The sequence below is a fragment of the Caretta caretta genome, chromosome 4 (genome assembly GCF_965140235.1).
Source record: "Caretta caretta isolate rCarCar2 chromosome 4, rCarCar1.hap1, whole genome shotgun sequence".
Lineage (NCBI taxonomy): Eukaryota > Metazoa > Chordata > Testudines > Cheloniidae > Caretta > Caretta caretta.
The window spans coordinates 6780120-6852208 of record NC_134209.1 but is presented as its reverse complement, the minus strand read 5'-3'; positions in this window follow the sequence as shown (position 1 = coordinate 6852208).

The following is a 72089-nucleotide window of genomic DNA, read 5'->3' as shown; positions in this document are numbered from 1 at the left end:
GGCACGACTTAGACCCGAGTGGGAAATTCAGCTCCTGTGGGGTGTGTCACCCTCATCCGCTGAAGATGCTCCCCGAGTCTCCAGGGATTCCTTCCCTAACTGCTCTCCAGCCGGTTTGTGTCCATACGCTCCCCGCGGGGAGGCTGTGAGTGGCCTGGTTAGAAGCGCTGGTTGCTCAGGCCTGGCAGGGAAGGGAAGCTCCGGGCAGCATTGACAGTCTGGAGATCCCTCCGGGGAAGCACAGGCGGTGGGTGGAACAGGCAGGGAGGCGAAGCTGCGGGGTCCTGCGGACGCCCTGAAACCAGCTCACAGACCCCCGGGGGTCACGCTGCCCTACACGCTGTTGCAGTAATGTTTGTACAAGGTGTGACGCTGAAAGAGCAGCTTGTGTCAGAGTGTATTCAGGCCAACGGATGTGTGTGTTAGTAGAGATCAAAGCGACTGTTAAATGTTCAAATGTATTGGGTGTTTAAACCTCCTGAAAACTCGTGGAATGTTGTTTGCACTGTTTTCACTTCTCTGTGTCCTGTTACGCTGTAATAGCAAAGAGTTGCCTTGTGTGGACCCCTGTCACTAAATAACCCCTCAAAGGAGAATGAAGGTGTGTGGGATGCAAGTGAAGAAAAGGTTCATTTCCAAAGAAGGGGTGGTAAGAAGCAGGATTCCTGGGCGGGGGGCAGGAGGGTGTGGTTTGCACTGTTGTTGCCCAGGGTGGGAATGGGGAACTGGGCTCTGGCTTAAAGCGGTGTCAGGCTTCGGGGGGCTGGGTTCAGAGCTGGAGGTGAGGGTTGGGGTGAGGGTTGGGCTACAGTTTTGGTTCAGGGGTTTCGAGTTGGGGGGCAGGTTATGGGGTCAGGGTTCCAGTTGGGTTCCGGGTAGGGGGTGGGGTTTAGATTTTGGGGGGAGGGTTTGGCCAGCAGCAGCATAGAAGTGCGGGTGGCAATGGGTGCAGCCAAGAGTGATAAGTCGGGGGTCTTTTAGGTCGTTTTAGTGTCAGTAGCACCCTGGGGAGGGGGTAGGGTCATGTTTACGACAGGGGGCTAAAGTGCTGGGGAAGGGGGCGGCAAGTTGACCCATCCCACTTTGCACTTCCCACACGGACACGCACAATACGTCGAACCCGCGGACGCACACACGTCACACACACACGATGACACAAAACGGCACACAAAAATAACACACGATACAGACACACACATAACATGACACGGAAAGCATCACACACAAAACATCACACACACGACCCACAACATCTCACACACACACACACTCAACACAAAATGACCCACAACATGTCACACTGAATACAACACGACCCACATGTCACACTCACACACTCAGTACGACCCACAACACGTCTCACACTCAACACGACCTACAGCACGTCTCACATACATTCAACGACACACAGCACGTTGCACACAGTTTGTCGCTTGTCGCACGTATCACATCACACACGTCATACTACGCACATGCACATGCACAACGCGTCGTGCGCACGCACACACTACATGTCACAGACATACAACGCACACAACACGACACATGACACAAATTGGCACACATGACATTGAGACACACACACGACACTGACATGTTGCACGTTGAACACACAGCACGTCACACGTCACGCACAACACGTCGCACTTTACATGTCACATGCACAACACGTAGCACACAGCACGTCGAGTGTTGCTCGTGCATCGCACGTCGCAGGTTGTAGACCCCACGTTGCATGTTATACACACAACACATCGCACACAGCCTGTCGCACGTTGTAGACAGCGCGTCACGTGTCGCACACACAACACAGTGTGCGTCGCACGTGCACAACACGACACACAACCCGTTACACACACAAAAATCACACACAACACTGACACACAACACATCACACACCAACAAAACACTCAAGAAAACACACACACAACCACGTCTCACACACACACAACACCACATGACACACAACGCCTCACACACAGAAACACGTCTCTCACACACGCCGACACACACACGCACAACACACGCCCGCACACACACGACACATGCCCACACACACACAACACACACACCGACACCCGCCGACTCACAACGTCTCAAACACGCCGGCACACACACGACACACGACGCACGACACTGACACACATGACACACACGTCTTGCACACACACATCTCACACACACGACACACATCTCACATACATACACGACACCGACACACACGACACACAACGTCTCACACACACACGACGTCTCACACACCCACGACACCGACACCGAGACACATGACGTCTCACATACACACACACGACGTCTCACACGCCCACGACATGACATAGGACACGTCACACGACACACAAGACGGCAGACAACACGACACCGAAATCACACGCGACACCGACACGCGACACACACACAAGACGGCAGAGGACAAGACGGCTGAGCTGCTTGGGCCTCTTTCCAAGGCTTGGTTTTTCTCAGCTCAGGGCCCTGATTTATCTGGTGCTCTGGGTAGTTCCCCTGATCACACTTCCTCAGGCTCGTCCTTGAGAGGAGATTTATCATGGGAATTACGCGGAGAGGAATGATCCTGGGGAAGTCAGTGCCGAGCCTCCCAAATCTGCACCTTTGTCTTTCTTTAATGAACAGATGGAAGATCAAAGCATTGTATTCAATCCTTGAAGTGTCCATCCCATTTCTGTGCACACTGGACTTGAAAAGTTGTCCTTCTTCATCTGTACACCACACGTGTCCATTTTAAATCCAAAGATGCATAATGAGCCATGGGCTACTTCCCTATGACACAGAGGGTCACAAACATGGTAGTGAAGAGGACAGATTACTAAGTAATCCCAGTGGGTTTCAGCCCCGTAGGATCACCTGGAAGGATTTTCCTTCCTTTCAAAAGGGCAGAACCCAAACCCCATTCAGAAGATGCAGGGAACCTGACAGTAAATTCTTCCCACATGGTCCCCTTTGTAAAGCCAGTCTGTCAGAGCTTGCCTTAGCACAAGAAAATAACACCAGGCAGTGGCAAGCAAACGAACAAGATTTTATTAACGAGAGGGAAAAGGACTAGGCTAGGCTAGAGAAGGGGTAGATTAAAAAAACTTGAACTCTGGAAGTGCTCCAGTCTCCCAAACAATTACACCCAGGAGGTCAGGTTGATGTTCTCTCTCCCTTCTCTTGCAGGGACAGCGATGGACGGCTGCTGCTCTCTTGACATTGGACGTCAGGGAGGGACTCCATGATGGACACAGGAACGGGTGAGTAGACCTAACTAAAAACCCTCCCTATCCCTCTTTGCGTCGTCTCTGCCTGGATGTTAGACCCTATCTACGCGGATTCAATCCGTGCGTGGGAGTGTGCTCCCCAACCCAAACTAATATCGGAAATGGCTAAAGGTCACCAGCTTCTTTTCCCAAGTCCAAGATGGCCACCTGACAGATAACCCAAAAGGTACATGCCTTTCTTCCCTTCTTTTAGGAAAATTTGGCAGGGGCAACCAGCATTTTACACACCCGGAGACTGGATTTGACCAATCAGGGAAGGTTGCGGGGCAGGGTGACCCACGCAGAAGGGGGTTGTATATCCCCTCTGAGAACTCCTCCCTGTGTCCTCTACCAATTGAAGTGGGCGTCAGCCCCGTAGGACCACCCCGAGAGGGGATTTGACCAAAAAAGAGAAGTGCTGCAGTGGAGAGACCTGCCCGCAACAGGATCCCGTGGTCCCTCGAAAACGTCCCCACACCACCCTCTAGCAGTTGGCGAGGGTTTCACTCCCACTTTACGCCATCTCAGAAGGGAAACGTGTACCAATTCAGAACAGGTATAGCCCGAAGGTCTAGGCCACGGTTTCTTCAAAAGACATCCTTGGAACGAGACGAGCTCTTCCCCGCAGTGTTGTCTTGCGACTTCCAGGACGATGCTGCCAGCCTCGCAAACATGGAGCTCCAGAGATCGGCGGCTTCTGGCCTAGACCTTCGGGCACTGCCTAGTCTGATCGTTACGTTTCCCTTCTGGGATGGCCTAAAGCGTGTGTGCAAAACCCTGACTGATTAGCAGAGGACGGTGCGGGGATTTCATGGAGGGGTGATGGACCCCTCTTGCGGGCAGGTCACCCCACCAGGGCACTTACAATGTTTGGTGAAATCCCCTCTCTGGTGGGTCCTAAGGGGCTGAGGCCACCCCAAGTGGGAGGAGCTCTTGGAGGGTCACGTGACCCACTTCCGGATGGGTCACTCTGCCCCAGAACATTCCCCAATTGCTCAAATCCATTCCTGAGGCAGGTGGATGGAAATAAAACACCCCCAGATTGGTAAAGGAGTGGGAGGATCTCTTAGAGGGGTCACATGCCACTCCTTGCTTGCTTCGACTCCTGTTTGCATCTTGACCCCAAAAGTCTTCTGTCATGGGGTCGGTCTCATGGTGACAGATGAGCGATGTCTGAGGAGTGAAGGGGCGAGGTCCCATGGCTGACATCAAATAACTTCCCTAAGCCTTAGGGTAGTTTGGCCAAATGCCCAGTGTCAAAATAGCTGCCCTCCCACGCAGTGTGTGTGTCCCAACACCCAGAGTCCGTGCGGCCGCCCTCTCCGTCGGGGCTGTGTGGCCCAGCGACCAGAGTCCGTGCGGCCGCCCTCTCCGTCGGGGCTGTGTGGCCCAGCGACCAGAGTCCGTGCGGCCGCCCTCTCCGTCGGGGCTGTGTGGCCCAGCGACCAGAGTCCGTGCGGCCGCCCGCTCCGTCGGGGCTGTGTGGCCCAGCGACCAGAGTCCGTGCGGCCGCCCGCTCCGTCGGGGCTGTGTGGCCAAGCGACCAGAGTCCGTGCGGCCGCCCGCTCCGTCGGGGCTGTGTGGCCCAGCGACCAGAGTCCGTGCGGCCGCCCGCTCCGTCGGGGCTGTGTGGCCCAGCGACCAGAGTCCGTGCGGCCGCCCTCTCCGTCGGGCTGTGTGGCCCAGTGACCAGAGTCCGTGCGGCCCTCCTCTCAGTCTGGGCTGCGTGGCCCAGCGACCAGAGTCCGTGCGGCCCTCCTCTCAGTCTGGGCTGCGTGGCCCAGCGACCAGAGTCCGTGCGGCCCTCCTCTCAGTCTGGGCTGCGTGGCCCAGCGACCAGAGTCCGTGCGGCCGCCCGCTCCGTCGGGCTGCGTGGCCCAGCAACCAGAGTCCGTGCGGCCGCCCGCTCCGTCGGGGCTGTGTGGCCCAGCGACCAGAGTCCGTGCGGCCGCCCGCTCCGTCGGGCTGTGTGGCCCAGCGACCAGAGTCCGTGCGGCCGCCCGCTCCGTCGGGGCTGTGTGGCCCAGCGACCAGAGTCCGTGCGGCCGCCCTCTCCGTCGGGGCTGTGTGGCCCAGCGACCAGAGTCCGTGCGGCCGCCCGCTCCGTCGGGGCTGTGTGGCCCAGCGACCAGAGTCCATATGTCTATCCTGTCTCTTACGCCCGTGTGGCCCGATGGCAACGGGACAATATGGCTACTCTCTCCCTCAATGCTGTGTGGCCCAATGGCCGGAGTCTGTATAGCTGCCCTTCAGTGCCATTGAGTCAGTGGGGATCCAGCACTGCGGATGACAATGGCTAGTTCACCCAGGTTACTTCCTTGGAGATGTCTCTAGGCCATGGGCTGGAGGTCTCTGGGTTCCCGGCGTGGGAAACTCCCAGAGTCTCCGATCTCCCTTGCATGTCTGCAGGCCCCTGGGGACGTGGCTGGGTCTCGGCGCGTCAGAGCTCTGCAGTCAGGGGCTTGAGCTGTTTCTGGTCTGGAGCCTACAGTGTGCATCCTCCATTTTCAGCGGTCTGCCTAGCGTGAGCTGAGCTGCTCCCTTACACTCTGGTTCTCCAGTTGGAGCATGTCCGGCAGGGCTGGGGAGGGGCTTGGCTTTCTCCACCAAGACTATGGGGTTCTGTGTGGCTGGTTCAGCCCGGCACATGCTGCTCGGCCTCTTGTGTCTCCTCCTTCCCATGCAAAGTTGCTTTGCCATCTCACAAGAGATGGGATCAGTGGTGGGCTCAATTGGCTCCTGTTGGCCTCTCGATGTCTGGAAGAGGGAGAAAGGGCAGGAACACAAATGAGAAGAACAAAACCTTCAAGCAGGGTAGTTTTCCACAGCACAACCCCACCCCACTTTGCTGATGCTCATTGGCAACTTCCCTGAGAGCTGGCATTTCTTAAAGAGAGCACCCAACCCCCCGCAACCTCTGATACCCTGTGGGCTGGCAATGGTAAAAGGGAGTCTGGGAGAATTTTTCCTCTCTCCACCTGGCTCTGATGAGTGAGGGAACCACATGCGAGAAGCTGTGTGAATGTAGGGCTCTGTGCAGTGGGATGAGATGTCCTCCATGGTCCCCAAAGGTGGGGTTGTCCTGCCTTTGCAGTGACTTCCTTCTAGTGAGAGAGATTTCAGAGATCAGCTCCAGGGTTCTGCCCTGTACCAGTGTGTGGGAATGGGGCAGAAGTGGGGCAATGGTGCACTCAGGAAAGGAGTAGGGCTAAGGGGGGCCCAGGCTGCAGCCACTAAACCCCTGCGTGCTGCGTTGCGGCCGGGCCGGCTCTGCCTGGCTGGGGTGGGGGTGAGGAGGCTCCTCACGCTGCCGTTCCTCATCCCCGCCAGCCACGTCACCACGACGAGCACCACACCGGGAACCTCTGTCCCGGGGGCTGATCTTGCCTGTAGGCTCTGCCTCCCTGCAGCTCCCATTGGCCGGGGATCGTTAATCCGGCCCTTGCCCTATTCCCCAGTCTGTTCCAATCCTGCTCTTGACTCCTGACTCCGGCTCCAACCCTTGGCTCCCCTCGGCTCGGCCTCCACCACTCTGAGCACAAGGCCCCAGAGCCACTGCTCCAACCACTGGGCCCAACCAGCCGTGCTTTGGCTTCTGACACCAGCGCTATGGAGGAGTCGTTCACCTCACTGCTTTCCATGTGTATGGCCCTGCCTTGGTCAGCACTGGTTTTCATCTGCCATGGTGCTGCCCAGTGACATGGCTTTCTTAGATCCCTTTCAACTTCTTCCAAGTCTTCTCTAGGCCCGACTAATCGACATAATTTTGGGTCATCTGCTGATATCCACCTCCTTGTTCAGCCCCGGTTCCAAACATAAGGACATAAGAAAGGCCACAACAAAGGTCCATCTAGCCCAGTATCCTGTCTTCCGACAGTGGCCAATGCCAGGTGCCCCAGAGGGAATGAAGGGACAGGCAATCATCTAGTCATCAGTCCCCTGTCCCGCATTCCCAGCTTCTGGCAAACAGAGGCCAGGGACACCAAAAAGTTGAGAAGCGTCTGTTGTATTTACCATAGCAGGACAAAGAGCTCGTCTGTGTCGGTCCCGGTTCCCTAGTCAAATGCAGAACCCGACACGAGATTTCCAAGCTTCTGCAACCATTTATAATATCTGTTGAGGATGTACCACGTGGTCCTGTCTGATTTCAAAGGCACTTCGTGAAAAGCTGAAACCAAGAGGAAATGGGTTGAAAACCCCGTGATGCTGATGTGACTGGTACCTAGGAATCCTCCACTTCCGATGGCCATTGCCCCCTGCTATTAGCTCCCCAAGAGTCTAAGGACACAAGAACAACAACTCCGCTCCTCCCAAAGTAGCCCTGGACAGAGAGGAGACCCCATTCTTGCAAAGCTTCCCCCTCTGCTGGCAGACACTCCTCCACACACCCACACACACAGACGATTGGGGGCACTTGTTCTTTGGATGGAACAGGAAAGTGACAGCGGCAGCCACATTAAACCATACAACATTTAGGCCGAGATCCACAAAGGGATTTCGGCTCCTAACGTCTCCTGAAATGCTTTGTGGCCCTGTGCCTTCATTCCTGAAGAGCTCACAGGGAAAAGTGTCACCCATGTGCCCTCATGGGATTTCCTAGGAGCTGATAACCAATCTCGGAGTGAAGGTCCCTGGCCTGCAATCACTCCATTCCAGGGAGGGCAGGTGATGAATCTTTCCCTACAGAGGGGAATCGTCATCATCATCATCATCATCATCCTTAATACCAACAGCCCTTTTCAGTTGGGTCAGGCCTTCCTTTAGAGACTTTCTGACCTTGATGAAGACAGTCTCCCCACACAGCTCTAAGGCTATGTCTACACTAGGAGCTCAGGATGGAATTCCCCTGCTCCCATACACAGATTGTGGGACCACGATGAAAGCTGGCGTGACCATCCTTCTTCCTTCAACGCTGTCCTTAGACTGAGAGGGACACATTCAAAGCTGTGTTCAGGCCCTGTGCTGCACCCCTGTGCTTCCCACAGAGGCCCAAACACACAGAGGTATTTCCTTACCTTCATACAGGCGGGAGATTCCATCTTCATTCACTGTTTCAGACAACAAATCACAATAATGGTGGATAGTATTTCCTAGACAAACAATGAATACAATGACAGGTTTCAGAGTAACAGCCGTGTCAGTCTGTCTTTGCAAAAAGAAAAGGAGGACTTGTGGCACCTTAGAGACTAACCAATTCATTTGAGCATAAGCTTTCGTGAGCTACAGCTCACTTCATCGGATGCATACCGTGGAAATGAAGCTCATGCTCAAATAAATTGGTTAGTCTCTAAGGTGCCACAAGTACTCCTTTTCTTTTTGCAATGAATACAATGGCTCTCATGGCTTTTCAGATCCTTTCCTGAAAACTGCTAATGATGCAGCCATTCTCCCAAGACACCTTTGGGAAATTCCAGACATTCCTTACATCTGTTCACAAAGCATATTCCAGAAAGCATCAGATGCCCAGAAGTTACTGAGAGGCTGACTTCCAAAGGAGATTGAATTCACATCCTGCTGGTTTCCCCTAGGCGCAGCCAAAGAAGTGTTGTGGGCGGGGGAAGTTGGTGCAGTCGATTCAGCTAAGTTGCTCCCTTCATCTTGGAATACATGTTTATTCACACACACATACACACACACACACACACCCCATTTTAGGATTCTGGTGCTGTTGGAGGGAACAGAGCAGCCGTCCAGAAAAGGGCTCTGAAGGAAGCATTGAGAAAAGATCAAGTGAATTTGCTCTGCTTACCAATGAATTGGGCTGCTGAATGTCTTATTGTTGTCTGTGAGCTTTCCAGGTACTGTAAGGCCAGGAACAGGAATTTGGGGATGTGGCTCTCGTTGTTCTGCATCTAGGAAGAAAGAAGGAAGAAATGCACAATATACAAATGACATGTTCTTCCCACAGCAAATAGTCCAGGAAAGCCAATGCATATAGCCAGGCCCTGGCAACCGCCAATATGAACCCATACACCAGAGCAGCACCCCTCTGAAGTTCCTATTGTGTTCTCCAGAACCTCAGCTTTCCTTTGAAAAGACAAAGTTTGAAGGTCGGAGAATTGTGGAGAAAAATGTCAACAATGTGAACGGATTGTAACTCCTGCTGAAATGAGCCAGCAGAGAGCCTGGAAGGGAGTCCTGCAGCCCGACCGAAGCGGATGGGTACTCAGGGTGTGGAGTTAGAAAGGTCTTCCTCAAGTCCCCATTCACCACTCTCAAGGCACAAGGAATTCACCTACCAAGCAGATCCAGACACACTTCAAGAGCTGTGAGGAGCCATCCCAGGCCAAGCTGCGGGAGAGTGTCTTCAAATGAGCCCACCTGAGGAACACTGCGCAGCGGAAGAGCGTCAGTTTACATGACTGCAAGAGAAGAGGAGACCAAGAGGGTTCTCCCTGAGAGAGGGATAGTCTGGGGGACATGGAACCTTCCCCGTCCCTTGTTCTCCTGCTTTTCCTGCCAGTGGAGATTCCTGTCATTTGTTCTCCACAGGAGTGTGCTGAGGAGAGGAAAGGGAGAGTTGGCTGGAGAAAGCCAGAGCCGTCCTGTCCTTTGGATGGTTTGGGGTGGTTGCCCAGGGCCCCGTGCTTTGGGGGGCCCTGCACTTCAGGGGGACGCAGGCCCTGGGCCGTGCCGGGGCCAGCAGGAGGACTCCCGGCTCCGCTACGCTATGCCCCACCTCTTTCCCAGAAGAAGGCTTTTCTTCCCAATTGTGCTGTGTGCTGTGAGGATGGATGAGGCGCTTGGCTCCAGCATGGAGTGAACCAGGGAGGAGAAGACTCTGCTTGGGCAAGGGGCTCTGGCGATGAATGGAGTGGGGGCCCCAGGAGATACTGGCTCTTTGCTCTTCAGGCAATAATGACCGTGGCACTTACCAGTTTCACACTCTCCTCCTGGTCTTCAAGATGCAGCAGCAGGGGGAGCAAGCAGTGGATGATTTCCTGCTGCACGAAGGGTTTGTCGGGGTCCTGCACCCTGCTCACCACGTTGCCAAGCAGTACAATGGCAGCTGAGCGCACACTGCCCTTCTCCTGGCAATGACACACAGGGGTGGGGACCCCCGGTTAAAGCCAGGCAGCATCAGAGCAGAACGCCACTGAGTGGTGATGCGCACGCTGCTCCGGTCCCCCTGTGTGAACTACCTGGGCTGGCGGGAGCAGGGAGGCCACCAGGCCAGCGCCATGGACATCTTGTGCAGGGCCTGAGACCCTGTGCGGGACAGTGCAGCCCAGGGTGTCCCAGAGGCAGTTTCTGTCTGGAGAGCACAGAATCCTAGAACCCGAGAAGATGAGGGGAGAGGGCAGGCAGGCTGCTGGAGACTGGTGTGGGGAAGGGGAGAAGCAGCTGCTGGAGCCTGGCAGGGACTGGCTGCTCCAAAAGACAGCATTTCTTTGGCTCTTGGGTGCCCCTGAGAGCCGGGCCATTCCCGACCCACCTCTTTCCTGCTGAGAATCTCCACCTCTTTGGGGGCCTGTGTTCTCCAGGCAGCTGGTCATCTGCCCAGTGCCAGGCCCCCTCTCCCCCAGGCCAGGCTGCAGCAGGGGCTGGGAGCATGGCACTGAGGCTGAGCTTTGGAGAGAAGAGCTCTGACAGGGAGGTGGCTCAGCAGGAGATTCCCCACCCATGGCGGGGGCACTCCTTGGCGGCTCCATGGCAGGCCTGAGGGGCGGGAGGAAGGGGATGGGGAGAGAGAGACAAGGGCATCACAGACAGCTGGAGCGGGGGAATGGGCTTCTTCTGCGGGTTCCAAGCCTTACGTCATCAATGAAGGGGCGAAGGCTGACAGCAATGTCCTGGGAGATGGAGCCAAGCCCCTCCCTGTTGAGGAGGTGGATGATGTCTGCAGCTTTATGCATGGCCTCCATGACACGCCTTCCATCCCTGTCACAAAACATGGCCAGGATTGCTGGCAGCTGGGCCCGTAAGAATTGCACCTGCCGGAATGAAGAAGGCAGCTCATTACTATCCCAGGTGACAACCTGGAGCACATGATGGACCACTGCCACCGATGATAAACCACGGAGGGCACAGCCCCCCAACGGGGCAGAAAGTCATTCTCCTGTCACTCTGTGCCAGTTGCTCACTGTCACCTTTGTCTTTGCTCACCCCGCCTCCCCCATTGCATCCCATCTGCAATCAGGGCTCAGCTCATGGGAGCAGGGAGCATGGCATGCCTTGATTTGTTCTGAAAGCACCTCCACCCTTTGAGGGCTGTGTTTTAAACAAGAAGGCTTGTGTGTGGCTCTCCCTCTCATTTCTGAGCTATTTGATGGACATTGGCTTCCTGGGTCCCCTGGGCAATCCCCGGCTCTCACCTTTTCTGGCTGGAACACAATACTGCCAAGGCCTCGCAGACTGAGCCTCCGTATGATGGAATTTGCATCTTTGGTCCAGTCCATGAGCTGTGCCTGTAGGGCTGATCTTGTCAGGATGGTGTCAATGGAAGGACTCTGGAGAAACTGGCAAGAGCCAAATGAAGATCAGGTTGAGGAGCAGAGGTCTTATTGTGGGGTCTGTTCCCTGGACAGTCGTCTTTCCCAAAGGGCCACTTCCTCCTATGCAAAGTCTCTGGTGAGTAGGGAGCCAATTGCTGCTGTTTCAGTTGGTTCCTTCCCCAAATTTCGACTAATGCACAAGTCACAACTAAGCCCCCAGGGAAAGGGGAATCTCCACACCTCATTGAGTGCCATGGAGAGAGCCGTGGGGCAGAAGAAAAGCAGAACCCCAGGAAAAGGTGAGGAGAGAAGCATGGCCTTGGGGCACTGGAGAAACATGGCTTCTTGTCCCATAACCCCATCTGGGCACATCCAGCCAGGAGCAATCTCACCCTGTCTCTCCCTCCCTCTCTTTGCCATGCCCCGCATCCATCCATGTGCGGAGAGGAGCTAGCTGGCGGTAGGGCTGCTAAGCTGCTGACAATGTAGCCTAGAGCTTCCTGTCCTGAGCTGCTCTCCAGAAAGCCCACTTCTGCCTGTCAACTCATGAATCTCACCTCAGTGCAGAAAGCCAGGGCGATAGTTCTCTGCTCCTCCTCCTTCCCACTCTGGACGATGGTGATTGCCTCTCTGAAAACTGCAGGGAGCTGAGGGTTCTCAAACTCGATCATGGCTCTGGAACATGGAACAGAAAGTCCCTTTTGATTCTCAAGGGGGAGAGAGCGTTCAGCTCCAGTTGCTGGGATGAGCTGGCAGCCTGGAACTGAGGACTATTTTACACGGAAATCCCATTCCCAAGAGAGACCCAAAGAAGAGGAAACGTTGAGCTCCTACCTTGCAATCAGGCCAACCCCCTGCGAGTAGTGATATCGGGAGGCTATCATGTCCCAACCCCGATGAAACTGGATGCTGGCAAATTCCTTCCAGTAGCCGGGCATGGAGAAAAGCGTCTTCACAGCCTCCACTGAGGTGCTAAAGACAAAAACAAACAAACAAAAAAGAGTGTCAAGCAATGAGATCAGCCCCAAGCATGGCAAATCTGCACAAGTCCTGAGACACCCAGCATGCTCAGCAGTAGCTAGCCTCCCCAAGGATCGATCCAGTGTGATACCCTGTCTACACTGCAGTTTCACTGACTTTGGAACCAGTTAGGGACACTGTAGCTTCTTCAAATGGTTGGTGTCATCACTCCCAATGGTTGAATACTTGATTCTTTACTGTGACAGGTAACAGGACTCAAGCGGGCATGTGGGTCCAGATCCTTTGTTGGTGGAATCGAGCAAAGCTCCATCAGTTTACGCCACCTGAGGTGTCTTCTGGCGCTCTCTCTTTCCCGTGCAGATGGAAGCCCCTAACTGTGCCCACAGAACCAGATGAACTGGTCCCTCTTCCTCCTGTCTGCCTGTGAGGCTGACGTCCTGCGGGGCCTGTCCCCATGTGGTGCCGGTGTGGCTCTGTCCGCGTTCGGGGAGAGAGGCCCACGGATTTGCTCAGCAGGCACTGATGAAAGCACTGACCCTTTGGCGGGTGGCAGACGTGGATGGATGCACAAACATGGCTGCTGCCTGAGTGTGTAGGGAAAGCAGCTGGCCTGTGGGCGGCGTCAGATGAGCGAGTGTGACTCACAAGAACGCACGGCTCTCAACCCTTTTCCCTCAAGAGAGACCTGCTCCCAACTGAGCCTGGGCTAACGACAGCACCCGAACAACTGATGGCCGTGAACAGCCCCCATGTGTTTAGCCCAACAAATCTGTTCTTCCTTTTCCTTTCAGTCATTACCTTAGGAGACTGAGGCAGCTGCATCCCTCCTCAGGGCTGGATGTCTGCCTGGCCATGTAGGTCCCTGGCAAGTGCTGATCCATCACGTACTGCACTTGCCTGACGCAGAGAATGAGCAGCTGGGGATACATTTGCAGGATGGCTTCTCGGTATCCCCGTAGGAAAAGGAGCTCATAAATGGTCTTCATTGCCTGGAGGGGGGAAAGAATTTCACTCAGCTCTCCCAATCTGCCACCTGTCCCCATTGCCATTCACTATTGTCCCTTTGTCATGTCTCCTTTCCTCTCCAGCGTATTACAAAACAGTATTGGCTTCTGAGAGGGGTGGGGACATTTGGAGGCTCCTGAACCTTCCCCCATTCCTGGAACGGAAGCAGGATGGAAAGATGAGAAGAGTCTGGATGACGTTATTCCCCATTAAGAAAAGGAGTACTTGTGGCACCTTAGAGACTAACCAATTTATTTGAGCATGAGCTTTCGTGAGCTACAGCTCACTTCATCAGATGTATACCGTGGAAACTGCAGCAGACTTTATATACACACAGAGAATATGAAACAATACCTCCTCCCACCCCACTGTCCTGCTGGTAATAGCTTATCTAAAGTGATCAACAGGTGGGCCATTTCCAGCACAAATCCAGGTTTTCTCACCCTCCACACCCCCACACAAATTCACTCTCCTGCTGGTGCTAGCCCATCCAAAGTGACAACTCTTTACATAATCAAGTCGGGCTATTTCCTGCATAGATCCAGGTTTTCTCTCATCCCCCCCACCCCCATACACACACAAACTCACTCTCCTGCTGGTAATAGCTCATCTAAACTGACCACTCTCCAAGTTTAAATCCAAGTTAAACCAGAACATCTGGGGGGGGGGGTAGGAAAAAACAAGAGGAAACAGGCTACCTTGCATAATGACTTAGCCACTCCCAGTCTCACTTTAGATAAGCTATTACCAGCAGGACAGTGGGGTGGGAGGAGGTATTGTTTCATATTCTCTGTGTGTATATAAAGTCTGCTGCAGTTTCCACGGTATACATCTGATGAAGTGAGCTGTAGCTCACAAAAGCTCATGCTCAAATAAATTGGTTCGTCTCTAAGGTGCCACAAGTACTCCTTTTCTTTTTGCGAATACAGACTAACACGGCTGTTCCTCTGAAACCTGTTAGTCCCCATTATTTCTCTTTCTGGTGCAGAGCCTGTGCTTTGGCTTTCCAGCCATGACTGGAAGGGCTGAAACCATCCTGAGGAGATCCGTTCTCCTACGCCCAGTGTTTCTGGCCCAGTCAAAAGTACTGGACTTCTCAGGATGCCATGTTGGGAAGATTTCTAGCCACAGTTTACAGAGCCAGAAACCTGGAGACTTCCAAGAGACACCTGAACTGCACCTGTTCACTAAAGGGCCATCTGGAGCAGAAGACAACTGAGCCAGGGTACCAGCAGATAAACCACTTCAGATGTGTAACTTTGACCTGGGGGAAACTTTACTACCCCTCTTTGGTTTGATTGGAAGTGGCGAGGACACACTGAGGCCTGGTCTACACTCCAGAGTGAGGTCAACGCAAGGCCGCTCACTCTGCATCCCCCTAAGGATGGAATTTCCTTCCCATCATCAGAACTGCCCCTTGGTGCCAAATTCGTCACTCCACCTCCACACGTGGCAGAGAGTCCAGGTCGATGCAGTCAGGTCGATGCAGCGTCAGACCAGACACCGCGTCGCTTTCCTCAACTGGCTTTCAGGAGCCTTCCCACAATGCCCCACCCTGACCCTACAATCAAGACAAGCCCTTCTGGTGAGGACGGGCACTGCCGACACGAGCAGCAAAGTGCGGACACACACCAGGGATGGAATCGCTGTGGCGGCTGTCTGCCCATTTAAGTTAGGTCGGCTTCAATGTGTGGTGGAGCCATGGCCTGAAGGTAAGAAGAGGTGAAACTCGCACACACACACAGATGCACCATCTTCCCTGTGGTGGCGGGTTCGCAAGGTGACATCTCAAATCTCACTTACAGCCAGAGACACATGGCTGCTCTTCTCCTCCTGGCGTCTCTGCTGGAGCTTGTCCAGCAGCTGCTGCAGCACCTCCCTGGTGAGCTGTGGTTCTTCACCCAAGGCCTTCCACAACTCAATGGCACATCTGCAAATTCAGAAACACACGTCAGAGCTTTCCTGCTTGGCCATCTCTTGCCTTCCCCAGGGAGAGGCTTGGAATACCAGAGAAGACAGCCACTGGTGCAGGGAGGCTAAGGCAGGGCAAGTCCCTTCAGAGAAAGTTGTATTTATTCCTTTCCCCGAATGGGTTCTTGTTTCTAAAGCTAACCCACTCTTTCCAAGACAGTGACCATGTACTGACCACAGAATGACCACCAAACTGTGACCCGCAGACTGCAAAATTCTGCTCTGTTACACTTGGGTCAGTCCCGAGAAACTTGCCTGACATCATTGGAGTTCCTCTGGCTCTTTGGGGGGTCTAACGGAGACCCAGCGTTTGGCCAAGTGTCTCTTAGCAGCTCAATTCTACTGCAGTGTGGTGGACAGGGTCAGAGAGTGAGTCAGCACATGCCCTGATCTGAGAAGATTCAAGAGCTTGGAAGAGGAGATTGTAAAGCCCAATGTGACAGAGATGGAAGGAAAGTAGGACTGAAATCCCCCTCCTCCATTCTTGCGGATCTAAGTCCTGCTTGTCCCCACAGGCATCTGCAGAGGAAGACTGCAGATGGATCCAAAAGATTTCCAGTCATTTGACTTCCAAGTTTGGTGAGGAAGGTCGGACGTGGTGGTGAAGCTCTAGGACATTGAGACCTAGGTTGGACAACTCAAGGGCAAATGGCCTGGAAGCAAGGTCTTCCGGAAGCTTGACTGAACTTCTGTGCCAATGCTGCCGAGTTTCTGTAACTTCTGAGCACAGCCTCTGGAAAGCACTGTGGCTGTTCCAAGAAATTCAGACCTGATTCTGAAATTCTGAAAGGTTTACAAATCAAACACTCAAAGAAATCTGAAAACCAACACTGTATTCCTCTGATAACTGAATTGGGTAAGAAGTTCCATTTCTTTCCTGCCGCTCTTCAATTTGCTCTGCAGTGTGACACAAATTTCTCTCAGGTCTGTGCAGAACTGCATTGCAGAAGATGCCAAGGAAAGCTGGACTTTTGACCTCTGGCTAGGGTTCAGTTGGGTTTCATGGCCCCGAGGCACATGGGAGTTGTGTTACAAACCCCTCAGCTGGCTGACCCTTCCAAGTGATCAGCAATAACCAGCAGGACTGAAAGTTAACAATCTATTGAGGTGGAAAGAGGCACTCCCCCTTCTCAGAGCTATTAATGCTGGCTGTCTGCTTGCTGCACTGCATTTAGGATCTGGTCATGTGGGGATGATTTTTTTGTTGATTTGATTTTATTTTCTTTTGGATCAATAAGGGCTGGAAATGTCTGTCTTAAGAGATTGACCTCTGCCCCACCGCTCCATAAGGATGAGTGCATTTTGTCACCAATTCCTCAGCCATGGAATAACTGGGGGGTCTGACGACAGGTAAGAATCCTGCACTGGTCTCCAGGGGATAGACAGATGGGCCTCATGGGCCTTTTCCATCTCTGCCTTCTCTCCTGCAGTAAGGAGCAGCCAGACCTCATGAGCCAGGGATGTTGAGTGAGCCCCCAAATCATTGATTGGCCCTGTCCTGGATCTGAGAGGAAGTGGGGTGACCCATAGAAATCAGGACAATGCTGGAATTCTCCAGAAAAGTGGCATGTCTCCATCCCGGGGAGTGTAGGAGGAGGGGTTGGCTCCTCAGTGGCTGGGCCTGGCCATCTCCTCTTAGGAAGCGTGGACAGCTCTCTGCACAGCAGGAAACTCCCTCCAACTGTGTGAGCCCCACGGACCCCTCCCGGCCTGTAGCCTCTCAGTAGGAGCAGGAAGAGAACTACTGGACTGAGGAGATAACAAAGCAGCTCCCTACCTGTGCGATGAGAGCGTGTGAGCCACACAGGTTAGAACCACGTCCTGGGGGTGGGAGCGAGCCAGCAAGGCCATGGCCCTGAGCACTGCTCTTCTGGCTCTGGGATCACAGCTGTTGTTGAGCCAGATTAAGATCCCTCCCACGACGTCTCCAACCTGGAAGAATGCCAGAAAGTTGAGGGATGGATTTCTCAATGAGTGGACTCCTCCCAGGGAAGCCCTCCTGGCAGCCCTGCAAGCCTCCTCTGACCTCGGTTGCCCACCTTGGCTGCTCCCTAAGAGGCTTTGACAAGTCCAGGAACCCCAGTCTTCCTGAGGTCTGGGTTAGCACCTTCAAGCTCAAAAACACGCACAAAACCTTAGAGTGGGCACAGTCCTAACTCTCCTGATGTCCCAGGGCCTTCCCTGCCGTAGCAAACGGCTCTCAGCCCCGCTCTCAAGGGCTTCCCTCCAGGAGCCTTTCCTCCATCTCTGCAACTTCCTTTTAGCTCTTTCTTGCACAATCCGTTCCTCCAGACCAGTGGTTCTCAACCTAGGTTCCATTGTGGGACACATCCAATCCGACCTGTTTGTCCCTGAGGATGTCCCAAAGGGGCGCAGCTCTGTGCTGACCGGGCCACAGGTTGAGAAGCACTGCTCCAGACCCAGCTGGTTCTACCGATGTATCCCAGAGCCCATGGCAGAGATGGGAGGCAGGGCTAGTTGGGTGGGGCTAGCCAGCTCCCGGCCCCAGTCTCCTAAGTCCCCAGTCTCTAACCTCGGGTTCATGCTATGGCACTTAGAAGAGCAGTGCAGACAAGGTGACTTGGGCTGGAGCCCAGGCTCTGAAGCCACCCTCCTCCCCAGGCTTCAGAGATCAAGTTCCAGCCCCAGCCCAGAAGAGTCTGCATTGCTGTTTTGGCCCCTCAGTGCCAGCCCTGGGAGCCCAAGTCCATAGGGCCAGGCTTTCAGGCTCCTGCTGCAGAGTTTGCAACACAGGGAGACAGACCCTAAAGGGACAAGCCACCCCCTAGGACTCTTCCGTGAGGAATTGGTCATTGCTCTTTCCTCTCTCGAACAAGGAGCAGGAGCTCCAAGGTGGGTGGCTGGATTCTGTTGACCTGTTCTGCTAGCAGGAGTTAGAGCCCTGCACAAATTAATCTGCTGATTGAGGGGCCATTTGTTAACTTCCCGCTGGGACCTGTTGGAAAGAAGGAACTCGGGCAGAGACAGGGATGACCTGCAGGAAACCCTAGGAACAGGCAGGTTGGGGAGGAAGTTCAGGCTGAGGATTCTGTTCATTGATTAGTCTCAGAGTTTCCAGGAAAGCCAAAGCCCAGGAAGGGAATAAGTCTGCACTTCCGCGCCACGTGCAGGCGGTCTTTGGAGAAGGGCTTGAATGTCGCCTATCCCCGTGGCCAAGCGATGAATGGCAAGGGGCTGAGCCAACCTTCCAATCCCATGCCAGTGTCCCAGGAATGGTTTCCGAGGAGAGGAACTTCTCCCATCCCCCTCTCTGCGCAGCATCCCCCTGCCCCATTGCGGGAGTCTCTTACTCTCTCCATCTTGTCTCCGTGGAGAGATACGATGGCCCTCAGCTCTTCCTCTGCGGCTCTAAATCTCTGCAGGGTGGGTGTTGTCAGACCCTTCACGGCTGCCATCAGCAGGGCATGGAGCGGGGCTGAGGAAGGGTGCTCCCTGGGGGTCTGCAAAGAACAGGGACAAAGCCTGTTGGGATTGAGTATTTCCCTCGGGCAGCTGCCCTGGAACAGTCTGTCCCCGGGGGAGGCTGGCAGTGCCGAGGGAGCGTGGAGACTCCGGCTGAGCCCTTTTCTTCAAAAGCCTCCCCAGGTGCTAAGGTTTCCTCAGCCTTTTGTCCCCTCTCTGGCCCCCTCCCCTGAGAAGAGACGGGAGCCTCTCGGGCAGTGCTGGGGCCCCAAGGGCCACCCTGTTTCCTCCCTCGCTAGCCCCTCCTCGCAGGAAACCCCGCTTTTGCTGAGAAAGCGTCAATGTCCTGCAAAGCCCATTCGAGTTGCTCCTTGAGTGTAGCCGAGGGGTCACTGGAGAACCTGCCCCATGTCCCATCCCACCCCGAGCGCCTGAGGAGATTGGCTCAGCAACTCTGACAGCCCACAGTGTCTGCGAGGAAAGGACTGAGAATAGGGCCCAAACGGAAACACCCTCTTCCTTCCCCACCTAGCAGCCTGTGGGGCTGCCAGAAAACAGGCAGGAATCGCCGTCAGGACAGAAAGTAACTGAGACTGAAGAAGCAAGTTTGCCTGGCTGAAGAGAAGCCCAAAGCGTGGGCCTCTGGGGCCAGAGCCCTGGGGGTGAGAACTCACTGGGCACAATGTTACTCTAGGGGGCCTGGTTCCAGGGTCACCTCAACCCAGGGCCTGGGGTGCTGGAGGCCTTTGCCCTGGGGTCTCAGGGCACCCCCTGGGGATTACTGCAGTTGGCCTGCATGGCGCTGGATTAGCACCGTCTGTCCTGGTTGCCAACAGCTGAGGGGTAGCTCAGTGGTTTGAGCATTTCACTAAACCCGGGGTTGTGAGTTCAATCCTTGAGGGGACCATTTCGAGATCTAGGGTAAAAATTGGGGTTTGGTCCTGCTTTGAGCAAGGGAGTGGACTGGATGACCTCTTGAGGTCCCTTCCAACCCTGATATCCTGGGATGCAGTAGAGCACAGCGGAGTGGCACACTCGCCTCCATACTCCAGACCCCTGGCGGGTCAGAAGCTCCCAGAATTGCAGCCTTTTGTATGCGGTGCAGGGTGCTCTGTCCGGAAGAGGAAGAGTTACAAAGGTGTCTAGAGGCTTTTGTAACTCGGACAGAGCCCAGATGTTGGCAGGCGAGAGGGAACCTGGGACCTCTGGAGCTTAGTGCAGGAGCCTCGACCACAGGAGCGAAAAGCCAAGAGGCTGTTAGCTAAGGCTCTAGAGCAGACTCCTTTTCTCTGTGTCTCAAAGTGGTCCTGGTGCCACGAGATGGGCCAGAACCCCACAGCCAGGAGATATGTGGGTTTCCCCGACCAGGGCAGGGATGGGCCTGGTCTGGTTTTCAGCCGTGCCTGTATGCCATGGAAAGTGCATCAGAATCGGGCATCTGAGTCAGGCACTTCTGCCAGTCCCACAAAGCACCTCTGGACTTCTTTAGGTGCCTAAACCCCTTTGTCAAAGCGGGCCTCGTTCAAGCGACCCAGATAAAGACTGGCTGGAGTTGATCACCCTTGACGAGTGTTTCTTTTCAGCCCCTGGGAGATATTCCTACACACAGCAAGAAATGCTTTCCATGAACACGGCCACACAGCATCATTACCATCGTCATATGGGAGCTGCTTGTTAATGAGGGGCTGGGAGTGTGCTCTTCTTCCTGCTCTTCTGGGCTTCCTTTTTCCCACTTCTCCTTCGTGTCAGACGGCTCCTTCTTCGTCCCTGCAGCAGAAAGAAACATTCTTAACATTTTGCTTTTCCATGTCTTCCCCCTGGTTTACAGAGGATGGAAGTTGGGCCCAGAGCCCTGAAGCGAATTGCCCAGGGTCAGACTGAAGGTTGTTGGCAGAGCTCAGCAGAGAACTCTGCTCTCCTGACTCCTAGCTGGAGGCTTTAACCACACGAGGCTTCCTCTTCCCTCGGGGCCAGTTTCTTTTCAATGGTGTCCTCTACTCTTCCCCTCCCCTGGCACCCCTTTCCTGTCAGTGATGGGCACCTGGCCTCCTTTTGCATTGAACCCCCCAAGAAGGAATGACTCAGCTCTGGTACGGTTCCCAGCTGTGACCTGCTGAGACCTCTGGAGCATTTTCTTGAGGAAAGGGACCCATTCCAGGAGAAAAGAAAGGATTTCCTCCAACGTCCAGCCTCTCTCTTCTCCTTCCAGCCTCGAACAATGTTAGCAGTCCCCACCCCACCGTGCCAGAGGGGGGTGACCTGACATTGTCAGCTCTCCCCACCTCAGTCATGGACCTCTGCCACCCTCTATATGGATTCCAGAGCCGGAGGTACCCATCACTGTCCCATGAGATGGCCCTGATGTCGAGGCTTGTCGAGTGCCTGGTGTGAGTGTTCCTCACATGCTCCTCGTGAACCATGTGGATTGAACCATCTCACCTGTAAGATCCACTTCGACTTTGTGTGTCGTCTCCTGCAGCTTCACCTCTCCTGCCTCCACCTGGGTCTCCGCTGCTTTCTTCTGCAGGGACAAGTGTGTCCACCTTCTTGGAGAGGAAGCTGTTCTCTCCTCACTGCTCTCTGCCATCGAGTTGTGGGATTGGCAACAGACACAGAGTCTTTTCATGATGGTCCATGAGCATTTTCTTCCCTGGGGCTTCTCTGGCAAGGCCTGTTCTTGGGGGCTGAGGTCAGAGCATGCCTCAATGGCTGCAGGTTGGACGAGCACTTTGTGCACATGGATCTTTCTGTGCTCCCGAGAGGCGAGTCTTTGGAAAAAGGAACGAAGCCTGGAATAGAAAGAAGGAGGAAATGGGTTTTTCTGTCCTTCTCGAAAGGAAGGGAATTAGTTTGCCCAGGATTCCCAGATCCACGAGAGTGGTCTTTTGAAGCCATCTGCTCCTCTAATAGCCAGGACTGGTTGCTGCAACCAAGAAGATATGCAACACAAGACCGCCCAGACTGGGTCACACCAAAGGTCCATTTAGCCCAGTACGCTGTCTTCTGACAGTAGCCAGTGCTGAGTGCCCCAGAAGGAATGAACAGGGAATCATCAAGCGATCCATTCCTGTTGCTCATTCCTGGCACCTGGCAAACAGAGGCTAGGGATAGAAAGAGCAAAAGGTCAGTTTCTATGTTCTTTGGTCATTGCCTGGGCCTAGTTGCAAAAATGCTTCCTTCTTAACCCCACTCCTTTGTGCACAAAATGTTGGGACTCTGGGAACAGATCGGGCCAAGCTGCAAACCAAGAAAGCTCTGTTCCCAGAGAAGCCAGGAAAAGGAAGAAAAGATTGTCATCTCGAGGGTTTGAGGGTCTGGAAGGATGAATTAGCAGCTGCAAATATGTTGACTTCTTCTCAACTATTTGAAAATCTGGAATGTATTAGCATGGGGGAAAGAATCAGTCAACTTGAAATGAAGAATGACCCATATTATTTCCAACATCCAGTCAGAAGTTAGGCCTCCAAAACAAGGACAAAGAAATCACAGCGAGACCCATGACAAATGTAGGCGACAGTTGATTGAAACCCCTTTCCTGGAAAGGAATTGTGGGGCGGGGGGGGATCGACACATCTCTTTTCTCTAGCCCAAGGGGGTAGAGTAGAATTTGTAGAGAGTTTTGAGATCTATCGCCATGAGATTCTTTCTGAGAGAGCTACCAAGATGACAGCCAGGGGATGGGAGTGGAGCTGTATCACTTTCAATATCTTAAGATTCATTTCTTCTGCATTATTTGAGCTCATTTATGTGCATTTGAATCCTGTAAATTCTGAGATCGATATTCTCTCAATACACATTTCTTTGGCAGTCATGACAGGAGACAAAGGGTTTCTATTCCCAACTTGAAGGCAAGGAGTGCATTAGGGCAACTCCAAGGGAAAGACTATTGATGGAGATCTCAATCTAAATTCTACACGAGTTTTGTTATCTTCCCTTTTGGTTCCCCCCGACTAGTCTGCTGAAAGATAAAATCATCTAAATCTGCCTCCAAAGAACCTGACCGGCTGAAGCAGGAGGAGACCTGAGAGATGGCCACTTTCAAATCAAAAGGGAACGCTGAGACCTGCCTGTTGCCACACCCGCCCCCACCCGTCCCGAGGAGAAGGAGGCGCCGACCTGTCGTGTGCGATCTAATGAGCAGGGAAAGAATCTGGGAATTACCTTCTGTAAAAACTCATCCTTTTGTTCCTCAAACACCTGTGGAAATAGCTGATTCAAGAAGTTGCTGACAGAGGGATGGTCCGCGTCTCTCAGCAGCTCCTTGGGTCACCAGCCGTTGTCAACCAAGCCAGTTGGCAGACTGAGGGCAGGGCAAGAATGCTGACGCCCAACACTCTTTGCTGTTGGCCTCCGTGACATCACAATCAGCTTGTGCATAAACACACACAGACCCCACCCAGAGAGACACACCCCCACTGAGCAACTCCCCACCCTCCTTCCCAGCACTTCCTGCCCACCCCAGAACAGCTGTTTCATGGAATTGAGGATGCTCCGGGAGGGTCGGTTCGGGGCGGGGACATGGCATACTTGGGGCAGTGCATGGGATTCTTCTCTCCTCAGTGCAGGGCTCAGCACTTGTCCTTGCTGAACCTCATCAGATTTCTTTTGGCCCAATCCTCTAATTGGTCTGGGTCACTCTGAACCCTATCCCGACCCTCCAGCGTATCTCCCTCTCCCCCCAGCTTAGTGTCATCTGCGAACTTGCTGAGGGTGCAATCCATCCCATCCTCCAGATCATGCACGAAGATGGTGAAGAAAACCGGCCCCCAGAGTGACCCGTGGGGAAGCGGGGGAGGGGGTGGAGGAGAGGAGGCAGACGGTGAGTGGCAGGGACCCCACAGAGGGGGGTGCAGTGGAGGAGAGGGGGAAATCATCCAGGCAGCGGTGGGCAGTGTGGGCTGGGAGAAGGGGCGAGGCAGATACAGGAAGAGATGGAGCACAGGCGGGGAACTGGGGCCCAGGCACCCAGGGCCTGGTCATTGTTGGCACCTGGAGAGGAGAGGAGAGGAGAGGAGAGGAGACAGAGACAGAGACAGAGTGTGTGTGATGGCCAACATACTAGAGGAGAGACAGAGAAAAACATGGTAGGATAGCAAGCAACTCACCTCCTGGAGTCATCTGTGATGAAGCGGGACTTCATGTTTCCTCTGAATTGTGTGGGGGTGCCTCAGTTTCCCCTATGCAGTTCTTAAGGATCTAGGTGGTGGGGTAAGGGTGTATGATCATTGCAGAGCTCTGGAGGGCAGGTGTGTGCAGGGGTCTGGACACAGAGAATGGCCGACACCCTCTTTCCTGGCACCTGATGCCCTGGGCCCTTCCCCCCTGCGAGGTGAGAGCTAAAGGGTTGGAGAACAAAGGAATCGGGTGCCCTCCTGGCCGGGGACAGGGACAAAGCCCAGAGGAGGAGGGGCTGGGGGGAGTTTCAGTTGGGGGCTGGCTGGAGACATGGAGTGAAGGGCAGACGGGGTTGTCTGGCTCACTGCCTCCCAAATGGACCCGGCTGAGGGGTCCTGTTCTCTGCACCTACAAGCTCTGTGTTAGACCATGTCCCTGTCGTCTAATAAACCTCTGTTTTCCTGGCTGGCTGAGAGTCCCGTCTGACTGCGGAGTTGGGGGGCAGGACCCTCTGCCCCCCCCAGGACCCCGCCTGGGCGGACTGGCTGTGGGAAGCGCAGGGAGGGGCAGAGGAGGCTGAAGGCTCCGAGGTCAGAGCCAGGAAGGTGGAGCCGGGGGAGCTGTGTGTCCTGCAGACAGGCTGCTCCCCGAGAGGAGACTTCCCCAGAGTCCTGCCTGGCTTCCTGGGGAGCAGTCCCAGAGCATCGCCCGGGGACCCCGGGACATCCTCCTCCTCGATGAAACCTTCTGCTGTGTCACGTGTTGTGTGTGTCGTGTTGCATGTGTCGTGTGACGTGTTGTGTGTGTGACTTGTGTGTCGTTTTGTGTGTGTGAGACGTGTTTATGTGTGCGTGTTGTGGTCCATGTTGAGTGTGTGTGTGCCATATTGTATGCTGTGTTGTGTGCGTGTGATGGTGTGTGCCGTGTTGTGTGACGTTTTGTGTGCATGTTGTGTGTGTCGGTGTCATGTGTTGTGTGAGATTTTTGTGTCTCGTGTCGTGTGCCGTTTTGTGTGTCGTGGGTCGTGTTTGTGTGTGTGTCATGTTGTGTGTGTGTGATGTTTTGTGTGTGATGTGTGTGTTGTCTTGGGTGGCCACACAGGGTAATGCACAAAGCATTCCCCTCACGGAGGAAGAGTGACACAACGTGGCCACTCAGGAGTAACACACAAACAATCCCCCCCCCGCCCCCCCGGAGCAACAGTGATGTGTGTGGCCAATTCAGGTCATGCACAAACCATTTCCTGCACAGAGCAACAGTGACAGTGGGTGGCCACTGTTACGAATTATACCCGACAGGTCACGCACAGGAACTGCTGCGAATTATACCCGATTGGTCCCGCACAGTTCGAGTCTAGGCTGAGGCACACGAACGAAGTCCACAACGGCAGGTTCCCAAAAATACTCAGTTTATTACGCTCGAGCGTGGTGCCCCCCTGCTCATCAGGAGGGGACCCCGCAGGCAGGTTATACAGAGATTATAGACCTTTTAGCAAGGCACGTTGCCCTCGTGCATCGGAAACCTTAGCCAAGAGACAAACCCTTCCCTTATCTACCACCTATCCCGGCTAGGTACATTCCCCGTGCTAAACCGTGACTTCAGCTACATTACATGGTCCTAAAGCAATGCACCAGGAACTTTTCTTATCAGGATGGGAGGCCCACAGCAAGGCCAGGAGGCAGGGAGTTAGGGACAGACAAAGAACAGAAACCGGGAGATAAAACAGGCTGGAGACAAGGGCGGGGGGGCGGAGGATTTTCACAGGAATGCAGTATCTAAGAAACACTCCTCCTGGTGCATGATGTGGTTGCTTTTAGACAATGGTGGGCCCCAAACCAAAACGGAGTCACCCAGGCTAACTTTTCCTTCACACCACTCAGGGTCATGCACCGACAATTTCCCTCGTGGAGCAACAGTGACACCGGGTGGCTAATCCAGGTATTGCACAAAGCATTTCCCTCCTGGCCCAACAGTGACAGTGGGTGGCCAATTCAGGTCATGCTCAAATCATTTCCCTCATGGAGCAACAGTGACACCGGGCGGCCCCTTGGAGTAACACACAAATCATTTCCTCACGGAGCACCCGTTGCACAAACTGAGTTTAATAATAATAATAATAAACAAAAAATAGTTTCACTTTCAAAGGCAGATTTTCAGTGATTATAAGGGATACCAAACAGAAGAAGGCAGATTGCTAAGCAAATACAAATACACACACATACTAAGCCTAAGATCTTAAAGAGACTGGATTCAAGAAGTCATTTCCCATCCTAAATGTCTTTTGGCAACTTGAAGAGTTTCTGTAGCTTAGACTTCCCGTTGTTTCTCTTTACAGACTAGACTCCTGTCTTAGTCTGGACTTCCCCCTTCTCGTTTCCTTTGTCCTTTCAGGTACTTTCAGCAGCCTTTCTACTGCCCTGCATGATTTTCCTCCGCTCCGACTTCTCCATGGCTCCCGAGACCTCACCTGTGGGAATGCACACCTACCCGTGTCCTACAAAGGGAGACGGCACCAGGAGAGCAGAGGAGAGAGCGAGTTGGCGAACACACGAGAAGACGGCGAGTGCGGACGAGGAACTGGAAGCGCCGACCTGGCAGCCGGGTCTGGAGCGGGCAGAGAGCGGAGGCCTGGTTCCGCCTCCTTGGAAAGAGGCCCAAGCGGCTCAGGCCCCTCCGGCCGCGTTCCCCTCCGGCGAGAGCTCCGGCACCATTCCTCGCCAGAGCCGCTGCGAGAGCCGAGCCGGAGCCCTCGCTCCCCAGCGCTCGACGGGGGCTGGGAATCTCGCCCTCGGCCCTGCCGCCCTCTTCCCTCCCGCCCACACCGTCCCCACGCGCCGCCCAGAGACCGAGTTCCCCCGACCGTCCCCGCTCCGCTCTCGCCCCCGCGGGGGGTCGTCTCCGGGGTGGGATTTCGGTGTCGTGTCCTCTGCCGTCTTGTGTGTGTGTCGCGTGTCGGTGTCGTGGGTGTGTGAGACGTCGTGTGTGTCAGCGTGTGTGAGATGTTGTGAGTCGGCGGGTGTCGGCGGGTGTGTGTGTGGGCGTGTGTGAGCGTGGGCATGTGTTGTGTGTGTTGTGTGGGCGTGTTGTGCATGTGCCATGTGTGTGGGTGTGTGTTGTCTGTGTGTTGTGTGGGCGTGAGTGAGAGACGTCGTGTGTGTGTGTGTGTGTGTGTGAGACGTCATGTATCGTGTGTGTCGCTGTCGTTTGTGAGACGTCATGTGTGTTAGTCAGTGTGCAACGTACATACAACATGCTGTGTGTCGTTGAGTGTGTGTGAGACGTGTTGTGAGACGTGTTGTGGGTCATGTTGAGTGTGAGACGTGTTGTGGGTCGTGTTGAGTGTGTGAGTGTGTGAGTGTGACGTGTTGTGGGTCCTGTTGTGTTGAGTGTGTGTGTGTGTGTGACATGTTGTGGGCCGTGTTGTGTTGAGTGTGTGTGTGTGTGACATGTTGTGGGTCTTGTGTGTGATGTTTTGTGTGTGATGCTTTCCGTGTCATGTTGTGTGTGTGTCTGTGTGGTGTGTTAATTTTGTGTGTCGTGTGGTGTGCCATTTTGTTTCATCATGTGTGTGTGAGACATGTGTGCATCCGTGCGTTCGAAGTATTGTGCGTGTCCGTGTGGGAAGTGAGAAGTGGGATGGGTCAACTTGCCACCCCCTTCCCCAGCACTTTAGCCCCCTGTCGTAAACATGACCCTCCCCCCTCCCCAGGGTGCTACTGACACTAAAACGACCTAAAAGACCCCCGACTGATCACTATTGGCTGGCACCCCATTGCCACCCGCACTTCTATGCTGCTTCTAGGCAAACCCTCCCCCAAAATCTAAACCCCACCCCCTACCTGGAACCCAACTGGAACCCTGACCCCATAACCTGCCCCCCAACTCGAAACCCCTGAACCAAAACTGTAGCCCAACCCTCACCCCAACCCGAACCTCCAGCTCTGAACCCAGCCCCCCGAAGCCTGACACCGCTTTAAGCCAGAGCCCAGTTCCCCATTCCCACCCTGGGCAACAACAGTGCAAACCACCCTCCTGCCCCCCGCCCAGGAATCCTGCTTCTTATCACCCCTTCTTTGGAAATGAACCTTTTCTTCACTTGCATCCCACACACCTTCATTCTCCTTTGAGGGGTTATTTAGTGACAGGGGTCCACACAAGGCAACTCTTTGCTATCACAGCGTAACAGGACACAGAGAAGTGAAAACAGTGCAAACAACATTCCACGAGTTTTCAGGAGGTTTAAACACCCAATACAGTTGAACATTGAACAGTCGCTTTGATCTCTACTAACACACACATCCATTGGCCTGAATACACTCTGACACAAGCTGCTCTTTCAGCGTCACGCCTTGTACAAACATTACTGCAACAGCGTGTAGGGCAGCGTGACCCCCGGGGGTCTGTGAGCTGGTTTCAGGGCATCCGCAGGACCCCGCAGCTTCGCCTCCCCGCCTGTTCCACCCACCGCCTGTGCTTCCCCGGAGGGATCTGCAGACTGTCAATGCTGCCCGGAGCTTCCCTTCCCTGCCAGGCCTGAGCAACCAGTGCTTGTAACCAGGCCACTCACAGCCTCCCCGCGGGGAGCGTATGGACACAAACCGGCTGGAAAGCAGTTAGGGCAGGAATCCCTGGAGACTCGGGCAGCATCTTCAGCGGATGAGGGTGACACACCCCATAGGAGCTGAATTTCCCACTCGAGTCTGAGTTGTGCCATGTAGATGGGGCAGCACGGTTGGGAGGCTCTGTTTGCTGCGGTGGATCCACTGGGGGTTGATGTCGTGGGGGTCGAGTGAAGACCCACTAAATTGACAGCAGAGTGCTCTCTGGTCGCCTTTGGGACTATGCCGGGAATGGCAGGAGGAAGGTAAGTCGACCGAACAGCGTCTCCCGTCGACCCAGCCCAGTGTAGACACAGCAGTAAGTCATAGAATCATAGAATCATAGAATATCAGGGTTGGAAGGGACCCCAGAAGGTCATCTAGTCCAACCCCCTGCTCGAAGCAGGACCAATTCCCAGTTAAATCATCCCAGCCAGGGCTTTGTCAAGCATGACCTTAAAAACCTCTAAGGAAGGAGATTCTACCACCTCCCTAGGTAACGCATTCCAGTGTTTCACCACCCTCTTAGTGAAAAAGTTTTTCCTAATATCCAACCTAAACCTCCCCCACTGCAACTTGAGACCATTACTCCTCGTTCTGTCATCTGCTACCATTGAGAACAGTCTAGAGCCATCCTCTTTGGAACCCCCTTTCAGGTAGTTGAAAGCAGCTATCAAGTCGACCGAAGCTATGTCAAATCCAGCTCTGTTATTCATGCAGCTGAAGCAGCGTAACTTTGGACGACTTACTGCGGTAGGATAGAGTCATAAATAGAAAGGGAAGGCTAACCACCTTTAAATCCCTCCTGGCCAGAGGAAAAACCCTCTCACCTATAAAGGCTTAAGAAGTTAGAAGAACCTCGCTGGCACCTGACCAAAATGACCAATGAGGAGACAAAATACTTTCAAAAGCTGGGGACAGAACAGGAATGGCGTCTTAGAACTTAGTAAGTAATCTAGCCAGATATGCGTTAGATTCTGATTCCTTTAAATGGGTAAGAAAATAAGCTGCGCTGAATGGAATGGATATTCCTGTCTGTGTGTCTTTTTGTAACTTAAGGTTTTGCCTAGAGGGATTCTCAGTGTTTTGAATCTAATTACCCTGTAAGGTATTTACCGTCCTGAGTTTACAGAGGTGATTCTTTTTACTTTTTCTTCCATTAAAATTCTTCTTTTAAGAAACTGAATTTTTTTTTATTGTTCTTAAGATCCAAGGGTCTGGGTCTGTGGTCACCTATGCAAATTGGTGAGGATTTTTACCAAACCTTCCCCAGGAAGGGGGGAGCAATGTTTTGGTGAGAATTTTTTGGGGAAAGACGTTTCCAAATGGCTCTTTCCTAATAAAAAACCCGGTTAGACTTTTGATGGTAGCAGCAAAAGTCCAAGGGCAAAAGGTAAAATAGTTTGTACCTTGGGGAAGTTTTAACCTAAGCTGGTAAAAGTAAGCTGAGGAGGTTTTCATGCAGGTCCCCACATCTGTACCCTGGCGTTCAGAGTGGGAAAGGAACCTTGACAGATAGACACAGTGTGAGGCCTGAGTTTCCCCTGCAGTCTGGATGCTCAAACACCGGCTTGGCAACACAAGTCAGCAAGCCCAGGCCACATAGAGACAGGCTCAGTGTGCAGTGTGGACAGACCCTCCGACAGCCCCAGTATTGTCAAATGAGGAAATCCTGCCTGTGTTTTGACTTGCTGGTAGAAGAGCCGAGTGACATTGGAGCTCACCGAGCTTCACTGACGAACGCAGCGCTCCAGCACCTGAGCTCTCGGGCTCCCTGCTGAAAGAAAAGCTGAAGGAGCGACCACGGTCAAAGAGAGGTGCTCGTCTTTGGCCAAGGGCAGGGAGTCCCACCCTCAAAGCGAGAACATTTCTCTCTTTGTCTGTCTGTGTTGGGGCAGGAGTGATAACACGTCTCCTGCATTGGCTATTTCAGAGAGTAGTTTCTGACTGTCTTCTCAAAGACAGGGTGCGAAACAGGCCTCAAACCTGACTGAGTGGAAACAAGAACGATGCAGCTCGACTGAGCCAGCTGAGAATTGAGATGTGCCCCTGTGCTCGAGTGAGGGAATGACCTGTGAGGGGACTGGAAACCTGACCGGCCAATTCTTAACTTGCATCTCTCAGCCTCTTTCCTCTGAGTGCCGTCACGGTAGCTTCAATACTCCAGCACCGGGTGCCCTGCCAGCTCTGGGCCCGACAAGCTTTCCTTGGGATTGGATTCTGGAGATCAGGGGTGCAGGGAAGCAACAGGTGCATGTGGGTCCATGGTGAGGTTTTCCTTGCAAGATGTGTGTGTGAGTCTGTGTGTGTCGGAAGCACTGAGTGTGGCTCTCCCTGAACCCACAGAGGGTGAGGGTGGCGGGAGCGAGACAGTAGAAGTATAAAGGGGCAAGGACGGGCAGAACGATGATGACTGTGTTGTGTTTCATTCCTTAGATGTGGGGCCACCACCTCTCTCTTTAGCCTTGTCGTATCCCAGGGGTAAAACTCGCCATTTGTCCAGCTACAAGGGCGTGTTTGTGTTCATTCCTGCGAGCCACACAGGGGTCAGATGTTGCTGCTTCCAATCCTCTGGCTCTGCCGGGATTAGGGGCAATTCAGGCCATAACTGAGCTGAGGGAGGGAGATGAAATAAGATGGGTCCCAAAGATTGATCCCTGAGGAACTCCACTGGTAACCTCCCTCCTGCCTGACAGTTCACCTTTCAGCAGGACCCGCTATAATCTCCCTGTTAACCATTTCCCTATCCATCTTTCAATTTTCATATTGATCCCCATCTTTGCCAGTTTAACTAATAATTCCCCATGTGGCACCATATCAAACATCTTCCTGAAATCTTGGTCAATTAGATCCACTGCGTTTCCTTTGTCTAAAAAATCTGTTACTTTCTCTAAGAAGGAGATCAGGTTGGTTTGGCATGATCTACCTTTTGTAAAACCATCTTGTATTTTGTCCCATTTACCATTGACCTCAATGTCCTTAACTACTTTCCCCTTCAAAATTTTTTCCAAGACCTTGCATACTACAGATGTCGAACTAACAGGCCTGTAGTTACCCGGATCACTTCCCCCCCCCTTAAAAATAGCAACTATGTTTGCAATTCTCCAATCAAACGGTACAACCCCTGAGTCGACAGATTCATTACAAATTCTTGCTAATGGGCTTGCAATTTCATGTGCCAGTTCCTTTAATATTCTTGGATGAAGATTATCTGGGCCCCCCGATTTAGTCCCATTAAGCTGTTTGAGTTTCGCTTCTACCTCAGATATGGTAATATCTACCTCCATCTCCTCCTTCCCATTTGTCATGCTACCATTATCCCTAAGATCCTCATTAGCCTTATTAAAGACTGAGGCAAAGTATTTGTTTAGATATTGGGCCATGCCCAGATTATCCTTGTCCTCCACTCCATCCTCAGTGCTGAGCGGTCCCACTTCTTCTTTCTTGGTTTTCTTCTTATTGACATGGTGATAGAACCTTTTACGATTGGTTTTAATTCTCTTTGCAAGGTCCTTCTCACTTTATCCCTTCATGTTCTGCCCTCAAGAAGGTAGCTTTCCTTGCTGATCCCTCCCATTTTCCACTCCCTGTATTCTTTCTCCTTTTTCTTAATCAGCTCTCCGAGATGCTTGCTCATCCAGCTTGGTCTACAACTCCTGCCTATGAATTTTCCCCCCTTTCTTGGGATGCAGGCTTCTGATAGCTTCTGCAGCTTTGATTTAAAGTAATCCCAGGCCTCCTCTGCCTTTAGATCCCTAAAGTTCTTCAGTCCAATCCACTTGCCTAACTCATTTCTTTAATTTTTCAGTCAGCCCTTTTGAAATGAAAAACCCTAGTTGCAGATTTATTTTTTGGTGATCCTTCCGTTCAGTTTGAACTGAATTAGCTCATGATTGCTCGAACCAAGATTGTCCCCTTCAACCATTTCTTCTAGGAGGTCCTCACTTCTCACCCAAACCAAATCTAGAATGGCACCCCCTCTTGTCGGTTCAGCAACTACTTGTTGAAGGAATCCATCAGCTATCGCATCTAGGAACATCTGAGCCCGATTATTATTACTAGCACTCGTCCTCCAATCTAGATCTGGGAAGTTAACGTCTCCCATGATCACGCAGTTTCCATTCGTATTTACTTCATTAAAAACATTAAAGAGGGCTCGATCCATATCCACATTAGATCCCGGCGTTCTCTAGCAGACTCCAAGTACTATCCCAGGGGAGTCTCGAGTAGTTCTCTTCCCCAGCGTCATTTTTGCCCAGACGGACTCTGTCTTATCCATTCCATCGCTGATTTCTTTACATTCTACCTCCTCATTGATAGACAATGCTACTCCACCACCTTGACCTTTATTTCAGTCTTTCCTAAACAGCACATACCCTTCAATACCCGTAGTCCAGTCATGACGACTATTCCACCCTGTTTCTGTTATCCTGAGAATATCTGGTTTCACTTCCTGCACCAGTACCTCTAGTTCCTCCATTTTGTTACCAAGGCTCCTCGCATTAGTGTACAAACATCTTCATTTTTGCTGTTTGGCCTCCCTCACCTTCTTTACCCAATGAGGCATGGTCATTCTACAGCCAGTAGAACCTATTAGACTGGTATCCACACTGCCTTCCTCCTTATAGCCATTCTCCTACCCATGGCTGTATCCTTTCTTACTTTGTTTTCTTCCCTCTCAAGGCTAAAATCCGGCGTGGAGATTACCTGGACATCCCCTAACCAACCATCTCCCCCAGATTCCGAGTTTAAAGCTCTCTTAATCAGTTGTGCCAGCCTCCATCCTAGAAGTCTATTTCTTTCCCTACTCAGATGAAGTCCATCCTGAGAGAACTGTCCTCTGTCCATGAATGCCTCCCAGTGGCCATACATCCCAAAGCCCTCCTTCTAGCACCACTGCCTGAGCCATCTGTTGACAGTCACAATCTTGTCACGCCTTTGTTGCCCTTCTCCAGGAACAGGCAAAATCCCACTACAGATCACCTGAGCCTCGATTTCCTTAAGCGTCTTCCCCAGCCTAGCACAGTCTCCCTTAATCCTTTCCAGCGAGAATCTAGCTGTATCATTTGTTCCCACATGAAGGATAATTAGGGGATTCTTTCCCGTTCCCTTTAGGATCCTTTTCAACCTCAGATCTACATCCCGTATCTTAGCACCTGAAAGACAGCACACCCTTCTATTCTCTGGATCAGCTCTGGTTACAGGCCTGTCTTGTCTTCTCAGTAAAGAGTCCCCGATCACATAGCCCTGCCTTTCCCTGGTGATGATGCTGTTCTCCAGTCTATCCCCTGTTCCCTCTGGCTGCAAGTTCTTTCCATTCCTATTCTCCCTTGTAATCCTCTTCTACCCATCCTGTATCCTCCTGGGGCTCATATTTGGTGTAGTCTCCATTGACTCTTCCCCTTTTCCTATAGGACTAGCCACTCTTCTCGTCCTCCTTGCCCCTCCACCTTCAGTGACTACCTGCTGAGCCCCTTCTTCATTTTCCAACTCTCAAATCCTATTCCTGAGCTCTATTTCTCCTTCACGAGCCCGTCTTTTCCTCTGCCTGGTTCTTGTAGTCAAATGCTTTCACTGACCACTTCCCTCACCCAGCAGTCTCCCCTCAGAATTCCTCAGTCCTGCTTCCATCTGCAAGTCTGAGCTTTTCCCTTCAGATACCTCATGTCTTTGCTCCATCATCTGCTCAAACCCCTTTCTAAACTCAACCAGACTTTCCACCTGCATCTCCAAACCTCAGATCTTCTCCTCCATCAGCTCCAGGAGACGACATTTCATGCAGACAAAACTCTTACCAGGTCCCCCCTCCAGGATCATGGACATACGGCAGCTTCCACAGCCAGTCATCTCCATTGTGTCTTCCACGACATGAGTCACTCCCACCGCTGCCTCTGTGTCTGTCATCGCCTTCCCACCTAAATCCTGTTCACCTGGGAAACACCCAAACCCCACCCCCCACAGCAACAACAAACCCCAAACAAGCACCACAAGACAAACTCCCCCTCAGACTCCCCTGTTTACAGCCCTGTTTGCTGGCTCCTGTGCCACGGCCTGACTGGCTGGCTCCCTTCATAGGACCCCGAGTCAGAGAAGCCCCGGCCCCAAATCAGGGATCAACTTCTCTCCCAGCACAAAGCCCCCACAGGCCTCGACACGTACACATAATCCCAATACACAACCGAATACCAACACCTTCTCCCCCACACCATTCACAGCTGTTGGTGGGTCTTGGGGAAACCCTGGTGGACCAGCGGGGGCGGGTGTCTGACGGGGGTGGGTGGGGTGGCAGGGGGCGGGGAGGGGGCCCAGCTGGGAGGTGGAGGGGTCTGTGTGGTGCGAGCTGTGGGAGGGTAGGGGATGGACTGGTGCTGTGGGAGGAGGAGAGGGGGGTTGTGGACAGGGGGCGATTGGGTTGTCGGGATGGGGACTGGGTCTGGGAGGGATGTGGGGGAGGGAGAGGCTATAGGGGACCTGGATCGGGGACTTGGGTCAATGGCATGGCTGCGGCTGTTGGGTTGGGTTGGGAGGGGCAGCACCATGGCAGCCCCCAGGGGGACACAGCATGGCTGTGGGGGGCTGTAGGGAGGGGAGGGGTCTGTGGGGTGGGGTGTCTCAGCTGGGTGGGGTGGCTGCGACATGTGGGGAGCGGGGGGGGGCAGAAGGGGGGCCGGGGGCTCTGAGCCGTTCTGGAGAGCCCCCGGCCGTGCCCCTGCCGTCCCCCCCCCCCCGCAGCCTCCGCTCCCGGCGCCGCCGGCCCATGCTCCGGGCAGCGGGGCAACGAGCCTGGCCGACCCCGGGGCTCTGTGCGGTGCGGCCCGGCGGCTGGTCCTGGGGCTCCAGGCAGCGCGGTCAGGGGGCAGGGAGCAGGGGAGGGGTGGGGTAGAGGGCAGGGGAGTTCGGGGGGTCAGGGGCTGGGGGGTGGATGGGGTCAGGGCAGTGAGAGGGCGGGGAACAGGGGGTTGAATGGCAGCAGGAGGTCCCGGGGCGGTCAGGGAGAAGGGGTGGTTGGATGGGGCAGAAGGTCCGGGTGGCAGACAGGAAGGAGGGGGGGGTTGGATGGGGCAGTGTGGGGCTGTTATGGGAAGGGGGATCTGGAGCCCCTCAGGGAACAGAGGGGTTGGATGGGGCCGGAGGCCCGGGGCGGCCGTCCGGGGGCGAGAAGCGGGGGTCAGATGGGGGCGGGGGCTGGGCCACGTCTTGCTCTTTGAGGAGGCACAGCCTCCCCTAACTGTCCCTCCGTACAATTTCTGAAACCCGATTCGGCATCAGGCCAAAGTTTGCCTGCCCCTGTATTAGGGCCTGATTCATGCAAAGACCCATTGGGAGTGTGTGAACATTGCCCCATTTCTGAAACTGGAAACAACCCTCTGCACAGGGCTGGGAAAACAGAGCATAGCGCTGGAGCCTGAACCCCCTCGTCAGAGACTGCGATGAAATCCTCTCAGGCATTGGCATCCTGACAGCAGGAGTATCTGGCTGTGTCGACTCTCTCCTCCGGCCCTGAGCAACCAGCACCCCAGCCAATGCCTGAGATGACGGGGCGTCCAGGATTTCCCGGTTTATGGATCTTGGGTAGCAGATAGAAGACCCCTGGTCGGGGTTCCAGGGGCGGGTCTGTGCAGATTTGTTCTTCTGCTTTTTCAGGGAGTTTCTTGAGCAGATGGTGCAGTGTCTCTTGGTCACCCTGAGTGGGATCAGAGGGGAATGGGCTGGAGAATGTGGAGTTGGAGAGCTGCCGAGCAGCCTCTTGTTCATATTCCAACCTATTCATGATGACGACAGCACCTCCTTTGTCAGCCTTTTTGATTCGGATGTCAGAGTTGTTCCTGAGGCCGTGGACGGTGTTGTGTTCTGCACGGCTGAGGTTATGGGCCAAGTGATGCTGCTTTTCCACCACTTCAGCCCGTGCTTGTCGGCTGAAGCACTCAAGTTTAAGTCCAGTCTGCTGTTTCGACCTTCAGGCAGAATCCTTCTTTTTGTCGTGTTGGTCGGAAGGTCTCTGTGGATTAGTGTGTTGTTCAGAGGTGTGTTGGAAATATTGCTTCCGTCGGAGACGTGGAAAGTCGCATTCCAGGTCACAGCAGAACTGTATCATGTTGGTGGGGGTGGAGGGGCAGAAGGAGAGGCCACCCAGGACACCCACTTCCTAGACACTACAGTGCTAATAAGCAATGGTCACATAAACACCACCCTATCCTGGACCGCTATACTTACCTACATGCCTCCAGCTTTCATACAGACCACATCACACGATCCGTTGTCTACAGCCAAGTTCTAAGATACAACCGCATTTGCTCCAATCCCTCAGACAGAGACAAACACCGACAGGATCTCTATCAAGCATTTGTCAAGGTTCCTCCCCCACTCTGAACTCTAGGGTACAGATGTGGGGACCTGCATGAAAACCTCCTAAGCTTACTTTCACCAACTTAGGTTAAAACTTCCCCAAGGTACAAATTAATTTTATCCTTTGTCCCTGGATCTCCACTGCCACCACCAAACTCTAAGTGGGTTTACTGGGAAACGTAGTTTGGACACGTCTTTCCCCCCAAAATCCTGCCAACCCTTGCACCCCACTTCCTGGGGAAGGTTTGGTAAAAATCCTCACCAATTTGGATAGGTGACCACAGACCCAAACCCTTGGATCTGAGAATGATGAAAAAGCATTCAGTTTTCTTACAAGAAGACTTTTAATAGAAGTAAAGAAATCCCCTCTGTAAAATCAGGATGGTAGATACCTTACAGGGTAAGTAGATTCAAAACATAGAGAATCCCTCTAGTCAAAACCTTAAGTTACAAAAAGGACACACAGACAGGAATAGTCATTCCATTCAGCACAGTTCCTTTCTCAGCCATTTAAAGAAATCATAATCTAACACATACCTAGCTAGATTACTTACTAAATTCTAAGACTCCATTCCTGTTCTATCCCCGGCAAAAGCAGCATACAGACAGACACAGACCCTTTGCTTCTCTCCCTCCTCCCAGCTTTTGAAAGTATCTTGTCTCCTCATTGGTCATTTTGGTCAGGTGCCAGCGAGGTTACCTTTAGCTTCTTAACCCTTTACAGGTGAGAGGATTTTTCCTCTGGCCAGGCGGGATTTTAAAGGGGTTTACCCTTCCCTTTATATTTATGACAGCATTCTTCAAACTACAATCCCCACCTGCTGAAAGGAAGAATACCCAGAAGTCACCTACTCCAGGACAGGCCCAACAAAGAAAGGAACAGAACGCCACCAGCCATCAGCTTCAGCCCCCAACTAAAAGATCTCCAGGGCAGTGTTAGAGAGCTTATTCCTTCACTCTCCCACTTCCCTGGTTCTTCTCGCATGAACAGAGAGCAACAATACCCGAAGTCCGAAGGTGCAAACAATTCGATGTTTATTGGGGTGAACTTCCAGCAAGCTAAATACAAGTTCCTTTTTCCTTATTTTCGAATCCCAACTTACTTCCTGTTTGTCCCTAATTTATATAGTAATATTCTTAGCTATACCTTAACCAATCATTCTACTAAAATTTAACTAACCAATCCTAACATATTGTAACATGATCAGCTAACCAATTATATCCCACCACCTTAATTAGATTACACCCAGCAAAATTAATTATACAGCAGACAGAAACAATCACAGAACCAGACAGAGATTATACAGACAAACAATAACAAAGTGGGAACTATAATGACAAAACAATACAGGAGTGAGGATTTCACATCCCAGTATTGATAAGTGAGTTCTTGCCAGACAGGATGCTGTTTCCTTTTACATTCTCTAGGCACTCCCTTTCTCTGGAGGCGATAGGCATTATCAGGACAGGACTGTATTCCTAACAGCCCAATAGCACCTTATTTCAATGTGACTAGTTTGGAATGTGAGGATGTGACCTGTCGCTTTCCAGCTTATGGCTGCCTCTGCTGCTTAGCCAAAGGCCTTAGCCTAAGCACAGGGCCTCAGACTGTCACAGTAAGAAAAGGCCCTTACACTGGCAGACAGTGATTTTGATTCTTTCTTTTATACCTCTAACTAGCCAAGTGATAAGAATACACCTAAATTCTTAAAGTATAGGCCTTTATAGACAGGCCTGAATATCTATATCCTAACACTCCACCCCTTTTTTTTCTTTTTCTTTTGGGATCCTCCTGCCCAGGTATCCCTGGAAAAGCATAGGACATATGGCGACACATTTCCTGATAGGGCCAGGCATCAAGGTGGAAGGTGTCGATGCTCCATCTGTCCCACTGCCCCTTGTATAGTACCATGCCCTGCACCTTCTCTCGTACGGGCATACTACACCTATTCCAATTAGTGTTCCAGACTTCCCAGTATAGTGGGCCCGAGAAGGTTGGGTCCGGGTTGTCTAGTACACTTGGGGGGGGCTTACTACATTACTTATAGGTTATAATTAGTGGCTGTTCTCTAGGGGGTTGTGCCCCCCTTGATCGTTTCCATATGCAATGTAACACACATATAGTTAACAATACACCAGCTGCTATCATAATCCACAGCAACACCGAGAGTCCTGACCACTGCAGTATGGTCCAACATCCTGGCCACCACCAAAAACACTGCTTCTCCTCCTTTGATAAGGTTAAAATTTTGTCAGCGCCATCCTGTAGTGTGTATTGTAAGTGTGTCCAACTGTTGGCGCTTGCAGCAAGTTGCTCTTGTAATCTTTGTGTACTTTTGTCCATATTGTGTGTCCATTGAATATCCACAGTGAAATTTGGTATTGTCCAAACCAATTCAACTACTTGGTACGGTATGGGGTAGTAGGTGCTGGTTCGATTGTTTACAACGATTAAGTCCACTGATCCATTGGTGCACCATAGTCCAGGTGGCAGTGTATAGAAGCTCATAATTTTGTCATACACTGGAAGGATTTTGCCTCCTAGTGTTATATTGCAGGATTGCATACATTCCCAACAGAATACACCATACCCCATATACATTACCCCTAAATGCCCCCCCTTTACAATAGGCCATTGATCCTGCTCCTCCATAGTCATAGGAGAGGGGCACATCCATATTCCTCCTCTGGATATACAACTGGTTAATGTGATAACAATCCAATTTACCCCATTCCATCCCCCCCACCTATTCCCTAGTGGCTCCCAACGTGCTCCCCCTTCCCTACTTACTCCCATAGGGTTCAAGGGAACCACCTTATTTGCATTTCCTTCCCATGGTATCATAGTAACAATTACACAAGAACTGTCCCCACAGGTCGGGGATGTTATTTTCCAGGTAGATGGGTATGTTTTTGCAATTGTGGATAGATATGGGCTAGCCTCCCGATTTAATACTGAAGGCCATTGTTCTGACCAAGCATCTCTCATAATATCCATTAACATTATTAACTGAGCATTTTGAATACCTACGCACACTTCTCCCCATGTTAGTCTTCTGAAGCCATCCTCTACCCATGTCACCAGGTCCCCTGCCCAATGAGTTAACTGCAAGTTTACCTCTACTGCTGTCCTCCACCCTGTGGCAACTGCTGATAGATGCTGTGCCATTAATTCATTAATTTGTTGTTGAAATTTCACATTTTGGCTTACTAATTGTTTGGTTACCCACTCGTCCCCCAGATTCCATGTACCCAGCATAGTGTTCCCAGCTGCCCACAATCCCCTTTTCCGACGACGATTCCAGGTGTGTCCCCTCACCCATGCATTGAATTGTTGTTTCAATCCTTTTATGTACATACTACAATTAGGATGGATTTGGTCCACCCACCATTCCTTGGGGCGTACCACCCATGTAATAGAGTGAAAGGACACGTTAAAGAGTGCTGGCTGCACCTGCTCCCACAATGGCTCCCAGACATTTGCTCGTCGGGGAATATTCTTGGCTCCAGGCTGTGGCCACTTTAAATTTGGATTCTTCCAACTTGGCATCCATATCACCTGTAGGGTTACATTCTGTAAAATGGTTAACTCATCGTACACCCAGCGTCCCAAAGGGGATTTTACGCCTAATGTAATATGTACATAACAATCACACCCTCGGGGATTATCTTCCATGGAAGTACCATTGTGGTTACATATGGTAACATCACACCCTAAATGTGGGGCCCTATTTTCCCAAGAGGGTTCATTTGCTCCAGGGGACCAGAGGGTTATATTCTTTGGACCCTCTGTAACAAACCACATAGCTGGGTAACTGTGTTTTCCACTATCGTTAATCATGGCAGCACCCAGGGAGTACCATGCGATATTTCCTGATAAATTTGATATTCTCCACCTGGTTGGGATTCCCCCATCTAATCCATAAACCATATACCGACACTGCCAAATTCCTGTTGGAGTATTAGTGGTACATCTTTCTATGGGGAGATTCTCATAATCTTCATTAGCTTTATTACCACAGGTTGCATGTGTAGCCGTCCATGCGTTTCCTCCTTTTGACACTTCACATCGTGGGATCTGAATAGAATTTGTAAATGTGACAATTGTGATTAGCACTAGTAATTGTTCCATCCAGGGCCAGGGAATTTTCATCCTTTTCTCCTTTTTGAATTAACCTGTAATACACACATAAAACAATTTACATGTCCCCTTTCCCAATCCCCTGTTTGTACCTTTTTATTTGCGTGCAGTGAACCCACTCCCGTCCTCCATTCTCTGTACCCAGTAATAGCAGACTGGGCCCTAATTGGTCAAGGACAAGATAAGGGCCCTTCCATTTAGGAGCTGGGAATGGATGGTGTTGACCTGGAATCTTGTACATCACTAGATCTCCCACCGTGGGTAGATTACGCTCCCCAGGCAGGTCATCCCACGCTCTGACTCTTGCTGCTCCTTGCTCGTCTCGCCAGGCCACCGCCTGCTGTACTTGTTTTACATGGTCGATTAAAGTTAAAATCCATTCTTGTGTTAGGCCGTGTGTAGTGACTTCCCCAGGTACTGGGGTAAGTAGATTTTCCCACCGTTCCATAGGCCTTCCCATGAGAGCTTCATATGGAGAAAATCCTGTGCCCTTTGATTCTCGGGCCCTTATTCTCATTAAGACAAAGGGCAGTAACTGTGACCAGTTTTTTCCTCCGATTTCCACTCCCTTTCTTAGCTCACTTTTAACGGTGCGGTTCATGCGTCCCATCTGCCCCGCAGCCTGGGGGTGATAAGCAATATGGAACAACTGTGTGATTCCAGTGAGGGCTGATAGCTCCCCTAACAGATCTGACTGAAAAGCAGCTCCTTGGTCTGAGTCAATCACCTTCGGAACCCCCCAGCGAGTGAATACCTCATTTACCAGTATTGCAGCAGTTACCCGAGCTGTTTGATACTTTGTGGGGAAAGCTTCCACCCACCGGCTGAAAGCATCCACTACCACCAACATGAATCGGTTTTTCCTGTGATCTGGTGGTAGGGGTCCTGTGTAATCAATCTGTATCCTTTCCCATGGTCCCCTTGGGGCTTGTCTCATTAATTCTCCCCTTAGCACCTTGTGAGGTGGGCTGTGCCTGGCACAGTCCAAACAACCTTCCAGATGTGATTTTAAATCAGCTGCCATTCCTGGCCACCAGCACAACCTTTTTAAAGTTCCCAGTGCCTCCTCAAACCCGGGGTGTCCCCCTGCCAAGCTTCCATGCACCCAGCTTAAGAAAGCCGTCCGACTTCCCTGAGGGCACAACATGACCGGTCCCTCAGTTGTTAAGACACACCAAATCCCTTCCATTAGTTCCACCTTTGGCACATGCCTGTCCCCAAGGTACATGATGCCTTCCAGTCCTGGGTCAGATTCCTGCAACTCTCGAATTCGCCCTCCCCAATCTGTATCCACCCCGCTTCTTGTTAACACTGCTACAGGCACACTCTCTTCTGGCTCCCAGGGCCATGGGGGTGCCTCTGTTGCAGCCCGCTTGGCCTCTACATCAGCCAGATTATTCCCTTTGCTTAGGGGTCCTGTTTTCTTGTGTGCCTTTACCTTCACCACATTGATCCGTGTAAAACAGTGACTCAGCTCCTCCACTCGCTTCCACCAGGTAGCATGCTTGATTGTGGAGCCGTCTGTCGCCCTGAAATGATTATCTGCCCACCATCTCAGCATTAATGTGGCACCACGAAATACATAATCTGAATCTACCACCACCCAACATTCTGCCTCAAATTTGGGATCCACTTCATTTAAAGCTGTTAGCAAGGCTGCCAGTTCTGCCTCCTGAGCTGACTTTGCTTCTAGTGAGAAACCAATGGTGCTGACTGTCTCATTGCCTCTGATTCCCACAACAGCTAAGCCTGCAGTTTTCCGTCCCCCTTGATAGCTACAACTTCCATCCAAAAACCATACCAGTGTCCCCTCCTTTACCTGATTGGGATTAGCTGCCCGAAACACCTGATGTTGGGTTTTACCTGGGCTGGCTTCACATTGGTGTGGGGTGCCAGCCAGATGTAATCCAGCTACCCAGACTATGAGTTTCTTTAACACCTCTGCTTTAATGTTTTCTGCCTGTAGAGCCAGCAACCATTTAGCAATACGCTGCCCACTCACTTGTCCCTGTAAAATAGTGTGCATGTTTAACAGCCGCAGGGGGTCATGATGAGATCGGATTATTACTTTCTGCATTCCCGTAAGGTATTTAAATTTCCCTACCCCCCAGTAGGAGCACAACAGCACCTTTTCACACCATCCATACTTCAATTCCACAGCACTCAAAAGTCGAGAGGCAAAGGCCACAGGTCGGTCCTTTGCTCCATACTCCTGTGTTAATGCACAACCAATGGTAGTGTCTGATACCAAAGGGTACAGATAAAAGAATTTCTCCCCATCTGGGGAGGCCAGCACTGGAGCACTGGCCAGGTTTTCCTTTAGCACTCTCACTGCCTCAGTACACTCTTCTGACCATTCCCAAGTTGAGGCTCGGGTTAGGTCAAATAGAGGCTGGGCTATTTCTGCATAATTGGCCACAAAATCCCTGCAAAATCCAGTTAGACCCAGAAAACTTTGCAAGCTTTTAACATCCGTAGGCAGTGGCAGGGACTGGATCAGTTGCACCCGTCCCTTATCGATTTCCCTTCCCATCTGAGACACTTCCACTCCTAAGTAGGTCACTCTTGTCTGTCCCATCTGAGCCTTTTTCCCATTGACCTTCAATCCTGCTCTTGCCAAAGCTTGCAAGACCTGCTCGGTTAGTTCCCTGTCTTCTTCCTCTGTCCCTGACATTAGCAACAGGTCGTCTACATATTGTATGCACCTTGCTGAATCCACCCCCTCCAGAGCCTGTCTCATGTATCTGTGAAAAATTGCAGGGGAGTCCCTATATCCCTGGGGTAGGACTGTCCAGCAGAATTGTCTGCCCTCCCATGTGAATGCAGTTTTATACTGACACGAGGTAGCTAGTGGCAGAGACCAAAATCCATTAGCTATGTCCAAAACAGTGAAAATTCGGAATTGGGGTCCAATACGGGCCAACATTTCAGGGTCCGCTGCCACCACTGAGGCTGGCGAATTGGCCAGAGCATTTAGCGCCCTGTAATCCACAGTGAGACGCCAGGTACCGTTTGGCTTCCTCACGGGCCACACAGCAGCATTACAAGGGGATGCAACTGCCCGAATCAGTCCCCTCTGTTCCAATTCCTCAATAGTTGCCCCCACCTCTGCCAATGCCTCCCGAGGAATAGGTCCCCTCCCTCCATCAGTACCTCCATGCTGCCCCTCCCACAATCCAGGTTATCCTTCGCCCACACAGGGATGTGTTCCCACCCAGCCAGGGGTGGTGGGAGGGCATGTGCCGCTTTAATGGTCATAGTGGCTATCCCCATGGGAATGGTATAGCCCTGACTGTCCTGCGTTTGCCCCAGTAAACACACCCAATTGGCTAAATCCAGTACAAGTCCCAGTTTGTGTAAATCTCCTGCCCCCAACAGACCAAGCACACCATCACAACCCCACATAATCTCCCCTTCCCCCCAGATTCCCCCGATTTGTCCCCTCCTCAGGGTTAACTGTGTCTCCCCTCCTGTTGCCCCTACAATTGTCACAGTCCCTTCTGAGGGTCTCCCCTGCCCCCATGTGGTTAAACTGATGGCTGATCCAGTGTCTATCAAAAAATCCCTCATGGGACTCCCTTCGATTGCCCCCTGGAGCGTGGGGCGACCAGATGCATCCCGTCCTAAACTGAGAACATGGACAGGACGCCTCCCAGGGCACCCCTAAGTTGCAGTACCCACCTCTGTCCCTCCCACTGGTTCATGGGGGGACCGGGGGTCCTGGCACCAAACACATTCCTGTCTCCATGCAAAATTGTATGTCTGGCATTTCAGGCAGTCCCAGTCCCTTGGCCTCCGGGACCACTTTCCTCCTGATCTGGTAAGATCGTGGGTAGTCAGTTTAGCCTGCAGTCTCTGGATCTCTTGCTCTATAGCTGCCCGCTCATCCCTGACTACCCTCCCAAAGCCACGAACTCTCCCTCTCCCTCCTCCTCTCCAGGCTGACCCACTCCTTTCCACCTTGTATTGATCCCCCGCAGTAATAGCATGGACTGGCTCTTCCCCCTGATGCATCTGCCTCCACACATCTGCCTGTTCCAGAAACTGGGGTAGCTGATTGGGAGCAAGTTCAGGGTGCTGCAACCTTAAATGCCCCACGAACTGCGGATTGCTCAGCTCCAACCATTTCTCCAGCAATTCCACACCCCTGCCCTGCTCCACACCCCCACCAGGTCCCGGTGCCCCTGTCTGGGGCATCACCCATGGACCGTCCAGGGGATCCACCCAGCACCGTGCCCAGGCCTGTATGCGATTAAGTGTATCCCGCCCTGTTTCCCCAGGGACTCGCTTCATCTTATTCATCCCCGCAGTACGAGAGTACACCCCAAACAAGTGTTTTGCCACCTGTCCGGGAATTAGAAATGGATGTGCCACTCCTGCCACATCGATTCCCAAGGTACCTCGTCCCAAAAGACTACGCCATAAGATCACCTGGTCCTCACGAGTTAGACCCTCCATCTCTCTGCCCACCTCCACTAGCCACAGCACAAACTGATCCCAATCATTCCGGGGTACCTTTCCCAAATGGCCCAGTACTGCCTCCCGGTCCTTCAGGGACAAGGGGCGGATTTCTGCCTGTTCTACTACTTGTGGGGCATGGTCCCCCCACCCCGCAACTGGGGCCACTATTCCTGCCTCCTGCAGTTCCTCCTGGGTAGCCTCTCTCGCAGGGGCTGTAACTGTGGATCGCCGGCTTACAACATCCACCGGCAGTGGTGGGTACAGTGTTTTTTCAGGGTAGGGTGGTGGAGGTGTCTCCTTCAGTTCCATTAGTGGGGCGGATGGTTTGAGGTCCCCAAATCCATTGCCCCCATGTTTACAATAATACAATTCCTCCTCTAAGTCTCCTACTCTCCCCAGCAGTTCGTCCCTCTCTCTCCGGATTGCCTCACAAGACTCCTCTGTCCGTGCAGCATCCCGTGCCTTCAAATCCGCTACCTCTACTGCTAACACAGATTTTTCTGTTAAAATCCGTTGCTGATCCACAATCTCCTCCAAATCCTTAATGTGTTGGAGGAGATCAGCTTCCCTTTTTACCCAGTATGCCATCCCAGCACACAAACCTTGTAATACCATTCCCTTTTTCCTACACTCCTTTCCCTTGGGGTCTCCCAAAACCTCTCCCATCTCCTTCTCAATCTCATCCCAGGTGAACCCCTGCACCTGGTATGGGCCCTGATTCTTCCTTATCCATTTGTTCAAAAAATCCGTTACCCCAGCTTGCCAGAACCCGCAACTACCATCACGAGAGTTCGCCATACCCCCTCCAAGCAGCTGCGCGGACTGTTGGGGAGGGGGACTTACAGGCTGCCACTCACCTATCCAATGCGATGTATCCGAGTCACGGCACCAAGATGTTAGAGAGCTTATTCCTTCACTCTCCCACTTCCCTGGTTCTTCTCGCATGAACAGAGAGCAACAATACCCGAAGTCCGAAGGTGCAAACAATTCGATGTTTATTGGGGTGAACTTCCAGCAAGCTAAATATAAGTTCCTTTTTCCTTATTTTCGAATCCCAACTTACTTCCTGTTTGCCCCTAATTTATATAGTAATATTCTTAGCTATACCTTAACCAATCATTCTACTAAAATTTAACTAACCAATCCTAACATGGATTAGCTAACCAATTATATCCCACCACCTTAATTAGTTTACACCCAGCAAAATTAATTATACAGCAGACAGAAGCAATCACAGAACCAGACAGAGACCATGCCAATAAACAATAGCAAAGTGGGAACTATAATGACAAAACAATACAGAAGTGAGGATTTCACAACTACATCTGTAAAGACATAAGAGTTTCCCAGCTGTGTCTATTGATAAGTGAGTTCTTACCAGACAGAAAACTATCAACCTCAATTTCCTTTTACAGCTTCTAGGCACTTCCCTTTCTCTGGAGGTGATAGGCACTATAAGGACAGGATAAATTCCTAACAGCCTAATAGCACCTTCTTTCAATGTGACTAGTTTGGAATGTGAGGATGTGACCGTTCGCTTCCCAGCTTATGGCTGCCTCTGCTGCTTAGCCAAAGGCCTTAGCCTAAGCACAGGGCCTCAGACTGTCACAGTAAGAAAAGGCCCTTACACTGGCAGACAGTGATTTTGATTCTTTCTTTTATACCTCTAACTAGCCAAGTGATAAGAATACACCTAAATTCTTAAAGTATAGGCCTTTATAGACAGGCCTGAATATCTATATCCTAACACTCAGCATAACTGCTGCGAGTGCCTCCAGGCCGGAGGGCCAAGGACACTTGGGCCTAGTACGCAGAGCTGCTGCGAGTGCCTCCAGGCGGGAGGGGGGCCAAGGACACTTGGGCCGAGTGAGAGGGGGCTTCATCGACACTCGTGGTCTTCCATCCCCTCGAGTTACCTAGTGGCCATGCCACAGGGTCCCCAACACTAGTGAAACAAAACTGCAGGAACTGAGGGGTGGGGTGTGTCTTTAGTGGCTTGGCAGCCCTGAGACAATCCCCTGAGCCCTGAGGGCCGGCAGCGCTGGCAGGGCAAGGGCAGGGCTATCCTGCCCTCGAGCCTCTATCTTCATCCAGTGCCCTGCCGGGGCAGCCCCGGAGAGGGGAGCTCAGTCTCAGGGGCACATTCACCCCTTTGCTGTGGGACCCTGTCGGTGCCGCTCATCGTGCTGGCTTCTGGGACACAAGTGCCCATCCTGCAGGGCTGAGCCCCCCCGACAGCTGATTTCACACAAAGACCCTAGCACCCCTCATCGCAAGCAGCTGTTCAGAGATCCCGCTCCCAGTCCAAACCCTGCCAGGGCTGAACCAGCAGAGCGGGTACCTCCGGGGGCAGGTCTCATCCCCAACCCAGGGTGAAGTGCCGGGGGCAATGGCAGATTAGCCACGGAGCCTGTGCCCAGGGGTTGCCAGGCAGGCAGGGCAAGGAAAGCCCCCACATTCTGATCCCACTCCCTGGCGGAAGCCGTGGGGGGAGGGCCGGAGAAGCCCCTAGTGCCCCCTGAGCCTGCCCCGTGCTGCAGCCCCGGGACTGGAAAACCTCTTGCTGCCTGCCCCGGCCTCAGCTTCTCCAATATGGGGCAAGCGGGGGTGGGGGGAGGCCGTCTGGAACAGGGGCAGGGCCCTGGGGAAGGGGCAGAAAGGGGTGGGGCCCTGGGCAGGGCCACAGGCAGAATGGGGGCAGGACCACAGTTGGAAGGGGTGGGGAAGGGCCCCGCACTTGTTCTGGCCCAGGGCCCCAGGAAACCTTAATCGACCTCTCGCTATGGGGTGGCCCATACAGGGCACTCAGTGCCCCCCTTCCCCGTTAAGGCAGGGCCCAGAGCAGACCCCAACCCTTTCAGCTCCCCTTAAAATCATAATGAGCTGCCTCTTTTGAGGCCCCGGGTTTGATCGTTGAGGCCATTGGGCCTGTTGTGGGGACCAGGCCCTGGAGGCTAACACTGATGTTTAAAGCACTCACATCCTCATCCCCTACAGGATTTGGCCGACCCCCACCGTGCCTCAGTGTTCTGTTAAATGGGCGCAGAGAAGGCAGAGGCCACCTCCCCGCTCCATCAGAGAGCGGCTGCTCTGCACAGGCCCTGGCACCAGCCACTGGTCTCTGCTACTCCTGCAGCACATGGCTGGGGGAGGCACCCAAAGCCCTAGAGGGGGCCCCACAAAATTTCCTCCTTCTCCCAAAATTATCTCACCAGGGCAGCAGGGTGCATTTACCAAAGTTACTGTGATGCCCTTGGGGCCAGCACCTCAGACCAGGGGAGCCCAGGGCATGGCCAGCCCCACTCTGCAGACTGGGGGCAGCTGGCCCCAAGCTCTCCTGGCTGGCTCCTGGTCCCAGCTAGACTCAGGAGCTGTCACTGGAGTTTCCAGAGCTTGGGTATCTCCAAGGCCAGGCTGACGGTGCCCCTGGGGGGCCGAGGAACCACCAGCAGCTAGCCCAGCCAGGAGCAGTTGTGGGGAGGGCAGGGTGGCAGGGGGCAGAGATGCTGGCTTGCCCCAGCAATGGGATAAGGACATAGACCATCTGGCCGCGGAGGCCCCATAACTGACTCCTCTGGGACAAGGTCCAGCCCGTGCAGAGCCTGGGGCTGGGACATGTGTGGGGAGGGGGGAAAGGGGGAGAGACAGGGCCTCTCGGCAAGGCAAGATTTGCCCTGCAGTTCTGGGGTTTGTCACCATACAGGGACATCCCTCAGTGGGTCCCTTGGCGACAGCCCCTGGTGGCTGCTCTTTGCCAGGCTCTCCTAGTGCTGCAGTCATTGCTCTATTGCCCTCGTCTCCCATTGGGTCTGGCTGGGGTTTCCTGCCGGTCCTGAGGGAGCAGCGAGGAGAGGAGGGACGGGCCAGGCCTCTCCTCCCCAAGGGTAGTGTGGGCAGAACAGCTGGTAGTGGCCCCTACACCATAGTATGGCTAGCTGTGCCTCAAGCAACCAAGCCCCTTAGGCCTGGTCAACACCACAGTTCGGCTGGCATACATTGCCTTGCATTCACCTCGCTGTGCCCAGCTCTGCACTCAAATTTGTCTTTGGCCAATGTAATTGCTCCCTTACGGTGATGCAGTAAAACCACCTCTCCAGATGGCATTGGCCTACATCTACCCTAACCATCCTCCAGCAGCTGTCCCGCAATACCCCATTCCCTGCAACAGTGACCGCAGTGGCCATGTTGTAAACTCCACGCAGCACCCCTCGCCCCATGAAGTGATTCCTGCACTGCAGGGAGCCTGGTCTGCTCCCCGGGGTTCCCTAAACCCACAGCTCATGGTAACTTTACTCTCTGTGAGGCCGTTGTGACGTTGCACTCATATGCTTTATGAAAATATGCTTATGAACAGGAATATAACATGCCTGGAATATGCTTTATGCTAAATGCCCCATGTAACATATCATTAGAAAGCTACTAAGTGTGTACTACTAGGGGCAGATCGGGGGCATCCCAGGTGCTGGGGGAGGAGGCCCGGGACCCCACTGGTGCTGGGGAGGGGGCTGCAGTGCGCAGCCTGGGAGTGGGACCCCTGCTGGTCCTGGGGGGTGGGCACAGTTCCCATTGGCCAGGAACCTCAGCCAATGGGAGCTGCGGGGGGCAGGGCCTGCAGGCACAGGCAGAGTGGTGTGGAGACACCCCCCCCAACCCCTCTGCCACCTAGGAGCTGCAGAGCTATGCTGGTGGGAGCTGGGGAGCCCCCCATCCCGAGGTAAGCCGCCCCGCATCCCTCAACCCCCTCCTGCATGAAAACCTCCCAAGCTTACTTTTACCAGCTTAGGTTAAAACTTCCCCAAGGTACAAACTATTTTACCCATTTTGCCCCTGAACTTCCACTGCCACCACCAAACTTTATCTGGGTTCCTGAGAAAACGTAGTTTGGACACGTCTTTCCCCCCCAAATCCTCCCAACCCTTGCACCCCACTTCCTGGGGAAGGTTTGGTAAAAATCTTCACCAATTTGCATAGGTGACCACAGACCCAAACCCTTGGATCTGAGAACAATGAAAAAGCATTCCGTTTTCTTACAAGAAGACTTTTAATAGAAGTAAAAAGGAATCACCTCTGTAAAATCAGGATGGTAGATATCTTACAGGGTAATTAGATTCAAACATAGAGAATCCCTCTACGCAAAACCTTAAGTCACAAAAAAGACACACGGACAGGAATAGTCATTCTATTCAGCACAGCTATTTTCTCAGCCATTTAAAGAAATCATAATCTAACACCTACCTAGCTAGATTACTTACTAAGTTCTAAGACTCCATTCCTGTTCTGTCTCCGGCAAAAGTATCACACAGACAGACACAGACCCTTTGTTTTTCTCCCTCCTCCCAGCTTTTGAAAGTATCTTGTCTCCTCATTGGTCATTTTGGTCAGGTGCCAGTGAGGTTACCTTTAGCTTCTTAACCCTTTACAGGTGGGAGGATTTTTCCTCTGGCCAGGAGGGATTTTAAAGGGGTTTACCCTTCCCTTTATATTTATGACAACTCGCGACTGCGCCATACAGGAGGCCTGTGATATGTTGTTCCTGAGGCCGTGGACGGTGTTGTGTTCTGCACGGCTGAGGTTATGGGCCAAGAGATGCTGCTTTTCGATCACTTCAGCCCGTGCTTGTCGGCTGAAGCACTCGAGTTGAAGTCCAGTCTGCTGTTTCGACCTTCAGGCAGAATCCTTCTTTTTGTCGTGTTGGTAGGAAGGTCTCATTTGTAAGTCTCTAAGGTGCCAGAACTACTCCTCGTTTTGTTTTTGTTTTTTGCCGATACAGACTAACATGGCTCCCACTCTGAACTAAATGATTGCATCTCTCCCCAAAATCAATCTGTAAGCACAAAGAACACCCTGGAGGCCAGGCCTTTAAACGTTAGGAAACATCAGAGTTAAGGTGACGTGTACATACTTTGCGCAGTGCTGTTGTGCATGTGTGTTATGATACAGACTCACAAGTGTGGCCTTGGGGTCAATTCCCTGCCCCCCACAGCATCAGTTTCCTCCAGACTCCCAAGGGAAGTGGTGCTTCCTCCATCCCTTGATGAGATGCCTTTCTCGAGTCTGCTTTGGTCCAAAACTTGCTACTGCGCCATGCAGGAGGCCTGTGATGTGTAGGGGGGCCAGATGAGATGATCTAAGAGTCTCTTCTGGCCTTCAAGTCTCCAAATCTCTGCAAAACCGAGTGCGGCACATTGAGCATCCTCTGATGGTTCCACGTGTGGCCTGCGTGAACCCTTGCACGACCACTGAGTGTGTGGGGGTGACCCAGGGGGAGCAGCTCAAACACGCACAGGAGCCGGCTCGGGGCAGGACATGAGCCCTGCAGGGCAGGGGTGGGGGTGGCAGTGACATCACAAGGACCTTTTGCAGCACTCAGCTGATTGGTGAAAGGAGGTTGGGAGGCGGTGACCTCACAGAGAGTCCACGACAACGGCCAGGGAGGACAGGCTGCAGGGCAGGGGGATCTCAGAGACCCCCGGGGCTTTGCTGCAGGGAGTCTCCTTCTTGAAGTGTCTCCTTGAGGACTGAGAGAGAATTCAGGGTCTCGTATGTGAGCGCGAGGTGGAGCCTCTCTGGAGTTTTCTCCTTTCCCACTGCTCATTGAGCGAGAAGACAGATGTCCCTGTGGAGAAGGTAAGAGCCCCAGAGAGGTTGGGTACCGAGGCAGTCTGATCCACCTGGTGCTGGCCAAATTCTCGGCACGGAAAACAGGAGGTTAAGGTGGGAAAATTTTCCCCCAGCTAGGCCTTTGTCCCTTCGAGTCCTTGGGGTTTGACTTTTTTGGTTTCCCTTTTCCTGCTTCCCTCCCTCCACTGGCAAGGAGGGGGTACTCTGTAGCCCTCATGGTGGGAGGCCTCCCAAAGAGATGGGACAGGAAGCGTGCTCTGAGAGTGATCCTCACCGGTGACCTGAGCCATCCCTCGGCCATCTGGGGAACCCTCAGCCCACCGCCACAATCTCAATGCTGATTGGCTGAACAGGCGGTCTCGTGGCAGGGAGGAGATTCAGGACTTCGTTGTTCTTGTTTAAGGCCCAGCAAATAAGCCAGAACCAATCATCTGCTTGGTGAATTGTTCTCCTTCTCGCTGCTGATTGTCTCTGAGCCGTTCCTGGTTCTCGCTGGTGTTCTCCTGCTTCTAAAACACTTGCTGAAGAATCAGTGTGAATGGTTGTTGTTCTGTAGCTCATTGCAGGTCCCTTTATTCTGATCCTTCAGTGTGTGAAACTCCAGACTGATGGTTCGTTTAAAAGTCAGGACACCCGGGTCCTGTTCCCAACTCTACCCCAACAGGTTGTGTGATGGAAGACAAGGCCCTTCGCCTTTCTCAGCCTTCGTTTTTCCCTCTGTCAGTTGGGGAGAACAATCCTCTCACACCTGCCTCTTGGTGGGGGGAGACTGGGGAGCTGTGGGGACCTGTTTGAGAGCGTCACTCGGAGCAGTGTATCGTAGGAGGTGTCCTATCGGGTTGAGTCATTCCATAGGATGATGTCGTGCAGCAGAACCCCGTTTTCCCAACCTGGCGTGACACAGCTTTGCATGTGAACCGAACCAAGGGCGCACACAGGTCCAGAAGCCGGCGATTTCTCCTTTGGCCGCTAGATGGCGCTGCAGGCTCCCACTTCCCCCTTCTCCTGGTCAGCGCAATGGGGGTTAGTCTCCCCAAAAAGAACGCCCGTCTCGCTTTGAACGTCCCTTGATGTGCACCCTGTGGACTGTCGGGATACGTGTCCAGAAGTTGCAGGGCTTGCTTCATGGTGTACACAACGACAATCTTTCTTCCTTTTTAGACGTAACGACCTTTTTGGTCAAGATCCTTGATTATTCAGGGACTTATCCCGGAAGACCCAAAGTATTTGGAACATAAGACTTGCCTGGAAGGGTGCATAGGGCTAAAGTGTTTTTGGCCATAGCAGGTTCCTTGTCCCAAGAATGACGTCCATCCCCCTTCCAAACATGCCCCAAATGAGCTGTTACCAGAATATTCAGGCCTGTCTATAAAGGCCTATACTTTAAGAATTTAGGTGTATTCTTATCACTTGGCTAGTTAGAGGTATAAAAGAAAGAATCAAAATCACTGTCTGCCAGTGTAAGGGCCTTTTCTTACTGTGACAGTCTGAGGCCCTGTGCTTAGGCTAAGGCCTTTGGCTAAGCAGCAGAGGCAGCCATAAGCTGGAAAGCGACAGGTCACATCCCCACATTCCAAACTAGTCACATTGAAAGAAGGTGCTATTGGGCTGTTAGGAACACAATCCTGTCCTGAATACAATCCTGTCCTGATAATGCCTATCACCTCCAGAGAAAGGGAGTGCCTAGAGAATGTAAAAGGAAACAGCATCCTGTCTGGCAAGAACTCACTTATCAGTACTGGGATGTGAAATCCTCACTCCTGTATTGTTTTGTCATTATAGTTCCCACTTTGTTATTGTTTGTCTGTATAATCTCTGTCTGGTTCTGTGATTGTTTCTGTCTGCTGTATAATTAATTTTGCTGGGTGTAATCTAATTAAGGTGGTGGGATATAATTGGTTAGCTGATCATGTTACAATATGTTAGGATTGGTTAGTTAAATTTTAGTAGAATGATTGGTTAAGGTATAGCTAAGAATATTACTATATAAATTAGGGACAAACAGGAAGTAAGTTGGGATTCGAAAATAAGGAAAAAGGAACTTGTATTTAGCTTGCTGGAAGTTCACCCCAATAAACATCGAATTGTTTGCACCTTCGGACTTCGGGTATTGTTGCTCTCTGTTCATGCGAGAAGAACCAGGGAAGTGGGAGAGTGAAGGAATAAGCTCTCTAACACCCTTTACCTTGGGGTACGCCCATTTGTTAGGGTTACTCTTCTGGTGCGGGGAGATTTTGCAATTCTGTCAATGTGCTGCTTTTGTCACTTGTGTTTTCCTATGGATCGCTACTCCTTCCTTCTGCAAGTTCCCTCCCAATGGAGCTACCCTGCAGGACCTCGGTTCCCCAGGGCTGGGGTCTTCCAGCCCCCAAATGTAATGAACATGAACAGACACACAGGCACACACACATGAACATAGCATGTAAGAGAGGACTGGGTCATCAGCACTCACAAGCTGACCCCTGCTGTGTCCCGGGACTCAGTCAGCTGGATCGAACAGCAATTTAAAGCTGGTCCCCTCGTATGTCCTTGGACTCAGCGGGCTGGGCTGAGCAACAGCTTAATCTGCCACCCTCCTATGCCCCAGGTTCAGCACCTCCCTATCCCCACCTTCACCCCACAACCATTCTGCTAGTAACCCACTTGATGAGCAAACCCCCGAGGATTTTTGGGGCTGCAGGGATCTTTAGCTTGGGTACAAGGAGCGTTGCTGCCGAGTGAATGGAGAAGCCAAAACCACCCATGGAGGTGGGGTGAGGGGCTAGCAAACTATAACTGATCACAGGAGGCAGGGTCAGGAGGCTATTCCTAGAGAGAGACAGAGGCACAGAAAGAGACAGATGGATCTCAGCACTCCTTGAAGCTGGAATCGATCAGTGTTCCCAGGTGGCCTTGGTCGCTGAGGGACCGGAGCGCTGGAGCCAGGCAGAGCCCCCAGCACAATCAGTCAGGAAAAGCGAATGAGGAGGACTTGTGGCACCTTAGAGACGAACCAATTTATCTGAGCATAAGCTTTCATGGGCAAAAGCCCACTTCATCAGATGCATGCAGGGGAAATACAGCAGGAAGGTATAGATATATTGATACAGAGAAGACGAGAAAATGGGGGTTGCCATAGCAACTCTTAACAAGACCAATGGATGAAGGTGGGCTGTTAACAGCAGGAGAAACAAAACTTTTGTTGTGATAATCAGGCTAATCTGGGGGGACTAAAACTGCAGGGCAGAGAGACCAGTAAGTTGTGGGGGGTCCCGATCCAGTCCCCCAGCTTCTAGCCGCCCACCCCCTTAAGGCTGCCATTGCTGGGAGCCCCCTCCATCTGCAACTTCAACTTGTAAAGATTGTAGATAAAACCTGTACAGCTGTGTGCCTTTGGGCAAAAACTTACACACAGGTACCTGAAATCCATGCAAAAGAAACCACAGTGGGTAAAACCAGGGAACAAAAGCCTGAGCAGCCAAAACCCCAGCCAGCTGTTGCTCCCACGAAGAGGGAACTGTTCCAAGATCTCATCCTTCACATTTCTCCTAGGAACTACCAGGGGCCGATTGAAAAGTGTGAAAATATTTTTTCAAAGAAAAACCATCCACAACTTGATTCCATTTTATTGACAGCATCATTATTCGTACTCGCCTGGCTTGCCTTCTCTGGCAGAAGAGAGGCAGACAGACGAGGATGCGGACCACCAGCTGTGCCCCCACAAGACTGGGCTCTGGGCCAATCCTCCAGATATCTGAGACCCACATCCTTTCCCAGATCAACCGCCTGCAAAGTGGACCAGACCCACATCCCTCCCCAGAATGACCATCCGTGACCTGGACAGCGCCCCCAGCTCAGCCAGGAAGGAGAACTCTTGAAACTTTCTTTGGCTTTTCATCTCCCTGTTCTTCCCCTAATTGTTGGGGGCTGAAAATACCTGGCGTGGGAAGCGAAGAGGCAGGCCCTGGATTCTACCTCTCGGGAGCCCACAGCTCACCCCCAGAGGGTCGCCGACGGTCTGGTGAGACGCTACAAGGGCCATTTGCAAGTGCTTCAATTTTCCAGCTCGATTTGGCTGTTGGTTTCTGGCCCAAAATGCGGAGGCCTGACAGCGTCAGCACTGGGCAAATGTGGCTCGTTGCTGGAATAGTCTGATTCTCCCGTCGTCTTCTCCCTTCCGAGGGATCCTCCGCGTCTCTCAGCAGCTCCTGGGGTCCCCAGCCGCTGTCCCCCCAGCCCGGTGGCAGACTGACGGCAGGGCAAGAAAGCGGACGCCGAACCCTCTTTGCTGTTGGCCTCCGGGACATCGCAATCAGCTTGTGCAGAAACACACACAGACCCAACCCGGAGCATATCGCACGTCACATACACAATGCGTCCTGCATCGCACATCACACACACAAAACATTGCACGTCACGCACACACAACACGCCTCACATTGCACGTTACATGTTGTACATTGTACACGCAAACAGAAGACATCGCACCTCACACTTCACATGTGCATCTTCTTTTTTGCCGTGTTGAGTGTGTGTGTGATGTTGTGATTGTGACACATTGTGTGTTTGTTTGTGCGACGTGTGACGTGTTGTGTGTGCAATGTGCGACGTGCAACATGTGTGTGCGACATGCAACGTTTTTGTGTGTAACATGTGACATGCAACGTGTTGTGTGTTCGAAGTGTGGCGTGCAATGCGCGACGTGTGCCATGCTGACTGTGCGTGCGACGTGCGACGTGTTGTGTGTCCGACATTCGACGTGTTGTGTGTGTGACGTGCGATGCGCGATGTGTTGTGTGTGCAGGTGTGACTTGCAACATGTGACGTACGATGTGTTGTGTGTGTCCGTACGATGTGCGACGTGCGATGTGTTGTATGTGTGACGTCTTGTGTGTCATGTTGTGTGTTACATGTTGTGTTGTGTGTGTCTGTGTGAGACGGGTTCTGTGTCATCTTGTGTGTGTGTGAGAGAGGTGTTTGTGTGTGTGATGTGTTGTGTGTCATGTTGTGTGTCACGTGTGTGTTTGTGTGTGACATGTTTCTGTGTGTGTGTCGTGCGACTTGCATACATGTGCGCATGCGATGTGTTCTGTGTATCCGTGCAACGTGCGACATGTTGTGTGGGACATGCGATTTGTTTCTGTGTGTGTTGTATTGTGTGTGTGTCATGTTGTGCTATGTGTGTGTGTGAGACGGGTTGTGTGTCATGTTGTGTGTGTGAAATGTTTTTGTGTGTATTTGTCTCATGTTGTGTGTGTCGTGTTCTGTGTATGTGTGTCATGTGTGTGTTGTGTGTGGTCTAGAGTGTTGTATGGATTGTGTGTGGTTGTGTGTTTGTGGTGACATGTGACGTGGTTTGTGGGTGTGGGTGTGTGAGATGTGTGTTGTGTAGTGTTGTGTGTGTGTGACGTACTGTGTGTGTGTCTTTGTGGTGTGGTGTGTGTGTGATGTGTTGTGTGTGATGTGTGTTTGTGTTGTATTGTAGGCCATTTTGTGTCATGTTCAGTGTGTGTATGGTGTTCTGTGTGTGGTGTCATGTTACGTGTTTTGTGTGAAGTGTGTGTCATGTTGTGTGTCGCCTTGTGTGTGTTGGTGTGTGTGTGACATGTTGTGTGACGTGTTGTGTGTGTGTGTATGACGTGTTGTGTGTCGTGTTGTGTGTCTGTGTGAATGTCTGTGATGTGTTGTCTATCAGGTTGTGTGCCTGTGTTATGTTGTGTGCCGTTTTGTGTGTTGTGCTGTGTATGTGACGTGCTGTGTGTCATGTTGTGTGTGTTTCTGTATGTGTGACATGTGTGTAGTTTTTTTTGTCTGTGTGATGTGGTGTGTGTCATGTTGTGCGTGTGTGAGACGTGTTTGTGAGTGTGAGGTGCGAGGTGCTGTGCATGCGACGTGCAATGTGTTGTGTGTGTCCGTGCTATGTGCCATGTGCATCGTGCAACAGGTGACGTGTTGTGTGTGTGCGTGCGACGTGCAATGTTTTGTGTGTGTACGTGCTACACGCAGCATGCTGTGCGTGCGATGTGCGACGTGTGTGTGAGACGTGCTACACGTGACATGTTGTGCGTGCGGCGTACAATGTGTTGTGTCTGTGTGTGCGACACACACCACATCACACACAACAGGTCTCATGACATCACAACCACACAACACACACTCAACATGACATACAAAACGGCACACAACTCAACACACACTCAACATGACACATAAAATGGCACACAACTCAACACACACACCACACACACAACACGAAACACAACACATTACACACACACTGAACACAAGACTCTGGACGACACACAGCACACACACAAGACATCACACACACACAAACGTGTCTCACACACACACGTGGGCAAACGTGGCTGGTTGCCGTCAGGGTCTGCGTCTCCCTGCGGGTCCAGGGGCCTGGCTGCAGCTCCCGCCCCAGCCCTCCCCCCGGGGGCGTTGGCTGCTGCCCCTTCCCGTGTCCCGGCCCCTCCGGCCTGGGTGTGTGGCTGGTGGCTGGTCTGTGGAAACGCCTGTGGGATGCGGCTTCCTTCGAGTTCCCAAAGGGTTGGTTGGACTCGGGCCCGAGTCTCCTTTCCCGTGCGAGAGATCCCGGCGTCACCTTTCCACCACGTCCTTGCCAAGGCTCCCTGCGCAGCTGAGCCGGGAGGGTTTTTCACCTGTGTTTTTCTCCACCATCCTGCCTGCAGAGGGAGAGCTGCATTCGGGTCTCACTGTGGTGTGTTGGTCAAGGGGTTGGATTCTCACTCGGGGCGGGAGAGAGTGCGGAGAAGACCTTGGAAAGGTGAAGTCGGGGGCAGGACTTTTCAGGTGCCTGTTTTTGTGGGGGTTTGTTGAATGTTGTTTTTTGCTGAAATGGAGAGAAAGGTTAATGGCTTTTCGGCCTGAAAGCTTGTTCTGTCCAGCAGCCCAAAGTGCCAGCCTTGTTTCACCTCTTTAATGTTGGACAGAGTTGCCGGCACCCAGTGCCGAGAGGCGAAACAACAGCGGGGGGAGGGGTTCATTACCCGGTGTGCGTCACCCAATAATCACAACGGGGTGGAGAAGCAGAAAAGTTTATTTGAAGCTTCAGAAAGGTCCAGGGAGAATAGAATCTCCAATCCTGCACCCAGAGCAGGAAGTTACACAGGCTTTTATGCATCCTTTCTTCAGCATCCTTATCCAATAGCAAGCTGCCCTAAGTATCCATCTAGCCAGCCAATCCAGTTCCCAGCTAGTTCCCTTGTTTTTTGTATCATTTGTTAACCTAGACATAAAGCTGCTTGATTCAGCATTGTTCTGAAGGGGGGAGGGATAGCTCAGTGGGGGGGGAGGGATAGCTCAGTGGTTTGAGCTTTGGCCTGCTAATCCCAGGGTTGTAAATTCAACCCTTGAGGAGGCCATTTAGGGATATGGGGCAAATGGGGATTGGTCCTGCTTTGAGCAGGGGGTTGGACTAGATGACCTCCTAAGGTCCCTTCCAACCCTGATATTCTATGATTCTATGATTCTTCCATATCTGCCCTGTTTGGCCTTGTTTAGTTTCAGGCAGTCTGACTCTGCACCATATTGTTGCAGATCCTCAGCATAACTGCTGCGAGTGCCTCCAGGCGGGGGGGCCAAGGACACTTGGGCCTAGTGCAAGGGGGCTTCATCGACACTCGTGGTCTTCCATCCCCTCGAGTTACCTAGTGGCCATGCCCCAGTGTCCCCAACAACAGGGACAGGGTCACGTTAGCAGCTTTGACTCTTTTGGAGCCCCTTGACTCGACTGAAATGACCACAAAAGTTCCCACCCCCTGTGTGAGTAGCATGTGGGACTGAGCCTCTTTTTTCCTTTCTCCCCTCTCGGATGTCAGAAGCACCCTAGACAGGTGCATGGCTCCTTCCCCTTCACATGGCATGATAGTGGGCACAGGCTGAGAGAAAACAACTATCCCAGGGACAAGTGCAAAGTGGGGAAGGTGACTGGTGGGGTCGGACTCTCCTTTGGGTTATTACAAACCCGGGGTTCCTGCATTTCCTCCAAAACAAAACCTGTTTTTTAAATCGCTTCTCTGCTAAGGCTGCGTCTACACGCCCCCTTGTGTCGGTAGAACGTATGTCGCTCAGGGGTGTGAAGAAGCCACCCCCCGAGTGAGACAAGTTACACCCACCTAAGTGCTGGTGTGGACAGTGCTCTGTCATTGATTTCCCTGCAATAATAGGCTTCATCTCTCGCTCTGCAGAGCCAAGCCTCTCAAAGCCTTTCAAGGAATCCTCAGGTGCTTCAGGGGTGTCTGTGCTGAGGACAGCTGAATTAATGTGAACTGGCTGAGGCTTGGTTTTTCTCAGCTCAGGGCCCTGATTTATCTGGTGCTCTGGGTAGTTCCCCTGATCACACTTCCTCAGGCTCTTCCTTGAGAGGAGATTTATCATGGGAATTACGCAGAGAGGAATGATCCTGGGGAAGTCAGTGCCGAGCCTCCCAAATCTGCACCTTTGTCTTTCTTTAATGAACAGATGGAAGATCAAAGCATTGTATTCAATCCTTGAAGTGTCCATCCCACTTCTGTGCAGATTGGAGTTGAAAAGTTGTCCTTCTTCGTCTGTACACCACATGTGTCCATTTTAAATCAAAAGATGCATAAGGAGCCATGGGCTACTTCCCTATGACACAGAGGGTCACAAACATGGTAGTGAAGAGGACAGATTACAAAGTGATCACAGTGGGTTTCAGGCCCGTAGGATCACCTGGAAGGATTTTTCCTTCCTTTCAAAAGGGCAGAACCCAAACCCCATTCAGAAGATGCAGGGAATCTTACAGTAAATTCTTCCCACATGGTCCCCTTTGTAAAGCCAGTCTGTCAGAACAGTTCAGGGCCTGTTTGCAAACTTGGTCAGTCACTTAAATCTGTACCAAGACCCCCTAAATATCCATTTGGGGCACCTTCAGGAAGTGCTGGCACTTACCACCACAAAATGCTTGTCTCATCCTGCTGTCCTTGACTAACTCCAGCATGGAGATCATGACGTTCAGGATCATTCCCACAAAAGGGATACACTCAAGAGCTGCAGAGAAAGGCCAGAAGAGAAGGAAGACAGACAATCAGCTGCTCTCTGCCTTCTGACAACACACTTAGAAACACTGTGGGGCAGGATGCTATGGGTTCCGAGGCCATTGGCGCTGCGTAAGCAGAGCAGAATGGCTTTAAAGCAGCCATTGAAAGCCAGTGGGGGGTTCACCCTGAAGAGGGGAATCCTCCACAAGTGTACAGCTGTGCCCAATGCCCAACTCACTCCCAGAGTAAGGGGAGAGAGCACTGGGGCGGGATGGGAAGTGGGGTGGAGAAGAACTCCACTAGACCTGATCTTCCACTCATTCCCATCCTTAAGGTACTTCACTCAGGGGCATAAGTTAGAGCTTGCACCTCCGGCTGGATGGCTCATGGTCTGGAGGCCAGAACTAGCAACAGCAGTTAATCTTGTGTTTCTACACACACACACACACACTCAAACATGAACCAACCCAACTTTCTGAGGGTAGAGTCATTCGTCATAAATATTCCTCGAGTCACTTGGCTAAACAGTTTTCGGCCTTTGAGTTGCTTGCAAGCTGCTTCGTTAGCCTATTCACTGTTAGCTACTTGTGGTGGGTGACTGGTCACCACAGTCACATGATATTTTCCCTGCCCTTCCCTGAGGCGGTAAGTGAGACACAGACTGGGCAGCTTCAAGATATTCCGAGAGCTTTCCTGGAATAAACTGTCACCAAAAAGGAGGCTGACTTCCTTTGGAACAAGAGAGGGATTTTTCCAGCAGGGGTTTTCCTGCTGGCAAACTATATTCTAAATCCAATGCTGCTTCTTTTGGAGATAGCTCAGATTCTGTCTGTCTTGGGGCTTTATACTGCCACTTATCGCTACAGTATCAGAGCACCTTCCACATAAAATCAGTATCAATAATGAAATCCTGAGTAGACTTCGGGAAAGACTTGCTCCTTAAGACACCATAGGCCTGTCTCTGGATCTGAGATCATGTGTCCTGATCCTGCAAAACACTTAAGCACATGTGTAACTCTCAGCATGTGAATTGTCCCATCTTATGCATGTGCACAAGTGCTGTCTAGGACCTGGGCTTTGGTCTGGAGGAAGGTGTGGACCTCTAACAGAAGAATACATTTTCATTTTAGTATATAGTTTATCCCCCAAAAAGAGAGTTTGAATGAGTTAAAGCTTTGGATCCTTTGACTGGTATCTCGGGAGAACTAACTTACCTGAGTCTCTCTCATGTGGTTGGAGGCTAGTGTTATTATTTTCTCCAGAAGCCTTCTCTCCAGGCCCTGGCTGTCCTGCTGTAAGACTTTCTCCAGGGCACAGTAAATGTCAACCCTGCTTTGCTGGGGACAAAACATAAAGGAGAAGAATTGGGAAAAAGTTTTTCTTGACGACCATACAGTAATTTGGCTAATAAGCCCCTGCCCTAATTGGCGGCTTAATTGGTGTAAAACGTGCCCTGCCCTCCACATGCACTGCATTTAGCAGCGCTTCAGAAGCAGCCGAGCAAGTGACATCGTTTAATCTTCCTGGAGAGACAAGAGCCAGAGGAAGCACCCTTCACTGCCCCCTTCTCCAGTTTCATTTATTCAGCACAAACAATAAAAATGAGCACCTTGCCCTTGCTCTAGCCGCTCCAGGCAGAATTTGCAAATGTGGAATAGAAAATACCCAACTCCTGCAGTAAGTCCTCAGCAGCTCCCAGGGGCAATGAGCTCAGCCGTGAGGTCCACACGGACAGTAGCACGCTTGAAGGTGTCTTTTATGCGGCCCATCAGTGTAGAACTTCACAGATGAGACTAACTATGGAGGAGTTGTAGGATCAGTTGGGACCGAGAAAAAATAAAGCGGGACACAGAGAAATGAAAAGCCTGAGGAGAGAACAAGATTCATTTCAGAAAACTGCAAACTAGCACCTCTGGAGAGGACATAGAAGTAACTGACATAGTGGGAGGGAGAATAGTGGGAAGCAACAAGTGCCCTGGGGGTGACAGTGGAAAACAAAGTCAACAGGTATATGCAAGGTGTGATGGCTACCACAAAGAGCCAGGTGGGTTGGGTCTTTTACACACAGGGCTCATGGCACAAAGCAGGAAGACAACAGTTCCTCTCTGTTCAGCTGAGCTGTGACTGCATCTGGAGGAGTGCCTTTTCTAGCACCACATTCCCAGAGAGATCAACAAATGGGAAGTCATTCCTGGGAGAGCAAAAAAGAATGCAGGGGGCTGGCAGAAGTGACTTCTGGATAGAGCCCTGCAACCTGACCCAAATCCTAGGGGACCGGACCACAGGCGTCCGGGTCAGGTTGGGTGAGAAAACAACTGGACCCTCTTGGGGTGGGGTCAGGTCGGCTCTCCTCCTTTAGCCCCTGGGATCGGCACAACCGTGACTGCGTGTTCCTGCCAGCCACCACCTCCTTCCTGCGCTGCCCGCGCTGTGGAGCGAGGATGCCGAGGAGTCACAGCATCGCCCTCTCTCTCTGCAGCACAGACCCAGCGCAGCAGGGGCCGTGTCAGAGGATGGAGCCATTGCTGCTCACAGTGGCCGCTGCACCAGCCCCAGGAGCAGGATGCAGCGGCAGGATCCGGTTTGGGGGGAAGGGTTTGGACCAGGATGGAAAATGATTCAGCCTCTCAGGGTGAGGTGAGTGGGCCGGGGGCCAGTTCAGGTTGGGCCCGAGCAGACCCCTACATCTGCAGACAGACGGAAAGAGCTGTCTGTGTCCGATGCGGCCAAGGGATGACTCGGAGGGAGAGAGGATAATACCATGCAACTACCTGGAGGGAGAGGAATTTTTTAGGATAGTACATTTCGGTAAAAGTAGGAGTAACAGGAGTAAGCTAAAAAAGGACATTCAATTTAGACTTTGATAACAGGAAAAATGCCCCAACTGTGAGACAGGGCTATTAGGTTATGACATAGTCTTCCTAGGAAAGAGGCGGAAGTTCAGTCCTTAGGGGCTTTTCAAATTAGTTTGGCCAAAACAGTGGAAAATGGCTGCTGGGAATGCTCCAGCATTAGCAGGGAAATGGACTGGATGATCCAATAGGTCTTTTCCATCTCTGCCTCCTGTGAGTCTCGACATCTGTGTGACCTGCATGCCAAGGTCATAACCCACTTTGGAATGTTCAAAGCCAATCAGATCTCTGAATGGGAGAGGTTAGGGGTAGGACGGGGTCTGCATCAGATCTCTTGATTGGCTAAACGTTCCAGTGGTTCTGCTTTAAAAGGCATGCTTCTGCAAACTGCAATCATAACAGACAGCTCCACTGGGGAGAAGCCCCTTCCATTCATTTTTAAATGTAAGGAGGATTTTTTTAATTGAAAATTGTCACTGAGAACTTATCAATACATAAGCACTACATAATTAAGTAATTCAAGTAATTAATCAAATGAATTAACATAATTAATCACTCTTCTTACAGTGAGTATGATAACTCCCATTTTTTCATGTTCTGTGTGTTTATAAATCTCCTCACTGTATTTTCCACTGAATGCATCCGATGAAGTGAGCTGTAGCTCACGAAAGCTTATGTTCAAATAAATTGGTTAGTCTCTAAGGTGCCACAAGTCCTCCTTTTCTTTTAATAATTAATCAAGTAATTCAAATAATTAAAGGAGTCGGAGGCCAAGACAAGCAGTTCAGTTGGCCTCCTAGTACTTTAATGGAAACTAAAATGCCTTCTGTGTTGGCCCTTAATAGAGAAATGGACTTTGTCGGATGCAAGTGTTAATCAATGGAAAAAAGGGGTCTGAATATTCCTCCTGGGGGAATTCTGCACTACTGCACATGTGCATAATTAATGAGCCCCGCATATTTTTATTTTTTTGCACAGTAAAAAGCTTCTGCTGAAATGCTGCTGCCGTTCCATCTCTTGCCCACCAAAGGGTGCTGTGGCAATAGAACAAAGCAGCAACTCCCTATCAGCGAAGGAAGAGAGAGAGCCTGTCTTCTTCACAGCAGGCCAGGTCAGCAGACAGGGGCTATGGGGAGACAGACAGTGTGGGATGCTGGGGTGGGGTCAGTCAGGGGCTCATAAGGGCTAGTGGGGGAGGACAGACTGGGGCAGGGGCTGAATGGGAGTGGAGGCACAGAGTTAGAGGAGGAGGGAGGTTCAGGGCCCCATAGTGATGGGGGAGGAGGTGCAGAGCTACATAAGGACAGGGGGTGGTTGGCTGGGGGCACAGAGACACATGGGGACAGGGAGAGAGGGTACAGGGACACATTGTTAGGATATAGATGTTCAGGCCTGTCTGTAAAGGCCTATAATATAAGCATTTAGATGTATTCTTATCACTTGGCTAGTTCTAGAGGTATAAAAGAAAGAATCAAAATCACTGTCTGCCAGTGTAAGGTCCTTCTCTTACTGGGACAGTCTGAGGCCCTGTGCTTAGGCTAAGGCCTTTGGCTAAGCAGCAGAGGCAGCCATAAGCTGGGAAGTGACAGGTCACCTCCTCAGATTCCCAACTAGTGACATTGAAAGAAGGTGCTATTGGGCTGTTAGGAACACAATCCTGTCCTGATAATGCCTATCGCCTCCAGAGAAAGGGAAGGGCCTAGAAGATGTAAAAGGAAACTTAGTTTGATAGCATCCTGTCTGGCAAGAACTCACTTATCACTAGCTGGGATGTGAAATCCTCATTTCTGTGTTTGTTCTATCACTGTAGTCCCCATTTCCCCATTGTTTGTCTGTATAATCTCTGTCTGGTTCTGTGATTGTTTCTCTCTGCTGTATAATTAATTTTGCTGGGTGTAAACTAATTAAGGTGGTGGGATATAATTGGTTAAATAATCATGTTACAATATGTTAGGAATCGTTAGTTAAATTTCAGGAAAACGATTGGTTAAGGTATAGCTAAGCAGAACTCAAGTTTTACTATAAGGTCTGCAGTCAATCAGGAAGTGAGGGGGTGGGTGTGTGGGTGGGGGAAATGGGAACAGGGAATGGGGGTGGGGAAATTGGAATCATGTTTGGCTAAGGGCAGGAATGGGAACAGGGACACAGGTATAAGGCTCTGTGGTGTCAGATCTGGGAAGGGGGACACTAAGGAAGGAAACTGGAATCATGCTTGCTGGAAGTTCACCCAATAAACATCGAATTGTTTGCACCTTTGGACTTCGGGTATTGTTGCTCTCTGTTCATGCGAGAAGGACCAGGGAAGTAAGTGGATGAAGGAATAAGCCCCCTAACACACATGGGGATGGGGGGAGTGGGTTTCTGAGTGTGGGTGGAGGGACACATGTGGACAGGGGGTGCAAGGACCCATGAGTGTGCAGGAACACATGGAGCCAGGGGCAGATGTGCCTTACTGAATGGGAGAGGTTAGGGGTCAGACAGGGTCTGCATGGGGGGAGCTACCTAACAATTCCTCCCCGCCCCTCCCAAAAAAACTGTTCCATACTTTTCCCACCCATACCCAGCAACGCTCCAAGTTCACACCCAGGCTCCTTCCCAGCAATTTACTTCCCTCTCCCTCAGCTCCTCCATTACCCTTGACTCTACCAAGCCTTTGCACTGAGCCTAAGGGGTGCAAGAAATATGGTTCTGTATTGAGTTTAAATGAATTATTACTCAGAGTTCTCTATTAACATGCATAGTAAGGAACTGGTTTGTCAAAAAACATTTCCTGAATCCTTTTTGTTGCCTGTATTCATACAGACATACTTGCTGACAGGTATTTTGAAATAAATAACCAAAAATAATGTTAACGGGTGTAATTATATTGTATTATTTTGACAAACAAAATATGCAGAATTTTGCAGCACTTCTAAAATATTGTATGCATCATTTTTATTTTTTTGTTGCAGAATTCCCCCAGTAGAAACTATATAGATAAGGGTCCCTTCAATGCTATAATCTCAATAATATGTCATCATAATAAAGGAGTGTTGGCTAGGATTTAGAGGAGGGAGTCAGTTCACTTGGGTTTTATTCACATTCTTTGACTACCTTGCTAAGTGGTGTTGAGCAAATTACTTAATTCCCTGTGACACAAGTCATCCGTAAATGGGGATAATGCTTCCCATTCTCACAAGGGTGCTATGAGTCTTAATTCATTAGTATTAGGGAAGTGCTTTGAGATTTTTGGACGAAGATGCCAAAGAAGGGCAAAGTATTATTAGAAGAGATTACTGCTAGTCCGATCGTGTACTTTTACTGTCTACAGCCCATATACTCCACTGTGTGTAAAAGGACAATGCTCTCTTTATAGAGCATTATATCATCCTGATCTGTAAGAACAGCATTTTGCACGATGAGTTTACGCCTGAGGACAGAAGGGCGAATACTGATTCTACTGATGGTGCACCAGGCCAAGTTCTACACTGAATTACCCCCGTGCAGTCCCCTGTACCCCCAAGAAGTCAGGCAGAATTTGGTGTGGACACCTGGAAAGCAGATGTAATTTCATGAAACTGCCCTACCTCATCCTTTTGCAGTTTCTCAAGCAGAACTGTCAGAACGATAGCCAGCTTGGTCTCGGCTATAAAGGCAATCCTGAGGGCAATTTTGCCCTTATTTTGGTATCTATATGTGCCAGAAGGGAAACAACCTCATTATAAACACCTGAAATTAAATATAAGGATTCGGCTGGTTACCACTGATAGTAGAAATTGGTGCTGGCCTCTTTAATTCACTATCCAGTAAAGATTCTGCAGGAGCCCAAACACTGTGAGAAGTAGACCTGGGAATCCTGGAAACCCTCTTCCTTCCTCCTCATGACCAGGTTTGTTTGCTGAACTACCCAGTGTGCTTGGGGGGAAATCATAATGAAGCAAATGTGCTCCTTTCAAGTAGATCCCCACGTAAAATAATCTTCCTTTCCCTCTTTACTGTCAATTGATGAGTTTTGATAGCATACAGAGTAATAATTTAACTCTAAGCCAAGAAATAGAGCTAAAGCTAAGCACATGCTTAAGAGTTTTGATTAGTCAGAGCCTCATTTTCAAAAATCCTGAACACCCAGATGTACCTATTGCCTATGCTGGGAACGTTTGGGGCTTGGTATCTCTTGAAAATCAGGCCCATGTTGTAGACCTCAGTATGAATTTAGAAGCCTAACTTTAGGCCCCTTGTTTTGAAGAAAGCCTTTAATCTTATTTTATGGTAGTTTAAATATTTGCAGAGAAGACTCATGGAATGGAGTTCATCCAGTTCATAGAATATCAGGGTTGGAAGGGACCTCAGGAGATCATCTAGTCCGACCCCCTGCTCAAAGCAGGACCAATCCCCAACTTTTGGACCAGATCCCTAAATGGTCCCCTCAAGGATTGAACTCACAACCCTGGGTTTAGCAGGCCAATGCTCAAACCCCACTGAGCTATCCCTGTACAGTTGCCTGTAGAGGTCATAAAGGAATTCCCCCGCCCCCCCACCCCCATGCACAATTGGCGAGGTGTATGCTGTGAGTGGGGTGGGGTGGGTCCCTCCAACCTTCATCTGAAGCATCAGGGATTGACCATAGCAGGAGATGGGACACCTGGTAGGGTGGACCAGTGCTCTAAGATGGTTCAGAGAATCTGTTTCCTTAGCTGTCCTGCTCACATGCCCAACTGATCTCCAGAGTTGTGGGTGGGAAGGAATTTCCTCCTGGTCAGATTGGCAGGGCCCTTTGAGTGGGAGGATGGGGCACTGATCACCTGCTAGGATAATCTGAGTATATCTGACCTAATCAATTCTCGACCATGGCAAGGGCCTCAGGCATTGGTGGAACCTCAGTCTCTCCTGTCCTCTGCCGATGGCACACAACAGTTTTGTCTCCTAAAGACTGACATGTTTTCGTCCAAGACAAGTTTTGGGGTTCAGTGTAGGGTTGCTAGGTGAAATTTAGTGGCCTGTGAAATACAGGAAGTCAGACTAGATGATCTAATGGTCCCTTCTGGCCTTAAACTCTAGGAAACAATGAAATAGCTGGTGTATTAAAAAAATCAGGATTTGATCTCCCAAGATTTGATCTCTTCGCTCTGGGCAGAAATTCTCCAGGAAACTTAATATTTCACAAGAAATCTGAAATGCCGTGTTTATCTGTCTCCATTGTAACAGCATTCCAAGCATGAAGGAGGAACTAACAAGATTTCCCCTTCCCAGGAAAGACAGCTTGAGGTTAGGTGATTGCCCATCCGTTATGCAAATTGCATCCTTCAGTTGTAACACACAGATGCAAACGGAATCATAACTGTAACCTACACTGCCCATCTGTGTGGGATGAGGAGCACTAGTGTTGCTAAGAAATGTGACCCCATGCTTTGTTCTCTTGCATTTAAGATATTAGCAGAGCTTCATTTAGACAGCTAGAGGAGAAGTCCTTCTGCATTTTTTGTTCTAATTTCCCCTATCTCTGATGGAGTTGGCTCCATGGATGCAGAAGACACAAAATGAGGACCCATAACAAACATAAAACAACTGGGAGAAAAGAAGGAAGACCTCCCCCATAACATTCCCTAGAAACTCAGATTCTCAAGAAAGTTTCCAAGTCCAGAGGCTGTAGGCCAACTCCTCAACTGGTGTAAATCAACACAGCTACAAGGAAGTCAACAGAGGGACACTGGTTTACAGCAGCTGAGGTTCTGCTCATACAAATGGAGAACATTACAGCTAATCTGTATGCCTATGCTTTCTAAATGTGTGTGTGTGAATATAGAATGGATATAGAGAATACAATGCTGACCCTTACCTCTGTCGGTTACCTCCCGCTCACTCACAAATTTATTCATGTTTTAATCTTTCCTCAACACTTCCTCCAGTCCTTTCTCCAAAGAGCTCCAGTACTGATAGGCAGCTGGCCTCTCAGGCTGTCCTGTCCTGTCCAGGATAGCCAGTTCAGATTATGCAAGCACTATTATGACATCCCTGTGACTGTGGCATAGCACATAAACTGCTGCTGGCCAGGTCGGTGCTGTGATGACATGGACAAGATCCTCAAAGGTATTTAGGCTCCTAACTCGCACTGAAATCAATAGATATGAGGAAGCTAAATACATTTCAATATCTGGGCCCATCCATGTACGCAGTCCAATAGGTGGCTAAATTTGCTCCAGTGTAGAATTTCTCATTCGCTCTAAATCATTTTGAATTTTGGTTCCATCCCTCTCTCAGTTTGCCACACTTTCCAAGATTGGTTTTACTGGAAAATCTGCTCCTGGTTGAATTGATAGAAAATAAAAGCACCGAACAAAGAAAGAGAAGAAACTGGCCTTGGAGAATGCACAGTGACACTTGAGTGTGGGTGGTTGGTTTCCTTTGCTTTTTAATTTGGTTGATTAAAAAGCTTGATGAAATCTTATTGGACTGTATTACAAATATTGATTTTTATATTGTTTTACAATGAATTGAAATTTATTCTTCATTTCCATGTCCCGCCAAACAAATCAACTAAATTATTTTTTGTTGTGTTTAATACAGTGTGGTGTCATATGTATGGCCATAGGTAGAGCCCACACTTGATTTTGGAGATTATGTTGCCTTTAAAGCATTCAGAATGATGACACTCTTTGCAGTAAACCATGTGGAAAAAGAATTCCAATTACATGTGTCCTTTGCTATGTATAACTGATTTTGTGCCTTACCCTTTCTGAATTTGCCCTTACACAGACATGCCATTCTTTTGTACTCCTCCTTAGTAATTTGTCCATGTTTCCATATTTTGTAGGATTTCTTTTTGATTTTCAGGTCATTACAAAACTTCTGATGGAGCCATTGGCCTCTTACTGTTCTTCCTCTCTTTCCTTTGCATTGGCAGTTGTGCCTTTAATATTGTCTCCTGGAGAAACTGCCAGCTTTCCTGAACTCCTTTAGGCCTTCGACTTTTTCCCCAGGGGTCGCTACCTACCAATTCTCTGAGGATGTTCAAGTCTGCTTTTGGCAGCCCTTCTCCTGTCATTCTCACTCCTTAGAATCATGAAATCTGTCCTTCGTGATCCCTTTCACCCAAATCACCTTCCACCTTCACATTCACCACCAGCTCCTCCCTGCTGGTCAGAATCACGTCTAAAATGGCTGTCCCCCCGCTTACTTCCTCCATTTTCTGAAACAAAGCATTGTCCCCAGTACATTCCAGGAACTTATTGGGTAATTTTGGGTTTTACCATATTGCTTTTTCAGCAGCTGTCTGGGTAGGTAAAGTCCCCCATTACGATCAGGATTTGTGTTTTGCATATTTCTGTTTGTTCTAGAAATGCCTCCTCTCCCTCCTCTTCCTGATTTGGAGGACTGTAATAGACCCCTACCAGGACCTCACCCCTGTTTATTCCCTCTTTTATCTTTACTCAGAGACTTTCAACTGGTCTGCTTCTCACCTCCTTCTGACCTCAGAACAGGCTTACAATGCAATATGTCCTCTCTTTTTTCCTGCCTGTCCTTCCTCAACAAGCTATAGCCCTCTATACCAATAGTCCAGTCATGAGAGTTACCCCATCAAGTATCCGTGATGCAGTTAAGCTCAGTTAAGATTTATGTACTAAAATTCCCAGTTCTTACTGTTTATTCCCCATTATTATTCCTCCTTGCTTATGTGTACAGACATCTAAGATGTTAAGCAGATGCCCCCATGGATTTCCCTCTTGTTTCTCCTATAATTCTACTGCAATTTTCCACATCTACTTCTCCCCACACAGCTAGTCCTCTATTAAGGCCACTTTTTTTACCTGGTGGCTTTTTTCACCTGCCCCCTCTGAACTTAGTTTTAAGCTCTTCTCCTGAGGTTGGTGAGTCAGTGCA